This window comes from Myxocyprinus asiaticus, chromosome 12, assembly GCF_019703515.2.
Source record: "Myxocyprinus asiaticus isolate MX2 ecotype Aquarium Trade chromosome 12, UBuf_Myxa_2, whole genome shotgun sequence".
Classification (NCBI taxonomy): domain Eukaryota; kingdom Metazoa; phylum Chordata; class Actinopteri; order Cypriniformes; family Catostomidae; genus Myxocyprinus; species Myxocyprinus asiaticus.
In genome coordinates this window covers 16666455-16738543 of record NC_059355.1, presented here as the reverse complement: position 1 = coordinate 16738543, position 72089 = coordinate 16666455, and the positions used below count along the sequence as shown (strand labels likewise).

The following is a 72089-nucleotide window of genomic DNA, read 5'->3' as shown; positions in this document are numbered from 1 at the left end:
GACTGAAGTAGTTTAAGTCTTTGGTTCTTTTAATTGTGATGATTTTGGCTCACATTTAACAAAAACCCACCAATTCACTATCTCAAAAAATTAGAATATGGTGACATGCCAATCAGCTAATCAACTCAAAACACCTGCAAAGGTTTCCTGAGCCTTCAAAATGGTCTCTCAGTTTGGTTCACTAGGCTACACAATCATGGGGAAGACTGCTGATCTGACAGTTGTGCAGAAGACAATCATTGACACCCTTCACAAGGAGGGTAAGCCACAAACATTCATTGCCAAAGAAGCTGGCTGTTCACAGAGTGCTGTATCCAAGCATGTTAAGAGAAAGTTAAGTGGAAGGAAAAAGTGTGGAAGAAAAAGATGCACAACCAACCGAGAGAACCGCAGCCTTATGATTGTCAAGTAAAATCGATTCAAGAATTTGGGTGAACTTCACAAGGAATGGACTGAGGCTGGGGTCAAGGCATCAAGAGCCACCACACACAGACATGTCAAGGAATTTGGCTACAGTTGTCGTATTCCTCTTGTTAAGCCACTCCTGAACCAAAGACAATGTCAGAGGCGTCTTACCTGGGCTAAGGAGAAGAAGAACTGGACTGTTGCCCAGTGGTCCAAAGTCCTCTTTTCAGATGAGAGCAAGTTTTGTATTTCATTTGGAAACCAAGGTCCTAGAGTCTGAAGGAAGGGTGGAGAAGCTCATAGCCCAAGTTGCTTGAAGTCCAGTGTTAAGTTTCCACAGTCTGTGATGATTTGGGGTGCAATGTCATCTGCTGGTGTTGGTCCATTGTGTTTTTTGAAAACCAAAGTCACTGCACCCGTTTACCGAGAAATTTTGGAGTACTTCCTTATGCTGACCAGCTTTTTAAAGATGCTGATTTCATTTTCCAGCAGGATTTGGCACCTGCCCACACTGCCAAAAGAACCAAAAGTTGGTTAAATGACCATGGTGTTGGTGTGCTTGACTGGCCAGCAAACTCACCAGACCTGAACCCCATAGAGAATCTATGGGGTATTGTCAAGAGGAAAATGAGAAACAAGAGACCAAAAAATGCAGATGAGCTGAAGGCCACTGTCAAAGAAACCTGGGCTTCCATACCACCTCAGCAGTGCCACAAACTGATCACCTCCATGCCACGCTGAACTGAGGCAGTAATTAAGCAAAAGGAGCCCCTACCAAGTATTGAGTACATATACAGTAAATTAACATACTTTCCAGAAGGCCAACAATTCACTAAAAGTTTTTTTTTTATTGGTCTTATGATGTATTCTAATTTTTTGAGATAGTGAATTGGTGGGTTTTTGTTAAATGTGAGCCAAAATCATCACAATTAAAAGAACCAAAGACTTAAACTACTTCAGTCTGTGTGCACTGAATTTATTTAATACACGAGTTTCACAATTTGAGTTGAATTACTGAAATAAATGAACTTTTCCACGACATTCTAATTTATTGAGATGCACCTGTAATAGCAGTCTCTGCAAACAGATGTACAGACAACAGTAAAAGAATAGCAGCAAATATAGCAGAAAATCAATCCTGTGATCAGAATTTCTGCCCGTCTAATGGCAAAGTTTGTATACTGTCAAATTGAAACTTTTTAAGGGGTAGAAATACAGAAAGACTACATTAGAGCACAAACATAAAGAGAAAACTAAAGAAAAACAAGTTTAATTGATTTATTTTTAAGCTATCACTACTAGTGATCAACGGATTTATTCAGAGGCCGATAAATCACACTCAAATGAACTTTCACTATCATCATTTTTACTCAATCCTCCCATACAAAAGTATTATTCAAATCTTGGTTAATGTAACCAAGGGAACGACTTTTTGAGTTGATTCAACTAAAAGAAGTATCTTGTCAGCTATACTTAATCCATTTGTATTACCAACATGAATATTTTTTGTTTGGTTAATTGATGCAGAGGATTTCTATTTTCCAGCATGATCTGCATGGGACTTGACAGGGGGAGTAAATGTCAAAAATAAGTGAAGTATTTAAATTGAAATTACATGGTACTTTTAATTAAAGAGAACTTATTTCAAATATGTGGAACCACTGTCCGTGATTGAATCAAGTTCAGCCAACATCCAAAGAGTTTTTTTTTTGTTGTTGTTGATGTTTTTTTTTTTTTTGTTTTTTTTTTAGGGATATTTTTCATTTTTAAATTATAGTATGAAAAATTTTCCCATTCGGTTGATTAGTTTCGCAAGCTCGTGGGTGGGGCCACAGATCCCACAGACACAGCTCACAATAAAGATGACAAGTGTCTGTTAAATGTTATAAAGACCTCTTTGTCTATCTCTTGAATGTATACTATCCTGCTTGTTTCAATAACTTGAAGAGGCCAGTCAAAGTAGGCAGGGTCACTAGTGGTTGCCTTAAACTCTTCACCCTGTTGAAAAGGGAAGCAGTTCTCACGGTGTTCATCGCCCCAGCCGCCCTGTTTCGAGTTGCACACAATGATGTTGCTGTCTCCTCGCTGGTTAAATCGAGGGTTAAAGTGAAGGGCGACTGCTTCTGTGTCATGACCGACGGTGATGGAGAACCTGAGAACCAAAGAGAGAAATACAAGCATGAGACACAACATGCAAACATGTCCAAGATAAATATTAGAGCTGGGCATTGATACAGATTTCCAGATTCGATTCCGATTCACAAGCTTTTGATTCAGTATCGATTAATATGGGTATATTTCAGTATTAATGTCTGTTTTTTTTAACATATAAAAGAAATTCTCTCAGCTAATGCTGTTAATTATACAGGGGACCTTCTAACCATGTACATTATGAAAATATTAAATATATTTTATCATTAGTTTTTAACATACTGGTCACATTGTAGCTTTTTAAAAATGTATAAATCCATGTATTCCATCAATAAATATGTCTTGAAATTGCATTGTTCATTGCATTGTTATTTTGTACATAATTTGTACTATTTAGAAGGATTTTTTATTATTAATTATGGAAGATTTGTAGCTCTGCTAAAAATCGGTACTGTATCTTTAAGAGCAGATATTGGCTTCTCTACTGCATCTGTGTTATATGTGATTAAAATTCTGTTTCTTTTTGGGTTTATCAACAACTGACTGTAAAGAACAGAAAGGATATTAAAAGAGACATTCTTCAACAACAAATGGATTGTGTGGATCTCGTCTTTGGACACACATTACACTAAACGAATCAAACCAAACTTCTACTCTCAACACGCAGTGAAAAGATCTGTCTGCTGAACTGATATTGAGATGATTCAATTGAAAATCACGATGCATCAAAAATCAATATTTTTACCCAGTCCTAATAAACACTAAAATGCATTTAGTCTCTGAATTAAACCTAGTGTTTCATGTTTTATTTTCATTTTTGGGTGAACTATCCCTTTATTTAAGAACGAAACCAATCACACGTTCTTCAGTTGTACACACCCGTCACAGCCAGCTTTAACCTTTCCAGAGATCTTCATCTTCAGTCCGGCCTTAAATCTCATGTCCTTAATAGTGAACACCTGTCAGACATGAAGAAAAAAAGCAAGAATGGATAATTTTCACACTCTTTTTATAGCAGGTGGACAAATATTTACAATATTGATATGCCTGTATCACTCTGTAAAAACATGACGAATCAGGTAATTCTTACATTTATAATTCTTATGTGCATGTTATATTGAAATAGGGCCAAAAGGTTCACACAGGCTTTTATAATTTCCTCAGGTAATAAATCTATGTCAAATTACTGTTTAACATGTGATGATAAGAGGAAGAGTTTTTATCTGTGCAGCCAAACCCTGAGTTAATGATAAACTACAGATAATAACCTCATGAAACAGTTAAACAGGAAGAGCCACAGCACAACATTTGATCGATCGCCATGTCAGGAACGATACTGGGTCAACAGTTAAATAGACCCTACAGTGACCCTTGATTTACTAGAGAGATGCCTCTTACGTTTATATAAAACATGTTAAATATTCTCTGTTAGAACAATTGTTCTGTGTGACTGAGGAAATATCTGACTAACTGATCTTTAAATGTCTGTACCAGTGTAATCCTCTACAAATTACTAATTACTTCTCTAAAATTGTAATCAAATTTCTTTACTGATTACTACTTGAGTGGAAAAATGTATCACATGAGTAATAACGTAACTTTTAAGTTACTTTCTAAAACACTTTTTTTTTAACAGAAAAGTTTGTTTTTCCACTCAGTGAGTGCAAAATAACTTCTATATTTCTTCCTTCATTGTCGCAAACCGTTTAGCTGTCGTACATATGAACATAATTCATATTTCAAAGGTATTATACATAAATAATATTATTTTAAAAAAAAAGGTAACCTGAGTAATGTGCTTAAAAGTAACTACCTTAATTGAAGGTGTAATCTGATTGCAAGAGTTGAAAATAACTTTTAATCATATTACACCCTACAGTGGTGTGCACATATGAGTATTTTAGATAATTATTTGTGAGATATACTAGCTTACCGTATGCTTCCAGTCTGACATTTTGACACACTTTACTGAATGTATGTTTCTCATGACCTTAAAAACCTTGTTTTGATACAAAGGCTTATACTTACCCTTCTGTCACTCACTCGACGTTGTGTCGATGTAGTGACACTAGGAGTCACTCTTGGGAGCCCCAAACACCTCTAATCTTTGAGAAAAGGCCAATGAGAATTGGTGAGTGGAATTTGCATGCCACTCCCCCAGACATACGGGTATTAAAGGAGCTGGCTCGCAACCACTCATTCAGATTTTTCTTCAGAGCCCAGCGGTTGTGTGTCAGCGAGCTGAATTCCACTGCCGGTCCATTTACCTCAAAAAGAAGCATATGCTGTTGGATATATGGCGCATTTCAGTGGCTTTCTCTCCTTCTGCACGCTTAGTGCAGACTATGCCCCTGGGCACTTCGACAGCGCTACTGAGACAGTATATATTTCTGCAAAGAGTATATTTTCCTCTATCAGAGCAACACATTGATGTGAATGTTTTCTTAAAGACGCGTCTTTTTAAAGATGCCTTTCCGTCTTTGTGTGATTCCTGGATGCGGTCGTTATCTCTCCGCCTCCGACGGCCATGGGCGTTGCCTCACGTGTCTGGGCCGCGCTCACACTGAGGCAGCATTCGTGGATGGTTCGTGTTCTCATTGCGAGAACATGACCATGGCAACGTTGTGGTCGCGGCTTTCCTTCCTCCGAGGGAAAGCCACTCCAGCCACACCCCGCACTGCGCCTTCTACCTACGGGTACGAGGCCGGCCCGGCTGGCACTGGAGGCGATTTGGGGATTTCAATGGGCGCGGTCTCGCCGGGTAATTCCCCGTGGACCTTGCGTTCCCCAGCACGCTCATCTGCCCCCATCGATTTCTGAGATTATCGCGGCGACCGGACACTGAGCACCTGCGACTTCACGCCTTCACGCGCCCGACCGCATCACACTCACACCCATGGCCAGGCGGTTGTGACGAGCTACGAGGACGGTCAAAAAGTCCCAGAGGTCGCAGAGGCAGCTCTTTCCCCGTTAAGGGAAGTGGGCATCCGCATACTCAACTACCTCGATGACTGGCTGATTCTAGCACACTCTTGAGAGTTGCTGTGCGCACACAGGGACTTGGTGCTCAGGCACCTCAGCCGTCTAGGGCTTCGGGTCAACTGGGAAAAGAGCAAGCTCTCCCCGGTTCAAGCATCTTTTTTCTCAGCATGGAGTTAGACTCGGTCTCGATGATAGCGCGCCTCACAAGCGGACACAGCCCTGTCATTGCTGTGTCCGGTGCGTGCTTTGCGCATCTACTTGGATTGCACGCAGAGTTTTAGACGCTCTGAGCAGCTCTTTGTCTGGTTCGGCGGAGAGCGGAAAGGGAATGCTGTCTCCAAACAGATGCTTGCCCACTGGCTCGTGGATGCCATCGCTCTGGCATACCAGGCCCGTTCCTGCCCCTTTGGGAATACGAGCACACTCTACAAGGAGTCTGGCATCCTCGTGGGCACTGGCCAATGGCACTTCTCTAGCAGACATCTGCAGAGCAGCGGCCTGGGCAACACCCAATAACTTTGCGAGATTTTACAACCTCAGGGTTGAGCTGGTTTCAAACCCCTGTTTTGTCAGGTACGAACAGGTAAGTTTGATAATATGCAACAGTTGGCCGGGTGTATCACTTGTGTATAGCGCCTTTCCCCTCCGTAAGGCGAAGATGTGCGCGTCTTCTCCCATGCGAGTTCACGAACCGTGAACCCTGGATGTCCTTCCTCCCTAGCCCTGTGGCTCACGATTTCGGCGGAAGAATTCGCAGCTGGACCCACTACGGGGACTGAAAGAATCCGGTTCGGTTTATTTTTTAAGGGGTCACAATACAGAGACATCTTAACTCTAGAATCCTATTATATCAGTTTAGTAAACATGACCATTTCAGATCTTGTCACTTAAAAGAGGAAGTTTCTGCAGTACATGCCCAGATTTTTAATTAGTAATAGTTAGAATGCCATATTAAATCTAAGAAATGAGGGGCCTTATTGAAAATATTCATGTAATTTTATTAAAGATTACATTTTATTACGAATATTCAGACCTCTCTGACCAGCTATCATAAGTCTTAAAATTATAAGGAAAAAAAAATATCTCAGAATAGGGAAGTGATGTCACTTACTATCTTGTCCTCTTTGCAGGGGGAATCTGAAGAAGTGTGTGTGATTCACTTGACTCCCCTTATATTAAAACCCAGGAGGCGGAGACCAAACACTCCAGCAGGATCGGGGAGATAGGGGCACCAGGGGGCAGTGCCCCCTCAGCCAGACCACTGTGCCCCCTCTGTCAAAATGTTGTATTTGAACCAATTTTAATAATTTTTTATTATATTTTAAATTAGTTTTACTTTTTTTTTTTTGACAGCCTGAATATTCAACTCAATTGTAAAATAAAATAAATAAATAAAAACTTCAATTGACTGCTCTTTTCTTAATTAGAGAAATGTTGTCTGCCATATAATTCAGTCAGAGGCTGAGCTCAGAGGCTCAAAGGCTAAAAGAAGGAAATGGATTTAAAAAAATGAATTTAACTAGGATAAGGATTTAACTAAATGATTTAACAAAAAGGGCAAGCATGGAGAGATGCAGTCCTCAAGACAAGAGGTTTAACACCAGCACTCGGTGTGTTCAGTTGTTCAAATTGTGAGTCCAGCAGTTTACTATACCTATTGTTGTGTTTTGTTTATGAATATAAGTGAAGTTGTCTTGTTTTATTCAGGTTGATAAATGGATAGAATTGCATGCACTCAAACAAACAAAATCATAACAAAATTCCATCAAATTAAGTTTAAAAAACATGAATTAATAAAATGTTTCATTCACTGAATTTTGTTATGAAATTGAAATGCGTAAATCTTAAATATAGGCAATCTATTGGAGTGTGCACTCCAGAGAATCATTTGATAGACATTTATTATACATTTTTAGATTTTGCTTTTTGTTTATTTTGTATATTTTTGGCATATTTTAAAGTACTGACATGCCATGATTTCAGACACATGTATACAGGCAAAGGATAAAGCCTCTGCTTCACAACACCAGGAAGTGAACATATACAGTTGAAGTCAGAAGTTTACATACACTTAGGTTGAAGTCATTAAACCTAATTTTTTAACCACTCCAAAGATTTCATATTAGCAAACTATAGTTTTGGCAAGTCGTTTAGGACATCTGCTTTGTGTATGACACAAGTCATTTTTCCAGCAATGGTTTACAGACAGATTGTTTCACTTTTAATTGACTATATCACAATTCCAGTGGGTCAGAAGTTTACATACGCTAAGTTAACTGTGCCTTAATTCACTTAATTACATTAAGCGTTACATCTTAGGGTAAAGTGACAAATCTGTTCCCCCTTCGAAATTTCCCCTTGGGTAAATTATCCTGGCTCTGACTCTGCACTCCAGCCAATAGTAATACAGAAGAGCAGTGCTCTTTAACCAATCACACGCTGAACTGATTGTCCTGAGAATCAATATCACTGTGGTCTCTGGAATTCCACCGAAAAAAAAAAAAAAAGTGTGATTCAATGACCAGAGCAACAGAGTAATTTATTATAGTGCAAACATCTTGAATCAACTACATTTTCTCAGTGTATTCCAAAAATTAAACTGCATCTGGGCTCAGCATTAAAATTCCAGAATTCCAGAAAGTTGCTCCCATTCACACACACAACATTTGTCTCCATCTAGTGTTTATATTGGATCCTCACTTGAATTCAAGTTTAATTGCTATGTTAATTGTTGTTTGTAGCTTTGAGTTATGCAAGAAGGCTGATAGTTTTGTAATTGTATTAAGAATCAGCAGTGATACTTCTATTTGAATGTGTTTTCACACAGCAGAGTTCTCTTGCGTAGTCATGTAGAAGAGTTTTCACAGTCCTGGGCATTCAGCTGGACATAATGAAATATTTCACCTGCTCTGACCAACTCATTCAACAAAACATTTATGTGGATGTGCAGTTATTTAGTGTTTTCTCATGGGTACATCTGTAACCTTTAATGCCTTTAAGACACTTGCTTTTCATTTGCATATTTAATGTTCCAGAGTGTGCAGCTGGAGGGAGAATACAACAGACTTTCCTCAACTGCTGTATTACTTTGTTTATTTACTCTTTTATTTGTGATCATTCTTTCAGAGTATTTTAAACATTTTATTCTCTCAGCACTGGATAAAACACTCAAATCTTCAGGTAGTATCACAAATCTCTTTCAGTTTTATTTGTTGGGATTTTTTAACTTGACAGTTTATATTGCAACAGCGCCGTCTATGTGTAGTTTACAGCCTGATCTCAAGAAAATTACATTTTGCAAAATGACATTACATGGTTCTTTATTACGCCAGCTCCGAGGTGAAATGTCCACTGTGAGGCGCTAAAAGCGAGGTAAATGTTCTCCCAAACATGCTCTATTGAGTTTTAAATCAACAAAACTGACCTCCCTATCCAAAAGCTCAAACTTAAACCTAACCGATAGTGTCAGAAAAAGCAAATGTGAGATGAAAAACATAACCACGTCATTTTGTGCTGCTTCTATGAGACTTTAGGCTCACGTGTGGACTTGCGTTCTCTTCAGGACTCGTACCAACACTCTATCAGTTGAGCTACCATGCAATTTGCTTGCACTCGAACAAGCTTGTAAATGTGAAAAGTAAGTGTTTATGAACTGATTTCTGCCATTTTACTCATGATTTGTGTGAAAGTGAATAAAAGTCATTGTTGTTATAGCACCTCTTATGTTCATTTCACCAGGAATCTGCTGCCATACAATGAGCCACATAAAATTTATTTTGCAAAAATGTAGCTAAAGTAAAGTGATTCTATGAGACCAGGTTAATTGTTTCAGCTGCGGTCAGAGCAATAATATTCAAACTAAATAATGACACTGACAGACTTTAACAGCCAGTGAACTGATGCAACTGTTAGCTTTGCAGGCATTCAACAAAACAGTCTCCAAGCAAACAAATTACTGGGGATAAATGATGCCATACAATGCCTGCATTTGTTTTGCATGAGTATGATTATCAATAGATAAGATTATTTAACATGTTTTACACACCAGACTCTGCAAATGTTTTCAAAACAGATGTTATCATCATGAAATGTAGGATCTTTGATTCTATAATGCACTTTATTTGTTGCATCTCGCTGGATGCTACAGTATGTTTGCACGACATCATACACCTACATCTCAGAGTTGTGGATTTCCACATGACTTCAGCTACGTTCACACACCCAATGTTTGGGATTGACAACTGTATTTAATAACAGGTGTGACTCTGGAATTGTTCATAAAGCAGCTTACAGTAGCGGTTTGAATACTTTCTGTAATGATAGTGACAGTATCTAAAGTAAATATCAAAGATAGGCAACACTGGAAAGTCTTATCACAATTGACGCAATATTTTTTCATTAATAAGTATAATTGAGGCACAAGTTCATCCATTATCATCCATCATCTTTGTTAACCAACAGTAGATGTGAATGTTTTATTTGATTTTTATTCAATTTTCTATTGCAATGCTTGATTCCTATTGGCTGGAATGTGTGTGTTCAAACCATTTGAGGCACAGGTAGTTCCAGTCAGTTTTAATCACCGTTCTATATTAATGCGTTTACTCTGCTGTCCTCCGTAATGAGACATTGCAAGAGTTTTATACCTCTGTTCAAATGACATCCGGGTGCAAATATAGTCTCTGAGCTGGGATTAACCGTCACATGACAAAACAACATCATCAAGTCATCTAGTGCCATCTTTACTGTAAATCAATTGTGTAGTGCTATTGGAAAAAAACTGTGTTACTGAGTCCCACCTTTAGATTATTATCTCCTGAGTGGAGATTCTGAAAGAAATCCTCACTGATCAGGGCACAGCTTTTATGTCACGTACACTACATGAGCTGTATGAATTATTGGGTATTAAATCGATTCTGACAAGCGTGTACCATCACCAAACAGATGGCTTGGTCGAACGATTTAATAAAACCTTAAAGAATATGATTCATAAGTTTGTGCACGAAGATGTTCGGAACTGGAATAAGTGGCTCGAACCTCTGTTATTTGCAGTGCGAGAGGTCCCGCAAGCCTCCACAGGGTTTTCCCCGTTTGAATTGTTATATGGGCGTTAGACGTCATGAAGGAAACTTGGGAGGAGGATCCTTCACAAAGCAAAAATGAAATTCAATACGTTCTTCACCTGAGAGCAAAACTCCACATGCTGGGGTGTCTATCACAGGAGAATTTGATACAGGCACAAGAACATCAGTCCCGGCTATATAACAGGGAAGCTTGGCCATGGGAGTTTGCACAGGGAGATAAAGTACTTGTATTACTGCCCACATCAAGCTCAAAATTACTCGGGAAGTGGCAAGGGCCCTTTGAGGTCACACGGCGAGTTGGGGAAGTTGATTGTGAGGTAGTGTGTACGGATAGGGGTGGGGCACGTCAGATTTACCATCTCAACCTTCTAAACCCATGGAGAGAGGCGGTACCCATTTCCTTGGCGACGGTAGTTCCGGAGAGGGAGGAGCTCAGACCGGAGGTGAATTTAAAAGCCAATTACTTCACCCCGGTCCCTATTGAAGACCGCCTCTTGCCGTCACAACGTACGGAGGTTGCCAGATTGCAAAAGAATTTCTCTGACATATTCTCGCCTCTCCCTGGCTGCACTGTTCTCATAAAACACCACATCGAGACAACCCCCAGGGTAGTGGTACGTAGTCGTCCATTCCGCTTACCTGAACACAAGAAACAGATAGTATGAGAAGAATTAAAGGCCATGCTTGATATGGGGGTAACAGAAGAATCCCACAGTGATTGGGCCTGCCCGGTGGTTCTGGTACCTAAGAGCGATGGCTCGGTCCAGTTCTGTGTGGATTATAGAAAAGTTAATGCGGTGTCGAAATTTGATGCTTATCCAATGCCTTGTATTGATGAACTGCTCAATCAGTTGGCCGTGGCTCGCTTTTATTCGACACTAGATTTGACAAAGGGATATTGGAAGATCCCCTTGACAACAATGTCCTGTGTAAATACTGCCATCTACACACCGTTTGAGTTACACCAATTTGTGACCTTTCTGTTTGATTTGTTTGGCCCGGCTATGTTTCAGCATCTAATGGACAGGATACCCAGACCGCACGTATGCCGCTGCCTACTTGGATGATATCATTATCTTTAATGGTGATTGACAGCAGCACATGCAGCATCTGAGGGCAGTTCTGAAGTCACTGCAGTGGGCGGGGCTCACAGCAAACCAGAAGAAGTGCGCAACTGGATGGGTGGAGGTACGGTATCTGGGGTTCCACTTGGGTCATGGGCAAGTGCGGCCCCAAATTGATAAAACCGTGGTGACTGCGACATGCCCAAGACCCCAGACCAAAAAGGAGGTAAGACAGTTCCTGGGGCTGGCTATTATCGAAGGTTTGTGCCTAATTATTCAGACGTCACCAGCCCGCTGACTGATCTCACTAATAAGGGAGCTCCAGAACCGGTCCAGTGGACGAAGCTGTGCCAACAAGCTTTCACACAGGTAAAAGCTGCACTTTGTGGTGGAAAGCTTCTGCATTCTGCATTCCCCTAACTTCTTTCTCCCTTTTGTTTTGCAGACGGACACATAAGACAGGGGGCTGGGTGCTGTACTGTCCCAGGTGGTGGAGGGGGAGTAGCACCCAGTGCTGTTCATTAGTCGGAAGCTCTCTATGAGAGAGACAAAGTACAGCACCATAGAGAAGGAGTGCTTGGCCATCAAGAGGGCGGCCCTCACTCTCTGCTACTATTTGCCGGGACGGGCATTCACCCTTTGTTCGGACCATGCCCTGCTCCAATGGCTCCACCGCATGAAGGATGCCAATGCCCGGATCACCCGTTGGTATCTGGCACTCCAGCCATTTAAGTTCGAGGTGGTCCACAGGTGGCTGTCATGGACTTCCTCTCTAGAAAAGGGGGGGGAGTGGGCAGTCCGGACTGTTCCCTCAACCTGAGTCGGGCGGTGGGAGTCGGGCGGTGGGTTTATGTGGAGGTGAGGGCGTGGCCCTCACCTCTCTGGGGAGAGAGGAAGTGGTAAGGGTTTTCACCTGAGGTGAATTGCTGCTAATTGTGATTTCTGTTTACAGTGAGAGGCAGGGAGGTAAAAGGCTGCCCAAAACCCCAGAGAGGAGAAGAGAGCTGAGCCTGCATGTGTGTGTATGTGTCTGTGCTGCCCGCAGTGTCAAATGTGACATTTTCTATTGTAAAAATAAAATACCCTTTTGAGTTGGATCCATTGCCTCCCGCTTCCTCCTTTCCCTCCTGAACGAATGAACCTTATTACATATGTACATATATATATATATATATATATATATATATATATATATATATAATGAACTTATATACAGTATATGTACATTCTGTATATATATATATATATATATATATATATATATATATATATATATATATATATATATATATATATATACACACACAGGACCCATCTGGTCCTGGGGCCTTACTATTTAGAAACTGAGATATTGACCTTTTTATCTCCTCCAACGTGATATCTGCATTTACTTAATTTATTGTGACCTTGTTTGGTTATATTTTAAATAACAGTAGTATTTGTATTTCATGATTAGGTAGCTATCTACCACATAGATAAACATGCAGTATTTTAGAATTTCTAGCTGTTGGATATGCTATCTTAAGCAGGCTTTGCAGGATTTTGAAACTGACAGGGTTTTGGTGGTGATTACACTGAAAGGAAAAGTGACTGTGTGTAGAGGAACAGTCTGACACTTTAATCATGTGACCTGCAGTGAATTATCACATTACAGTTGTTGTAAATGTGTTAACAGGAAATGTGTGTTTCCTCTGTTCATACTGTATGAAGCTTCCTGAGAGACTACATGATAAATGATGACATTTCTGCTGTAGCACACGATCACCGTCTCTAGAAATGATTAGCTCGAGTTTGAGATATTTATTCATGGGGTTAAAGGGTAAAGTGAAAGTGTGTCAACCTGAGTGTTTGAAGAGACATCTGAGCTGAGTTTCTGTTTAAATGTGTCTAAGTGGCCCTACATCTCGAATAGAAGAGGAAATATTATTGCCAGTTGATCAGCTTTTGGTTAATTCGAAACAGGTGTCATCTGTATTTGAGATTGTTGATCATGGAGAGTCTACAGGAGATGATCATGAGAGTCTCACAGGAGTTGAGCTGCCGTCCCACATCACGAAGTGTTGCAGAACATCTGGACCAACATGATGATCTGAGCCACCTGCGACAGGAGTTCATCATCCCCAAAATATCTGACCTACCTCCGTGTGAGTCCATGCATAATACACCTATAAATTATGATTTTATGAGCAGAGCAGACAGAGTTTTCACCACTGTCACTGAATGAGTTCGAATATCAGAGTTTATGGTCACATGACAGATTTTATCACGATGTTGGATGATTTGCTCAGAGTGGTTTATCTTCAGATTTGTCCTGATATCTCTGGTGTTTTTCAGCGGATTTGTCTCTTGTGGATGGCTCTGAAGATTGTGTTTATTTTGTGGGGAATTCACTCGGTCTGCAGCCAAAAAGCGCTAAGAAATATATCGATGAGGAGTTGGAGAAATGGGCCAAAATGTAAGTAATCTTTTATGAGATTTATCAACTCATATTAACTGAATCAGCTTGATATTCTAATGGTCCCTTTTTTACAGAAACTTTAATAAAAATAAAAAAAATACCAGGTTAACCATAATTTCTGCATAAATACAATAGTTACACTGAAAGAAGAAACGTTTGCCAGAAATTCACTGTAATAAACACATTGACAGAGTTTCAGGCAGTTTACGTAGCTCTATATTTTTCATATTTTTACATATTAAAGCCTAATTGTTTTTTTTTTTTTTTTTACATTATTTTACTATAAAAGGATACTGTTTATTGTTTTGTTAAGTAAAATATGCACTTTCCACCGTAAATTATAAAGTAATTCATACTTTGTACTTCTACATACATAACATATTTTTTGTGTTTTAATATAATATCAGTTTTCACTTAGCGTTAACCAAATAACAGGTTTGTGAAAGCACTTTACATTTTTCCTGTTAAAAACCTGTTAAAAACATTACAGTGTACTACAGGGATTGTTACTATAGTAAAACTAAGATAATTTGGTATAAGCCAACAATGTCATTGCAAAAATAAAATAAAAATGACTAAAAGATTCTGAAAGTTTCTTATACAGTTTGAAGGAGATTTATTAAAATTAAGGGAATTAAGGAGAGATTAATTAAGGAGATTAATTTTGACACTGTTTTACCATTGAAATTTATTTTATATTTATTTTCTTGTTAAATTGCACACACACACACACACACACACATATATACTTACCATAAATAACAAGGTAATTCATACTTTGTACTTCAACATTCTGTGGTGGTGACGGAATGGTCGAGCGTTTGTCCGGAGAGAGAGAAAGCAGTAAGGGTGCACACACCTGAGCACTATAATGTCTATCACCCGTTTCTGATTGCAGTAAGCACTGGGGAGTGCGATAAAAAGGGACCACGCCAGAGACGAGAGAGAGAGAGCTACCCGTCTGAAAGTGACTGTGTGTGTTTAGCTAAAGAGTGTTATGCTGAAAAGCCCCTTTGAGTTTGTTTATTAAAAGTTAAACCTTTGAGTTGAAGCCCAATTTTCCTGTGTCCTCCTTTCCCTCCCTTCCTTGAACATTTACACTGGTGCCGAAACCCGGGAGTATTGGAGGAAATACGCCGGCATGGAGTCCTTGCAGTTGGCGGAAGTCATCAAGTCCCTTGCCAGTATGCACCATGCGCAACATCAGGCCCTGCTTGAGGTATGCCAGGACCAGGATCGCCGATTCCAGGAGGTGCTCCAAGCTCAAGCAGAGGACTGGCATGTGATCTGGAGCCTACTACACCAGCAGAAAGCCCTGTACGCAACCCAGCAGCCCCCATGAAGATGATTCCGAGGCCTTCCTGGATCTGTTCGAGAGGTCGGCCGATATCTGGGGCTGGCTGCGTGCTCAGTGGGAGGCCAGACTCATCCAATTTTTGTCCGGGGAAACTCAACACATGGCGCAACAACTACTGGCAGCAAGTCTCCTGGTGTATGATGATCTGAGGAAGACCATCCTGCAGAGGGTCGGTCGCAGCCCTGAGCGATACCAACAACTCTTCCAGTCGATGAAGATGGATGGGCGCGGCCGCCCATTTGCCTTCACTCAACAGCTCCAGGACGCCTGTCGGAAGTGGCTGCTGGAAGTGGCTGTTGGCTGAGGACCGCGACGCCAAGGGAGTCATCGATCTCGTGGGGCTAGAGCAGCTTATCCATTGACTACCGAAAGGAATGGTGGAGTGGGTCCAGTGCCACAGCCCGGCATCGCTGGAGGAGGCCGTCCAACTGGTGGAGGACCATATACAAAATGTAAAATGGTTTACAACAGATTTGCATGTTTGTATTCAAATATTATTTTCACTTAGGATAATTTGTCACAATCAGAGACAGGACCCAAATGCAGAGTAAAAACAAAATTATTCATTTATACAAAAAATAAACAAAACCAAACAAAAAATACCCCATAGGGGAAAAACACAATCCAGGCTTGGAGCCCACTGAAGTTGGGCTGGGGCAGATGAGCTGGGTACAGGACCAACCGGAACCGACTAGGAACAGGGACTCGAACTACACCAACATGGACATGAAACAAGACAAACTGGCACTGGAAAAAACACACAAGGAGACTAAAATAGGGAAGGAAATCAAACAGGTTAATGGGCAGGGCAGGTGTAACAAATGAACTAATAATGGGAAAACAAGGAGGCGGGGTATGACGCAAGACTGAGAGACACGTGGCAATACAGAAACAAAACCATGTGCTCTCACAAGACACAGACACCCGAATGGCAGGAGCGCATATCGCTAAGACAACAGGCAACATGCGCTCATGCCAACCGACAGATAAGACGAGAAAATGCACGGCAACGCTAACAAAGCAATGGCATGCATTCTCACACTAGACAAAGTCTGAGTGTTCATTGTGAGGCAAACACCACGCGATGCACACAACAGGTGACAAAACGAGACAGGACACTTATGTGAGAGTTCGGCCATACTCAAACCCGACACCTCAGACCGTAGTGACCAAATCTCAGCACAACGTGAAGACAGCTCGTGACCCGGGCGTGCAGCGTAACGTGAGCACAACGCGAAGCGCATCCGTGGTCATGCAAGACAGACAATTAATGATTGATGTGAGTGCATGCCGCCAAGATGACATAAGCGCAATGCACTCATGCCAATAAGAGACAAAACACGGAGCATGCATGTCCAGATCTCAACACCAACCGAACCGAACAAGACAGGGAAGTCAGGATCCAGACACTATGCTCCGAACACGAAACATGAGACCAACCAAGGAGCGCACGGCAGGGAAATCACAACCGAAGCCTTGCACTCACAGAAAGACGAAACTCAAGACAGACACAGAACAATTATGTCACGGTCCTGCCACACAAAAATCCAGACTGACAGTGACAGGACCGTGACATAATTAAATAACAGGTTTTTATAAAAGCACCTTGCATTTTTTTTCCTGTTACAATTACAACAGGTATTATTACTATAATAAAACCATGATAACCTGGTAGCAGCTAACAGTGTCATTGCAAAAAGACTGCAAAAAAATATTTTGAAAGCTTCTTATACACTTTGAAGGAGCTTTCAGATTAACAATTTTTTATTGATTCACATATATGAACACCGTAAAACAAACATATATACACAGAATCAATCTTAACCCCCACTATTACCCCTCCCCTCCCAATCCCACCCTGACTGCAACAACATCACAGTGGTCTCAAATGATATAGACACACACACGCACAAAAAATAAATTGATAAATAAACAAATAATAAAAAAAGAATAATAATAATCACATATCCATAAATGACATATACCTGCCCCATTTCTCCATGAACATGTTGTACCTCCCCATTCTTCTAAATGCCCCTTCCCCAAAGGCCACCACCCTTCCCATCTCCGAGCACCACTCCTGAAAAGAGGGTGCTCCAGCCAACCTCCAGCCCCTTAAAACGATCTGCCTGGCTATCATGACACTGGTTAAGACCCAACTCTTTATTTGTCTACTTTCAATGTCGATGACCACCCCATCGCCCAGTATACAGAGTCTGGGGTGAAATGATACCCAAGTGCCTAACACATCGCACACCAGACTCTGAACCTTTAACCAAAACTTCTGAATCTCAACACACCCCCAAAAGACATGGGTTATATATATCCATCCTCTGATTGGCATCGCCAGCAGGTGGGTGTGTCTTTAAGACAAAGCCTATACAATTTAGAGGGGGTCCAGTAGAACCTATATAAAATCTTAAATTGTATAAGGTGCACCCTTGCGTCTCTAGATGCAGTTTTTATGTTTTTTTAGAATCCTAGCCCATTCTCCCTCCTCCAATTCCAAGTTAAAATCTTTCTCCCATAATCTCTTGAGAGTGGTTGAGGCTCTGTCCCCCAGACTCTGAATTAACAAGGAGTAATACACTGATGCCTCATGACCTTTTCCAAAAGCAGTAATCACCTCTCCTACAGTATCTGCTGCTTTAGGGGGTATATGTTATTCCCAAAAATAGTACAGAGCAAGTGGCACAGCTGTGTATACCTAAAAAACTGAGATCTGGGGATCCCAAAATGTTGAACCAAATTTTCAAAGGATCTCAACAAACTACTCTCATATAGGTCACCGAGTGTATTAACCCCCCTCACAATCCATTCTGACCAACAAAATGGGGACTTAATAATGTATAGTTTGGGGTTTAGCCATAAACTCGAGGCAACATTTAGATAAATAAATGACCTTGGGGTGTGATTTAACTTCTCTGGTTAGATTGATAGAAAGGCTTTGCAATGGCAAAATAGGGGCAAGAACTTCCTGTTCAATACAGAAACAGGGAGGGGCTCTTTCAGGTGGAAGCGAACAATGATCCAAATGCCTGAGACCGAACGCATAATTATAAAACAAAATCTTGGGTAGGCCTAGCCCACCTTTGTCAATCGGCCTACGCAGCTTACTAAAATGTAATCTGGGGCACATACCATTCCAAATGAAGGACTTCGCTATGCTCTCAAATTGCTTGAAATAAGAGAGGGGGACATCTATAGGGAGTGACTGTAACAGGTAGTTGAATTTTGGGATACAGTTCATTTTAATAACATTAACCTTCCCAATCATCGATAAATGTAATGAAGTCCACCTGTCCACATCGCTCGAAAACCTTTTTATTAAAAGGTCAAAATTAACTCTAACTAAATCAGACAAAGTTGCTGGGAATAAAATACCCAAATACTTAATGCCCTGTTTGGGCCACTAGAAGGCGCCCAGCTGGAAGGCCATTACTGGACAATACGCTGTCAGAGCCAAAGCTTTGGATTTAGACCAATTGACTTTGTATCCTGAGAACTTGGAAAAGGAATTAATCATTCTGCGGAGGCAAGGCATAGATCTAGTATGGTCAGAGACGAATAATAAAATATCATCTGCATAAAGCAGAAGCTTATGCGCCACACCTTCCGCCACCACCCCTGGAAAATCATCCTCCTTTCTTATCACGGCTGCTAATAGTTCCAGGGCAAGACAGAACAATAATGGGGAAAGAGGGCAACCCTACCGGGTGCCCTATCCAGAGTAAAATTATCTGAAATTAATCCATTTGTTTGTACCGCTGCTAAAGGGTGTCTATAAAGTAACGTGATCCAACCAATAAACGTACTCCCAAACCCATACATTTCCAAAACCTTAAAAACATAATCCCATCCTACCATATCAAACACCTTTTCGGCGTCAAGTGAGATGGCAGTCTGATCATTTGCCACTGACCACATGATATTGATGAAACGCCTAATGTTATCAGAAGAGCTACGACCCAGAATAAACCCCACTTGATCTATATGTATAAGAGATGTCATAACTTTACTTAATCGATTAGCTAGAATGGATCAGAGAATTGGACAGTAACTATTACACTCACTTAGATCTTTTTCCTTTTTAAGAATCAGACTGATCCAGGCTTGTATCATGGTTGGCAGAAGCTTTCCATTCTTTAATGATTCCGTATAAACTTCTAACAAAGTGGAGCCAGTTCTGTAGCATAAGATCTAAAAAATTCAGCGGCAAAACCATCTGGCCCCGGAGCCTTGCCTGTAGCAAGGGAAGTTAGGTGGTTCGAGGGATGGAGCCCCATTCATTTAAATTGCCATTGGACCCATAATTGGGGTGATGGATCGTACCCCTTACATGGACACCCACTTGGCCACTAGCTTGGTGGCCATCTGTCACTTTGCCATTACTTTGGGGTAAGTTTCATTTTCCTCCTTACCTCACCATATGGACACCTCTAGGGGTGCTCTCGAGTTGTCATGGTCACTTTGGGGAGTGCCCATGAGCCACCTACTGCCCACGGGGCATTTAGTAATGTAAACAGAGTCACAGAGCTTTTTGTCCACCTTACCAATAGTCCTTCCTCTTGTCCACGAACTCACTTCCTGTGTCCCCCTTACCCACTAGTCTTCATCATAGTCTTCCTCTTGTCCACGAACTCACTTCATGTGTCCCCCTTACCCACTAATTTTACTCATAGTCTTTCTTCTGTCCACAGAACCACTATTTGTCCCCTTACCCACTAAATACCACTTTGGCATGCCTTTGCCCCCAGTGTGCCCCCTGATGCCATACATCGCCCTAATTTGTGCCGGGCAGCACCCAGGCATCCCACATGCCCCCTCTAAGTGTGTTTTTAGGCGTTCCTGACACAAATTATTTTTTTTACCTTTTTTTTATCCATTTCCTCATGGGGCACACTGCGGGGGCCCGCTGTGCCTGCCCAGAGTCCTTTAAAGGTGTTTTCTGACGTTCGACCAAAACATCACCGAAATCGTTAGCACTCTCAGTATGTCTTCAGGAGGCCCACGAGGAGTCACTATGTGAAATTTGGGGTCTCTGGGACCTCTGGGCACACTGCCAGGGCACATCCCACAGGCAATTTATTCCATTCATTTCTATAGGTGTTTCATCGACACCCCTCAGAAAGCTCCCAATGACTCCAATTTGAAATCTATAGCTTCTCAGGGGCCCCTTAGTAAGTGTGCAAAGTTTGAAGTCTGAATGACTTCGTTAAGTGCTTAATTGGCTGACTTGTGAATGAAAAGTGACAGTTATTTTTCTATAATATTTTTCTTGATTTTTTTTAAAGTACTTCCCAAACTCAATGTTAGCTTTTTTAATCCTTTAAATCAACAATTATCAAAGATAATCGTTAATTGTTAACATCAATGAAACATTAATTAAAATTAACACTAGCTTATTGATCATTCAAATTCAACAATCATCAAAGATAATTATCAATTATCAAAAATCAATAGAATATTAATAAGGATTAACATTGACGGGGCACCACCCTGGAATCAGGGACTAATAACCAGATAGTAAAACAGTCTCAATATTAGATTGTTTTCTTAGGAAAATCGACATCCGAAGAATATCGATTTTCGGGAAAAAAACAATGAATGAAGGCTTGAATCCGAGCATTGACATCACGTCAGCATGACACAGGCATATGCAAAACAAACCAAAACACTTCTCTTTGTAATATAAACAAAGTTTATTTATGCAGTAATATCAATTAATAATTAATACAATGCAGTCAATAAACTTCCGACTTACAACTACAAACTATACAGTGATATGATTAGATATGGAAACTAAAATAATCCTATAACACATAAGGTGTGTTTGTGACAATGTGTGTGTGTGTGTGTGTGTGGTTAGTATTAGAGAGAGAGAGAGAATAAAGTGACGGCCCTAAAGCCGATTTTGCGATCGTGGGAGAGAAAGCAGCTGTTAATTTATCGTTCAAAGACGAGGTGGACGGCTCGTAAAAGTCCCGCGTTCTTTGACTCTTTAATGGATAACTCAGTTTGCCGGTTTCACCCGCGATGGCGAAAATGCACAACAGTCCAATTTGGTTGAACCACAATACAGCAAAACAAATTTGTGATAATTAATACCCTGAGTATTAATAATGAGCGGACATGGCAGTCTGTAAACTGTACAAGCAAAAAAACCTTGAAACATAAGAATAACGCACTATAATATTCTATCTCTGCCCAGACGTAAACCTCTTACTTGAATCGCATGAGGACACAGGTAGAATGTTTGTCCCTCTGTCCTTTAACTCTGACCCGGTTCCTTGAGGCTTGTGTGATAACGGGAGGCCGTTTCCTCGCTCTGTTGGTGGGCACGGCTGTTGATTCTTGGCGGGCTGGCGGAGAACTTCAGAAATGTCGACTTGATTGAAGATGGAAGAGAAATCTTTAATCTCTTCACTTCTGCAGGCAAACAGATGAAGATGCGGATTGCTCAGCGGTCTCCTTCGGATCCGATAGAGTGTTCGGTTGAAAGTCATCTATCTGAATACATGAGGCCCAACACCACGAAACACCAATGGAATTGCATTGGTTTAATGGGCAAGTGGGATGTCTAGAAAGGGGGGTTCCGAAGGCAACAGGACCTGAATTTGAGATCCTCAACTGTCAGGGTCCCCCGAATCGGGCCCCAAAAGTTGGGGTCTCTAGAACCTTCCTGAGTGTAGATCCCAACCCTAACCCTAGTTGCCTCTAATCTAATTCAAGAGGCTCTGTCAAGCTTTGAGTGTAAGAGGCCTGTTTGAGAGAATCAATTTATCCCATTCAAAATGGTTCGTGGACAGTCGAATTTTGAGGTTTTGAAGGGTGTATATTGTTCAGGGGGTGTCATACAGTCACCTAAATATGATATTCAGTGAATGAATCTATCCCACACATTAAAAACAGATGTCCACCAAGTGACTATTTCAGGCAATGCAAATAATTTGTACATGGGCACTTCTGTCTTTTTGCTTAGTCTTGTAGGAAGTGCCCACGTACAACTTATTTTAATGGTGGCAAACACATTGTTCGTGGACAGTAATTGTTTAGCTAATTATACATTTTAAAGAGTTGTAAGTTACATACATGCATTCATAGGAGTGTCCTGAGGGTCATACATGATGTTTTATTGATAATATTTAATATAAATGCTAATAAAGTCATATAAATTAAAAAAAAACTTTCCTAAAAAAATGTCTAAGTCCAAAAGGAAGGTCCCATCTGCAGCTTATTTAATGGATGCCAAATACATGGTTCATGGACAATCATTTTAATGCAAATAATATAGTATTATAAGTTGTAAGTTGCATAAATGGGTTCCATTGAGTATGTTGAGTGCTATACAGGGTGTTTGATTGATAATATTACATGCAAATAGCAAGAAAAGCCATACAAATGACTGTCCATGAACCATGTATTTGCCACCATTAAAATAAATTGCACGTGGGCACTTTTGTCTTTTTGCTGTCTTGTAGGAAGTGTCCGCGTACAATTTATTTTAATGGTGGCAAATACATGATTCGTGGACAGGATTTTTTTAGCTAATTATACATTTTAAAGAGTTGTAAGTTACATACAGGTGCATCTCAATAAATTAGAATGTCGTGGAAAAGTTCATTTATTTCAGTAATTCAACTCAAATTGTGAAACTCGTGTATTAAATAAATTCAATGCACACAGACTGAAGTAGTTTAAGTCTTTGGTTCTTTTAATTGTGATGATTTTGGCTCACATTTAACAAAAACCCACCAATTCACTATCTCAAAAAATTAGAATATGGTGACATGCCAATCAGCTAATCAACTCAAAACACCTGCAAAGATTTCCTGAGCCTTCAAAATGGTCTCTCAGTTTGGTTCACTAGGCTACACAATCATGGGGAAGACTGCTGATCTGACAGTTGTCCAGAAGACAGTCATTGACACCCTTCACAAGGAGGGTAAGCCACAAACATTCATTGCCAAAGAAGCTGGCTGTTCACAGAGTGCTGTATCCAAGCATGTTAAGAGAAAGTTGAGTGGAAGGAAAAAGTGTGGAAGAAAAAGATGCACAACCAACCGAGAGAACTGCAGCCTTATGATTGTCAAGCAAAATCGATTCAAGAATTTATTGAGATGCACCTGTACATGCAATAATAATGATAATAAAGTCATATAAATAAAAAGTGTGGCAATTTTCCTCAAAAGATTTCTAAGTCCAAAAGGAAGGTCCCATCTGCAGCTTATTTAATGGATGTAAATACATGGTTCGTTGAAAAAAAACAAAAGGGCAGACCGGTAGATAGATAGATAGATACATACATACATACATACATACATACATAGTTGACATGTTGAGAATTGCACTGTGCAAAAGTGCTAAAAAGTGCATGTTTTAGCACAAAATCACAGACAGTTTCAATTTTTTGCATGAAATTGTTTGACTTTCTCTGATTCTCTCAAAATTCACACCATAGAGAGCGGAGACTGAGAAGAGCACAAGAGTACCAATTTCAACTTCCTAGTTAATTCCAGAGCTGAGATATGCAGATCCAACTTACAATTTATCCTATTCAAAATTGTAGGTGGTTTGTGGACAGTTGAATTGTGAGGTGTTGAAGGGTATATGCTGTTCAGGGGGTGTTATACAGTCACCTAAATGTGATATTCAGTGAATTAATCTATCCCACACATTAAAAACAGATGTGCACCAAGTGACTATTTAAGGCAATGCAAATAAATTGCCTGTGGGCCGTCCCACTTACAATCTATCTAATGGGCTAAAATAGGTGTTTGTTGGACATCATTTTTATAACTCCAGGATTAAATTTGACTCAAAATCACATTTAGGTGACTCTATGTTGCCCCCTGAACAACATACACCCTTCAAAACCTCAAAATTGTACTGTCCACGAACCACCTAAAATTTTGAATTGGATAAATTGTACATGGATCAGCATATCTCAGCTCTGGATTTAGCTAGGAAGTTGAAACTGGTACTTCTGTGCTCATCTCATTCTCCTCTATCTTTGGTGTGAATTTCGAGAGGAGAAAGACAAAAAAAAATTCTCAGGGTTAATACACCTATACAATAAATTGGAAATGGACATTTAGTATGTTGGTGGACTTAGGGGTAATAGACCTATACAATAAATTGAAAATGGACATTTAGTATGTTGGTGGACTTAGGGGTAATACACCTATACAATAAATTGGAAATGGACATTTAGTATGTTGGTGGACTTAGGAGTAATAAACCAATACAATAAATTGAAAATGGACATTTAGTATGTTGGTGGACTAGGGTTAATACACCTATAAAATAAATTGGAAATGGACATTTAGTATGTTGGTGGACTTAGGGTTAATACACCAATACAATAAATTGGAAATGGACATTTAGTATGTTGGTGGACACAATAGACCAATACAATAAATTAAAAATGGACATTTAATATGTTGGTGGACACAATAGACCAATACAAAAAAATTTAAAATGGACATTTAGTACGTTGGTGGACTTAGGGTTAATACACTTATACAATAAATTGGAAATGGACATTTAGTATGTTGGTGGTGACAGCATGTCAGAGTGTGCACCTCCTCGCTGTAGGCTGTTTCATCATTGTCAGTGATTAGATCTACCACCGTCATATCATAAGTGAACTTAATTGCTACTGCACCCACTTGCAAGTCTTAGATATTTTAACATGGTCAAAGGGGACAAATAATTTGTCCTTGGACAGACCCACTGGCTCCCGGACACACACAGAGGATCCTCAGACCAACAGTGAGAAAGTTGTTCAATTTAGTGCGTAAATGGACAAATAGTTGTTTTGTGGTCAGCCTCGTCCCCTACTGGATACACTCCAGGGGTCCGTGGTCCCCCAGGGACAAAGTCTTGTAATATAGTGGGAATATGGACCAATAGTGTGTTCTTGGTCAGCCCCGCCCCCTCCTGGACATACCCCCAGGGTCCGTGGACCCCCAGGGACAAAGTCCTGTAATATAGTGGGAAGGAGGACAAATAGTGTGTTCGTGGTCAGCCCCGCCCCCTCCCAGACATGCTCCCGTGGTCGGCCAATCAAAGGCTTGCTTTCGTGGGCTCTTCCCCAAAATAGCTGGTAAGGGGCCATTTAGTGGCTCCGTGGGTCGTGGGGGCGGTCCTTGGCACCCCGAGGAGGAAGTGATGCAATATAGTGGGTATTTGGACTTATAGGATTTTTGTGGTCAGCCCCCACCTTCCCCAAAAAAAGAGCCCACCTGTGGTTTATTTCAATGGAGAGGGAGCCCATTGCAATAAGCCTGCGGTGGGACATGGTGGTGCCACCCAGCGGTTGGCTGCAGAACTACAAGAAAACCGGTCAGTTTTTGAACGCTCGTAGCGTGGCCACCGTGGGGCACAACCACTCGGGGACAACTCTGGTCGTCTTTAGGGGACCCACCGGTCGAGTCGCGCTGCGCGTAGACCAAAATAATCTAGGGGGCATCGCGCAGCATTCACGAACCAGCAGCCACGGAGCTACCGATTAAGCACTCCGAGGACCTCCCGGCCTTACTACTTCCCTAATACCTCATAAAGTTCCTCCAAGGTTATCTCAGAATCAAGATAATTTTTTTGCTCAGTTGTCAATTTAGAGAGTTCTAATGGTTCCACAAAGTTTCTAATATCTTCATCAGTAGATGAAGACGTGGAACTATAAAGATCAAGATAGAACTCTTTAAAGGCATTATTAATATCAATGGCCGAGGTAAAAATTTCACCACCAACAGATTTCACTGAGGGAATGGTAGAAAAAGACTCTCTCTGCTTTATATATCTAGCCAAAAGCTTCCCTGCTTTGTCCCCTGTATTGCTCTGAATAACTAAAACTCCACTTTCCGTGACAAAATAGTATTATATCTGTATTTCAATCAGGTCAATTCTCTGAGGCCATCAGATGACATTTGCCGCTTCAGCTCTGCCTTGGCACTTTTAATATTCCCTTCCAGCTCCACGAGTTCTCGTGCTTTGGATATTTTGATGAATGAGGCATACTGTATGATCTGACCCCTAAGAACCACCTCCCAAGCTACATCCACAGAGGATACTGAGGACCAATTGGTCTCCATATAGGCATTGATTTCAGTCTTTAACATTTGTTGGAAATATATGGAAATATACACTCCATATGTGGCAACACCTCTAAACTCACCAGGGCATGATCTGAGATTAAAATGCTTCCAATTGAGCAATCAACAACAGATGAAATGAGGGACTTAGATATAAAAAAAATCTATTCTTGAATAAATCTTATGGACTGATGAAAAGAATGTATAGTCTCTATCAGATGGGTTCAAAAGTCACCAAATATCTGCAAGACCAAGATTTGTACACATCCTGTGAAGTGTCAGTGTTGCTCTAGGGAGCTTGCACACTTTTGCTTCACTATGATCAAAGACTGTGTCCATCAAAAGATTAAAGTCTCCTCCCAATATTATATCTTGAGGGGTGCCAGCGGCTTGCAACATCCCTTCAAGATCTACAAAAAAGCCCTGATCATCAGTGTTAGGTGCATAAATTTGCCAAAACCAACCTTTGCCCCTGAATTTCTGTTAAAACACAGAACTCCCCCCCGAACCAATCAAACAAAAAAAAGAAAAACGTGCGCATTAACCCCGCGCACGACAGCGCCAACTAGCATCCATCCCTGTAAACTCAAAAGGTCCATGTACGCCTACGAGAGCCCCTGCGACAATTTTGCCATCAGATTTCTCAAGTCCGGTGCTTCTGCACAACTTCTGTGAGGCAGAATTACATAACAAAAAATACTTTGTAAAACAAACCTCAGCCAATTGGTAGAATAAACACAAAGAACATGTAGATTCATTCACAGAACTGTCTCAAAGGTGTGTTCCTCCACAAAACAAATTCCAGTACAATATATATATATATATATATATATATATATATATATATATATATATATATATATATATATATATACATCACACACACACACACAGTTGTGCTCAAAAGTTTGCATACCCTGGCAGAAATTTTGAAATTTTGGCATTGATTTTGAAAATTAGACTGATCATGCAAATGTCTTTTAAGGATAGTGATCATATGAAGCCATTTATTATCACATAGTTGTTTGGCTCCTTTTTAAATCATAATGATAACAGAAATCACCCAAATGGCCCTGATCAAAAGTTTACATACACTTGAATGTTTGGCCTTGTTACATACACAAGGTGACACACACAGGTTTAAATGGCAATTAAAGGTTAATTTCCCACACCTGTGGCTTTTTAAATTGCAATTAGTGTCTGTGTATAAATAGTCAATGAGTTTGTTAGCTCTCACATGGATGCATTGAGCAGGCTGGTTACAGAGCCATGGGGAGCAGAAAAGAACTGTCAAAAGACCTGTGTAACAAGGTAATGGAACTTTATAAAGATGGAAAAAGGATATAAAAATATATCCAAAGCCTTGAAAATGCCAATCAGTACTGTTCAATCACTTATTAAGAAGTGGAAAATTCGGGGATCTCTTGATACCAAGCCAAGGTCAGGTAGACCAAGAAAGATTTCAGCCCCAACTGCCAGAAGAATTGTTCGGGATACAAAGAAAAACCCACAGGTAACCTCAGGAGTAATACAGGCTGTCTGGAAAAAGACGGTGTGGTTCTTTCAAGGAGCACAGTACGATGATACTTGAACAAAAATGAGCTGCATGGTCGAGTTGCCAGAAAGAAGCAAATGCCACAAAAAAGCCTGGTTACAAAATGCTCGACAACACCTTGACATGCCTCACAGCTTCTGGCACAATGTAATTTGGAGTGACGAGACCAAAATAGAGTTTTATGGTCACAACCATAAGCGCTATGTTTGGAGAGGGGTCAACAAGTATTGTGCTCCTTGAAACAACCATGATGATTTTTTTGCATGATCAGTCATATTTTCAAAATCAATGCCACAATTTCACAATTTCTGCCAGGGTATGCAAACTTTTGAGCACAACTGTGTGTATATATATATATATATATATATATATATATATATAAGCCATTCAGTTTCCTTGGACAGTCAAATGAGTGTTCAGTGAACCAGCTGTTCATGAATGCAGCAAATGACGTAATCCTCCCAATGTCCTGCAAAAATACTCCAAAAAACAAACTCCAGCCGATGAGAAACATAAGCACAAAGAACGAGCATATTCATCCATAACTGTCCCGAAGGAGTGTTATTCCACAAAACAAACTCCAGCCGCTAGGCGGAGCCAGCACAAAAAGAAACAAAACGGGCGTCCCAGTTCCTCGGACGGTCAAGAGTGTATTGAGTGAGTCAAATTCACTTGGAGGCCACATACAAAAACACACCATGACTTCCTTAGTCCATCAACTTTATAAAAGACATCGCTTTTTGTGGACATACAGATATTTTGCAGCCATCCTTAGTATCCATTCTCAATCTGGCTGGGAACTTCGGTGTAAAAGTGATCTTCCATTGATGTAAGAGTTTCTTGAAGGAGTGTTGTTCCACAAAACAAACTCCAGCCGCTAGGCGAAACCAACACAAACAGAAACAAAAAATGGCGCCAGCTACCTCAGACAGCCAAGAGTAAGTACAGCGAGTCACTCCACTCTGGAGCCACATGAGAAACACCAAATGGCTTACTCACCCAATGTTTCTATGAAGGACAGTGCTTGCTTGGGACATGTAAATACTTTGCGGCCATTCTTAGTATCTATTCTCAATTTTGCTGGAAACATCAGAGCAAAAGCGATCTTCCGTTGATGTAAGACTTTCTTGTATTCCTTGAATTGATCGCGTTTCTCTCTTGTCGAATTCGCTAAGTCCGGGAACAAGAAAATGTTGTGATTCTTCCAAGAAAGCGTTCCTTTGCTCCTCACCTCGCGTAACACGAGATCTTTATCGGATGATCTCAGAAATTTGGCCAGAATTGCTCAGGGCCTGTCTCCCTCTGCGGATCTCCGAGCCGGAACTCTGTGAGCTCGCTCGATTTCCAGCTTATGGCCTGTTATGTCAAGCAGACTCGGAAGAGCTTGTCTAGGAATTTCACCATATATCTGCCCTCCTCATGCTCAGGAATTCCAACAAATCGCACATTATTCCTCCTACCGCGGTACTCAAGGTCTTCCAGCTTGTCAAAAACATGTTGTAAATCTGCCTTGGTTGCCAACCGATTAGCAGCCAATTCCCTCTCCGATGACTCCAGATAATCGATCCTTCTCTCGACGTCCCTGATTCTTGTAACCAACTCAGAGAATTTTATTTCCATTACCGTAATCGATCGACATATTACAACGAGATCCTCCAAGTCTGCAACAACTTTCGTCAGCATCACAGACATGCTCGCCAGCTGGCGCTGAATTTCTCCCGCTGCACCGTCCAAACCGATTCCCTGGTCTGCGGGCCTATCTGAGGTATCATCTTGAACATGTAAGTGTCTTTTAATATCTCCAGAGCCCAAGGATTTTGAATTCTTTGCCATGTTGAGTTCAAAGTACAAATATGTAGTAGGATGTGTTGAATCTCACCGATTTATAACACAAAAATAATTAAAAACTAGCAAAGCACACAGAGCTTGTCGTTTACACGTCTGCTCCTTGCATGGTGTCACGTGACCTCAGTTTGAAGGAGCTTTGTTAAAATTAAGGGAATTAGGAAGAGATTAATTAAGGAGATTAATTTTGACACTATTTTACCATTGAAGTTTATTGTATATTTATTGTCTTGTTCAATAAAATAGTAATTTTAACATTTTATAGTAAAATTACGTTTTTTTTTAATTTTTTTTTTACATATACTTTTTCAACTTACAGTTAAGTAAATAACAGGTTTTTACTGAATAAAATAAATAAAAATCCTGTTAAAATTACTTACATTTGTACAGTATACTACAGGTATTGTTACTACAGTAAAACTGGGCTAGCTTGGTATTAGCCACCAATCTCGCTGCAAAAAAGAAATGTATGACAAAGATTATGACAGCTTCTTATACAGTTTGAAGGAAATCACATATGAATTTACTATGAAATTCACTTGATGCATGTTTTTCATAGTTGTTGACATAAACACTACAAAAAATTAAAATAAATTGAAAAAACAAACAAACAAACAATTGAAGACACATACAGTAAGTTAAATATAATGTAATAATATAAATATATAATCATTGTGCAATAGTATAATACAATGAATACTTCAGATGTTTCAGTGTGTAAGTATATAATACTACAGTGATCATAACCCACATTCTATCTGACCATGCCAATGTTTCCAGGGGCATTCATGGTCACACAGAGGGGTCACGACCTTGGGCCTGGGCAGAAGAAAACCTGGAGGAGCAGATGGCAAATGTCGTAGGTAATTAAGAGATTCTTAATGAAGAGTTTGTAAGTTAGTTCAGTTTGATTGTTCACACACAGTCACATCAGAATGCTGGAGCTCACAGAGGAAATCTGCTCTGTATATCTGTTTCTATGGGATCGGTAAAGCCAGTGAGATGCCAGTAACTTTAAGGTAAACAGGGGCAAGAGAGGACTTTACCCCCTTGTATAATCACTTATCCTTTGGATTCAGAGTGAATGGCTTTTATAGAGCTGTGAGTGGTCAGGTTTTGCCTTCACTGTGTGGAGCGGTCAACAGTCACCACGTTGAAAACAGCTTAATCTAAACACTTAATTATGTGTATTTATTTATTTGTAAGGAAACATGCAGAAAGGTTTGTGTGAGGTTTAAGGAATAGAAAATAGAAAATAGAAAATCCTATTTGCTAAGCATAAAATTAAGAGGTGTCAGTGGAAAGTCCCCACCATGACAACAAAAGAGTATGTGTGTGTGTGTTTCAACAGGTGCTAAACCTGAGGAAGTGGCTCTGATGAATGGCTTGACAGTCAATTTGCATCTTCTGATGGTGAAAACAGCCACAAAAACATTTGCAAATGTGTTTAAATATTCTATCTTTTTGATCCTCTGTCTTTGTATGATCCTCGCAGCTTTCCTTCTACAAACCGACTCCAAAACGGCACAAAATTCTTCTTGAGGACAAGGCCTTCCCGTCAGACCACGTATGTAAAACATGTTTGCACTCATGCATGTTACATACAATATAGTTATTGTTCTTTTGATTTATAAATATAATCAATTTACAAATAAAAACATGACACAGAAACAATACAATACTTAACATACAATTTCATTCAATACTTTGACTTAATGTTCAGTCACAAAAAAATTATTGTCTTACCTACTATATTTGCCTTATTTTCTAGTAAAAATAATTTACATATCTTAACAAAACAAGATAAACTGACTTAAGATATTGGAAGGAAAAATATCTAACAATTATGTTGGTTGGGTTATGTTGGTTCTATAAGAAGAAAAAAAATTGTCAATGGGATAAGAAAAATGCAGTTGTTTTTACTTTGAATCAAGTTTTTTTTCTTAGGACATTGGCAAATTGTTTTGTCTTTTAAGCCTAAACGTTACTAAATTGTGTTAGATTTCTCTGAAAAAAAAAGACAAAATATCTCCTGTCATTTTACTTCTTCAGAAAATGTGTCTTGTTTTAACAAAAATACTCGGTAAGAAAATATTTTTTTTTTGCAGTGCACTGCATAACATAATTTTCTTATTGAGTATTATTGTTTTATTTTTCAGTAAAACAAGAACATTATAAAAAATCGCTTCTTTTTCGTACCCCATTGGCAGATTTTTTTGCTTGTTTTAAGCATAAAGTTCAATTAATTTATTAAAGTTTCTCTGAAAGCAAGACAAACTATCTTCTGCCATTTTGCTTGTCAAGTAAATTTATCTTGCTTTAAGAATGTTTATATATTTTCACTCGAAAACAGACAAAAATACTAAAGTTTTTTTTTTCTTATTTGGCAGTGTTTTTCTTGTTTTTCCAGAGAAAATATATAAAACTCCTTTAAACAAGATAAATTTACTTGAGCAGCAAAAGTTCATGAAGTATTAAGCATTCTTAAAACAATAAAATACATTTCCAACAGTCAAAAAATATTTTAGTCTATTTTAAGATTTATGCATTGTAATTTTCAAAATTTCAAATTGAATAGTATAATAAAAATATTTAATACAATTTTATATATATAATTATATATATATTTCATTTTTTTTTTTTTTTTTTAAGGGTCCAAGCACTGAAGGTGCAGGAACCCTATTGTATTTGTTCCGATTTCTAGGGGTTCAAGCCCGAAGGGCTAGAAACCCTATTGTTTTTGTAAGGAGTTTTAGGGGGTCAAGCCCGAAAGGCTAGAAACCCTATTGTTTTTGTAAGGATTTGTATTATTATAATTTTTCTGCCCTAAAACTGATCGTGCAGACCAAACCGTAAAGCCTAGAGACTTTGGGGAAAGGTAGTACTTCTCCAGTCTACAACGGCGCAAAGTCTCGCCCGATCGACCTCACGTTGGCGCTACAGTGATCAAAACAAAACAAATCACATTTTTGGCCATAACTCTTGAACCGTAAGGGCTAGAGACAAAATTCTTTTTTCCAATGATTCCTTGCACCAGAATATGGAGTCAGTCTAAGGACACACAAAACAATTCTGCATCTCCACCTCTTGGTGGCGCTATAAAAGTAAAAAACATTAAAATGGATCTAACTATGGAACGGCTGGGCTGATCAACTTGAAATTTAGCGTGCAGTATCTGTGTCTAAGGTGCCATTAAGGTCTATAAGGACAGTCCCATATCTAGAAAAACATGGCCATCATCAACAAAATCATCTTTTAGCAGCTATTTGATTTAGTCCTAGTCCGTTCACCCGATCAGAACCAATCCAGTGCAGAAAGATTCTCTGGAGTCCCATTATAAATAATTATATAAAAAAGTTTTAATCTTCGATTCAATGTCGCAAAGCTACATCAAAATATAAGCTAAGGGCACTGCCACTTTTACTTAAACAGTTATAACTCTTGAATGGAATGAGATATTTTCACAAAATTTGAGACACTTATGTATGTGGTCATTTGGTGGACACGTGAAAAAAAATTGCATACCTTTACCTCTTGGTTGTGCTATAATAGTCAGGAATGTAAAATCATTACAAATCTGTGTGATACCTCACCTGATGTTTCTCAAAATTAAGGCATTTTAACATTGTTATAGTTGTTTTTAGGCTATCTAATTAATACTTAATATCTTGTGCATATGAACTTAAAGGACCTTAAAGGCTTGAACCCCGGTAATCGCTGCTTGCAGCTATATTTATTATTATTATTATTATTATTATTATTATTATTCTGCCTTAAAACTGAATGTGCAGACCGTACCGTAAGGCCTAGAGACTTGAAACTTTGAGGAAAGGTAGTACTCCTCCAGTCTATAATGCCACAAAGTCTCACCCCGATCGACCTCACGGTGGCACTACAGTGATCAATAAAAAACCAAAATCACATTTTGGGCCATAACTCTTGAACCGTAAGGGCTAGAGACAAAAAAAATTTCCAGTGATTCCTTGCACCATGCTGAAGTATTTTGCCCCTGTCATATTTTTGCTCCGCCCCTTCGTTTTCCCGCTGTTTTGGATTGTTTGAAAAAATTTCAAAACGAACTTTTCCTAAGCCATTCGCCCAATCGGAACCAAACCAGTGCAGATAGATTCAGCAGTGTCCCAATATGAAAATTTTTCAAAGGAATTTTGAAATTTTGGTTCATCGTCAAACAGTATGCCAAAATGTACATAATGGGCAGGGCCACTTTTACTAAAATGGTTATAACTCTTGAACGGAATGAGATATTATCACCAAATTTGGTACACTTATGTATGAGGTCATTCTGAGGACACACAAAAATTGTGCACTTCTGCCTCTTGGTGGCGCTATAATGATTAAAAACAAAAATGGCTCTAACTATGGAACTGTTGGTCCGATCGATTTGTAATTTTGCATGCAGTTTATTTGTCCAAGGTGTCATCAAGGTCTATGAGGACAGTCGCATATTTTGAAAAACATGGCTGCCATCGACCAATCAGCTTTCAGCAGCTTTTATATAGTCAATTTGTATTATTTGGCTCATTTCTGTCAATTCAGATTATTTTTGTTATTTCTTCACATGTACATATATATATATATATATATATATATATATATATATATATATATATATATATATATATATATATTTTTTTTTTTTTGCGGTGTTAGAAATATTGGTAGGGTTATTCAGCAGTCTCCTAACACTGGTTGGAACATATTCCTAATGTTCATACTGTTCACACAGAAATACACATCTGGTTTGATTTATTTGCTTCTGTCAATAAGATAAGAATGGATGAATGAATGGTTAAGGGCGACAGTGATAACAGTTCTTATAACTGTAAAAGACTCAGTTTGTCATATTTGTGTGGTGGGAATGTTGCAGTATGTTGCTGAATCTCAGATCCGCCTGAGAGGATTGAATCCGGCCGACAGCATGCTGCTCATTAAACCCAGACAGGTAATGACTTCACTTCCTGTCTTATCACTATAGTATCATTATGATGTCACAGCAGACAGGAAGAGCTCTCTGTGCACTCTTTCAGGGAGAAGATACTATCAGAACGGAGGATATGCTGTCAGTCATTGAGCGTGAGGGAGAGGTGATTGCTGTGATCATGCTCAGTGGAGTGCAGTATTACACCGGTCAGTTCTTCAACATGCAAGCCATCACGAGAGCAGGACATGGCAAGGTCGGTTTAGTTACCTACCGCACATAAGGGCTGTGTATGATGCATGCAGCGAGATCTCACTCAGATTACCTCTGATTTATGTCTTTGATTCAAACATGGATAGCACAACAGTCAGATTAATAGGGTAAAAATCTATTTTTACTAAAAAAGTATTCATTTTATGCAGAGAAATTGATTTTTAACAATAATGTATAAACGTATGAAGACAGTGCAACCATGACCTCTGAGGTTGTTAATGTGTAATGGCATATGCTTCCGTAGAAGGTACAAGTGCGATTTCAACATAATAATAATAATAACAAAATTTAATTGCCAAATTCCCAGTGAAGAACATCATGGTTACTTGTGTAACCTCCGTTCCCTGATGGAGGGAACGAGACATTGTGTCAATGTAGTGACACTAGGGGTCACCCTTGGGAGCCCGAGACACCTCTGGTCTTTGATAAAAGGCCAATGAAAATTGGCAAGTAGTATTGGCATGCCACTCCCCCGGACATACGGGCATAAAAGGAGCTGGTATGCAACCACTCATTCAGGTTTTATGCTGAGGAGCTGATATAAGGTCCGGCCATTTCAGCGGGTAGTTTAGCGTTGTGGCAGGAGGGACACAACGTCTCTTTCCTTCCATCAGGGAACGGAGGTTACACAAGTAACCATGACGTTCCCTATCTGTCACTCACTCGATGTTGTGTCGATGTAGTGACACTAGGGGTCCCTATATGAAACGCCACAATTGGCTGAACTGTGTTACGTGAACTGGCGGTTTGTGGTGGGCAGACTACTGTGTGCCTCATAGCCAGCACACCAGGTCAAAATGTAACCTCCACCAACATAGTTATGAGTGTTGAACGGCCCTTTTTGGGGACAAGTCGACTACCCAAGAGATAGAGACAGGCTTAACCCAGTCGTGGCCTCTCTTCCCCTTCTCTTTTTTCCACTCCCTAAAAAAGAAGGGGGATTATCCAACTGGGCCACCAGGTCCCTCCCAAGGGGAAGACACAGCGGAGACCACACCTCGCCCAAAGAGAGGGGGGGATATTTAAGTGGAAGGATACGTCACATGGTCTTTCCAACCATGTGGAGAGTCTTCAAGGTAGATCCTGCCCAATGGGGGAGGAGTTACTACATACCTGGAGACTGGGGCAGAGGGGCTCTGCCCAAGAAAGACGCAGTTTGCCAACAGGGAAACGAATTAGCGGAAGATATATATCGCATGGGGTTAGCCTTACAGGGAACCGCCACATGCGGAGCACCTACCCCAGAACAGGACTTTTAGTTAGCACGTGTACTGGGCCGGCAGCGAATTTCTCAGAAAACTGGACTGCCACAGGGCTCGGAGGAAGTCAACCAGGGAACAAACTTGTGAACACTACTGGGAATTAATGGCGCACATCTTCAGCTCAAAAGGAGGTGGAAGACGCTATGTGCAAGTGATACACCCGGCCAGCTATCCCGGGCTTATCCGCTTGTGTTGCTTGCCACTACCTGGGACGAAACCGGTTCCACCCGGAGGTTGTAGAACCTTGCAAAGGTGTTGGGTGTTGCCCAGCCCACTGCTCTGCAAATGTCTGTTAGAGAGGCACCTCTGGCCAGGGCCCAGGAAGCAGCTACACCCCTGGTAGAATGGGCTCATAGCCCTAACGGGGTGGCATGTCCTGGGCGAGATATGCCATAGTTATGGCATCAATGAGCCAGTGGGCAATCCTCTGCTTGGAGACAGCGCTTCCTTTCCGCTGTGCACCAAAGCAGACAAAGAGCTGCTCAGAGATTCTAAAGCTCTGTGTGCAATCCAAATAGATGCGTAAAGCATGCACCGGACACAGCAACGACAGGGCAAGGTCTGCCTCATCCTGGGGCAGTGCTTGCAGGTTCACCACCTGGTCCCTAAAAGGGGTGGTGGGAACCTTGGGCACATAGCCCGGTCGGGGTCTCAGGATTACATGAGAGTAACCCAGACCGAACTCCAGGCACGTTTCGCTGACAGAGGATGCTTGCAGGTCACCTACCCTCTTGATGGAAGTGAGCGCAGTCAGGAGGGCAGTCTTCAAGGAGAGTGCCATAAGCTTGGCTGACTGCAAAGGCTCAAAGGGGGCTCTCTGTAGACCCTGAAGAACTACAGATAGGTCCCATGAGGGAACGAGGCGCGGTCTGGAGGGATTCAGCCTCCTGGCGCCTCTTAGGAACCTGATGATCAGGTCGTGCTTCCCTAAGGACTTACCGTCGACTGCGTCGTGGTGTGCTGCTATGGCAGCAACGTACACCTTCAAGGTGGAAGGGGACAGCCTCTTCGTGTCGGGAAGAACACCACTTAACGAACAGACGGCACTTAAAGCCATACAGGTGCCTCGTAGGGGGGGCCCTAGCCTGAGTGATCGTGTCTACCACTGCAGGTCCAGGGGCCAGACATGGAGATTCCAGAGGTCTGGTCGCAGGTGCCAGAGGGTGCCCCGTCCCTGAGAAAGAAGGTCCTTCCTCAGGGGAATTCGCCAGGGGGGAGCTGTCACGAGGAGTGTGAGGTACGAGAACCATGTCTGGGTGGGCCAGTAGGGTGCTACCGGGACAACCTGCTCCTCATCCTCCCTGACCTTGCACAGGGTCTGTGCAAGCAGGCTCACTGGGGGAAACGCCGTGTGCCAACGCGTCTATGCTGACAGGAGCCTCGGTGAGGATGTACCAGAGCGGGCAGTGGGAGGATTCTTGGGAGTTGAACAGGTCCACCTGTGCCCGTCCGAATCGACTCCAAATCAGCTGGACCACCTGAGGATGGAGTCTCCACTCTCCCCTGAGGGTAACCTGCCATGACAGCACGTCCGCTGTAGTGTTGAGGTTGCCAGGGATGTGAGTGGCTCGCAGTGACTTGGAGTGCTGCTGACTCCAGAGGAGGAGACGGCAGGCGAGTTGTGACATACAACGAGAGTGCAGACCACCTTGGCGGTTGACATATGCTACCGTTGCCATGTTGTCTGTCTGAACTAACACGTGCTTGCCCTGGATCGACGGCTGGAACCTCCGCAGGGTGAGCAGAATTGCCAACAACTCGAGGCAGTTGATGTGCCAATGCAGTCGTGGACCCATCCAGAGGCCGGCGGCTGCGTGCCCTTTGCAAACAGCACCCCAGCCCGTTTTGGAGGCATCTGTCGTGACCACGACATGCCTGGAGACCAGTTCTAGAGAAACATCTGCCCGTAGAAACGAGAGGTCGGTCCAAGGGCTGAAAAGATGGTGACAGACCGGCGTGATGACCGCGCAATGTGTCCCGTGGTGCCATGCCCATCTCGGGACTCTAGTCTGGAGCCAGTGCTGAAGCGGCCTCATATGCATCAACCCGAGCGGGGTGGCTACCGCCGAGGATGCCATATGCCCCAGGAGCCTCTGAAAAAGTTTCAGTGGAACCGCTGTTTTCTGTCTGAATGCCTTCAAACAGGCCAGCACCGACTGGATGCGCTCGTTCGTAAGACACGCTGTCAAGGAGACTGAGTCCAACTCCAAACCGAGAAAAGAGATGCTCTGAACCGGGAGGAGCTTGCTCTTTTCCTGTTGACCCGAAGCCCTAGTCGGCTGAGGTGTGAGAGCACCAGGTCCCTGTGTGCGCACAACATGTCTCGAGAGTGAGCTAGGATTAGCTAGTCGTCGAGATAGTTGAGAATGCGAATGCCCACCTCCCTTAACGGGGCAAGGGCAGCCTCTGCGACCTTCGTGAAGACGCGAGGAGACAGGGACAGGCCGAAAGGGAGGACTTTGTACTGATACGCCTGACCCTCGAATGCAAACCGCAGAAAGGGTCTGTGTCGAGGAAGGATCGAGACGTGGAAGTACGTATCCTTCAGGTCTACCGCCGCGAACCAATCTTGATGCCGGACACTTGCCAGAATGCGTTTTTGTGTCAGCATCTTGAACAGGAGTCTGTGTAAGGCCCGGTAATCGCAGGTCCAAGATTGGCCGTAACCCACCGCCTTTTTCGGTACGATGAAGTAGGGGCTGTAAAACGCTTTCTTCATCTCGGCTGGAGGGACAGGTTCTATCGCGTCCTTCCGTAGGAGGGTAGCGATCTCCGCATGCAAGGAAGCAGCGTTTTCGCTCTTGACCAAGGTGAAGTCAATACCGCTGAACCTGGGCGGGCACCTGGCGAACTGAATTACGTAACCGAGTCGGATCAGCCATCGCAACGGATTGGAAATTGCGAGCCATGAGTCCAAGTTCCGCGTAAGGGGGACCAAGGGCACAACATCGTCGGACATACCGGCAGGTGGGGCCTCAAGGCAGGGCGGAGCTCGAGGTGCCACACCACGTCATGGCCGTGCTGAGTCTAGGGACATCGAAGCACTTACCTGGCTCCTTGTGACCACCCCCGGAACAGCCTGGGATGGGGGAGGAAGAGGCCTGTCCTTGTAACCCGTGGAGACTGCCAAATCAGGGGCGGATGTGTGCCACAGCTGGGCACTCTGGGGCGGAAAGGCCACTGCTGGAGCGCCAATCCTGCAAGAAAAAAACCTGTGGATGGTAGTCGTGGTGACGACCGTGCACACCGGGTATGTGACCCATGGAGGAAGGAAGCTGCTCTTTTGCTGAACTATCGGGTACCGCAGCCACTTGGGCATGCGGCAAAACAAAAAGGCAACAAAAGATTTTCCGGGGGATGGAGTGGTCTTTTTACCAGCTCCAAGTGAGTGGGTTCCCTCGTCCCTGGGTCGCCCGTCTCAGGGCGTCTCAGACCTCCGTGGGTTCTTTGGTGCCGGCTGTGAGACGGGTGGCGTCTGCTTCCTGCGGTGGGCCGGGCTGAAGGGGCGGGCTGCGGCGGAGCCGGTGCAGTCACTGCAGGGGGACGCCCTTGGCGACGAGCAGATGGGGTGCGGGATCTTGAGCCGCGCCGGGGCAGGATGTGCTGGATTGCCTCCGTCTGCTGCTTCACCGCCGAGAACTGCTGGGAAAAGTCCTCGATGTTGTCGCTGAATTGGCCAGCCTGGGAAATGGGGGCAGCAAAGAACCGTGTCTTGTCGGCCTCTCCCATCTCGACCAGGTTGAGCCAAAGGTGGCACTCCTGGACCACTAGTGTGGCCATCGTCCGCCCGAGAGACCGCGCCGTGACCTTCGTCGCTCAGAGAGCGAGGTCGGTCACCGAGCACAGTTCCTGCACCAAATCTGGGGAGGAACAACCCTCGTGCAGTTCTTTCAACGCCTTGGATTGGTGGACCTGCAGGAGGGCCATGGCGTGCAGGGCAGAAGCGGCTTGTCCGGCAGTGCTATAGGCTTTAGCCGTCAGCGACGACGTGAACCTACAGGGCTTGGACAGGAGCTTAGGACGTCCGCGCCAGGTGGCGGCGCTCTGCGGGCATAGGTGCACCGCGAGCGCCTTATCCACCAGGAGAATCGCCGTATAGCCCCTGGCCGCCCCGCCATCGAGGGTAGTGAGAGCGGGAGAACTGCAGAATCGGGGCCGGCCAGTAAAAGGTGCCTCCCACAATTTCATCAGCTTCTCGTGCACTTCCGGGAAGAACGGCACTGGAGCGGGGCGTGGCTGCTTTGAGCGGCGCCACGAGCCCAGGAACCAATCATCAAGCCGCGAGGGTTCAGGGAAGAGCGGAGGGTTCCACTCTAACCCGACGCTCGCGGCCGCCCGGGAAAGCATGTCCGTCATTTCGGAATCGGCCTATGAAGCTGAGGCTTCTGTGTCCGACTGGACAAGCCCGATCTCCGATGCTGCGCTCGAGAGCTCATCATCTTCGCGGGCTCCGAACAAGAAGCCAGACTCGCAGTGAAACGAGCCGGCGAACTCATCCGGAAGCCCGATTGGGGCAGACGAGTGTGCTGGGGAATGGGAGGTCTGCGGGGGGATACCCGGCGGAGACGATCCCATTGGGGTCCCCAAGTCGCCCCCAGTGCTAGCCGCGCTGGCCTCATACCCGTAGGTAGAAGGACCGAGGCGGGGAGCAGCTAGGGTCCGCAACGTTGCCATGGTCATGTTCTCGCAATGAGCACATGAACCATCCACAAACGCTGCCTCCGTGTGAGTCGCGCCCAGACACGAAAGACAGCGATCATGACCATCCGAAGTTAAGAGATAACGACCGCAACCAGGAATAACACACAATCAGAAAGGCGTCTTTAAAAAGACTCGTCTTTAAAAAGACGTTCCGTGTGTGCCGCTCTTTTAGAGAAATATATACTCTTTTGGAGGAGAAAAAGCTCTTTCAGAAAATATACTCTCTTGTTTTTCTGCCAAAGCGCCCAGGGGCGTTCTCTGCAGTGCACCAGTGCAGAGGAGGGAGAAGCCGCTGAAATGCGCCGTCAGATCCAGCAGAGGTGAATGAACAGTAGGATTCAGCTCAATGAGCATGATCGTTCGGCTCTGAAGAGAAAATCTGAATGAGTGGTTGCATACCAGCTCCTTTTATACCTGTATGTCCGGGGGAGTGGCAGGCAAATACCACTTGCCAATTTTCATTGGCCTTTTATCAAAGACCAGAGGTGCCTTGGGCTCCCAAGAGTGACCTCTAGTGTCACTACATCGACACAACGTCGAGTGAGTGACAGATAGGGAACTACACTACCCATAAAGTGTGATCCACCAATCAGAGAATGCAAGTACTCACAAGTATTGTGAATGGCGTAACTATCTCCCTACTACTTATTTATTTGTATTAGAGCTGTAAATCATTTAAAAATTGTAATCAAATTATTTGATTGTTGTGATTAATTAATTGCAATTAATTGCAAATATGAATATTTGCAGAGAAAGCCCCCCAAATAAAAATAATTCAATGATAAAATAATAATAAATAATTATATTTAATCATTTTCATGATTTCATGAAACATTCAAATCATTTTAAATATGATTTAGAATTAATATAATTTGTCAGATGATTAAAATGCATTGTATTATTGTGGCAGATGAGCAAAGCATTAACAAGAAAATACAAAAATTGCTTTAGAAGGCATTATATTGTTTATTTCCATATTATTGAACTTAAGTCTATCAAGCTTATCACATACAATCCACAGCAATCCATTTTCTAATTAAACTCGTCAATCTGTGCGAGGTAGATTTATTGTAAGGGCCTTTCTAAGGATGTGTCAGTGTACACTGACACTTTTTGAACACAGTGTAAAGTTTAACGTAGTTTTACAAGTTTGTCTCGAGATTCCTGCATTCAGAGTTGTGCTCCGTCCAGCTGTGTTTGAACGCAAGAACGTGTTCTCATCTTGTACTGTCTACTGTCAGTAAGTGTGGTTTTATGTCTGCACAGTTGCACATTACTTGTTCAGCTAGAGTTGCGCTTAATGCCCCGTGCTGACCGAAACATTTGAACATGGTGAACATTTCTTAATACGGTCCAGGGGGATGATTAATTGTGTTTTTTAGTACATTATTTTCTATAGAAGAAATCACACTCAATAATTGACAGCCCTAATTTGTAAATGTCTTAGTACTTTGCAAAAAATTTTTTTAAATCTATATATATGATATATGATACTTATAAATACTGTAACTATGTTAATAGTCTTACATTGTACCATAATTTTCTGATTCAATAACATCTGTCAAAATGCTTCATGAGTAGTTCATTTAATTTAAATATACAGTCTTGTACCTTTGTTGTGATTTTTTTGCCCCAAATATATATATCTATCTATCTATCTATCTATCTATCTATCTATATATATATATATATATATATATATATATATATATTTAAATGTATATTATAAGTATGTAAAATTTGTTATGATTTGTCTCAAGCAAGTTGGTTTGGTTCATGGTTTAGAAATCTATTTTGATTTTGTTTAAAATCTCTATAAAAAATAATATTAAGAAAAATACATCTAGAACTAGGAAAAGTAGGTGATCACTTTTCTGCTGTATTGCTAGAGACTTTTCCTAGAATTACACTCATCCCGAAAGATCAACATGAATCTTTGCTTAATTGCAAATATTGTTTTAAAAATACAATTCACTCATACATATACTGGATATGCACAAATCTCAGTTTAAATGTGTGTGTGTTCAGGGATGTTTTGTAGGTTTTGATTGTGCACATGCTGTGGGAAACGTAGAACTGCAACTTCACGACTGGAATGTGGATTTTGCGTGTTGGTGCTCTTATAAAGTACGTTTGTTTGACTGTAAATATTTCTGAGTCTTTAGTATGTCAGTTTCTCCATGATTATTTATATATATATATATATATATATATATATATATATATATATATATATATATATATATATGCATATGCATGAGTGTTTAATATGTCTTGTTCAGTATGTGAATTCAGGAGCTGGTGGTTTAGCAGGTGCATTTATACATGAAAAACACATTTACACCATCAAACCAGCGTGAGTATCATGCAGACACTCTATAGTGTTTATATGTTAAATAAACACACTCATGAAGTGTGTGTGTGTGTGTGTGTGTGTGTGTGTGTGTGTTTGTCAGGCTGTTGGGCTGGTGGGGTCACGATCTGAAAACCAGATTTCGCATGAACAACGGTATTTATCTCATGTTTTACCTCTAATCATTCTGTCATTTATGTACTGTAAACCAGCTGTTCAGCAAACATTTACGTAAACATAATTTAAATACCAGTTAAAGACAATTACATAATATGATATATAAAAAAGCATTGTCTACAGTATGTAGCCACAGATGACGTTTATATAATGTGGTTTATCAAGTGTTCATCTGATGCATGGAGAAATATATGAAGTGTGTTGATAGAAATATCATTGTGCAGAAATGGAGCTTCAGTCGGGTGTAAACGGATTCCGCCTGTCAAACCAGCCCATCTTACTGGTGTGCCCCCTACAGGCCAGTCTAGAGGTCTGACCACTGCAGATAACACACAATGCAAAATAATACAACATACACACCTGTTATACAACTTATGACAACCTTCATACAACATACTGACAACACTGCTTGACACTTTCCAAGAATAGTTTACCAAAAGGTACATTCTTCAAAAGCGTTGGCATTTCCATCTGAAAAATGTCCATAACTTAAACTCATTAGTCCTGGAGTACTCATACCATGCTATATAAATTATTTTATCTTCTGTTTCATTTTATTCAAGGTCACACAGCTGAAGAAGTAATAGTACAACAACAACAAAGAACAAAAAAAAAAAAAAAAAAAAAAAAAAGAAAAAAAGCAGTTGTTACCATTGGCTGGCAGTGGAGTTACTGCTAACTAAAAGTTCTGGGAACCAGTAACACCACTGAAATATTGCATGTTTAAGTTGATATTCAAGATAGAGAAAGTTTACAAAACAAAAATGCTACCACTGATCTTAATATCACTTAATTATTAATATTATAAGACATTTCAATTAATAATCTATCATAAAATGCATAACAGGTTAAAAATGTTTTAGTGAAAGTCTCTGTGTTGGCACAGCCATATCTGAATATGATAACTGGTAAATTTTATTAACTCATACGGAGGCAAAAAACATGCTTACTACTTGGTATTCTGTTGAACTGGAACCGGAACCTTTTTATTTGTATTTCCATTTATGGAATACAGGTCATATACACATGACGTGAACAGTATGAGGGCACACCTATTACAAATGTTAACACTCTGAAAACTAACAATTTGCCATTTCAAATGGTCAGTTTTCATGGACTTTCACAAAACAAAATGCAACATGTACAACACATGTAAGGGTTTTTAAATAAGACTACTGACATTAGAATTAATAACAATTGTTTTTATTTAAATAACATTTTTTTCCTATTTTTATTGTTATTTTTTTAACTGGAAAAATGTCCCTACTCATGGATAAGTCATGCATATTTTCATGCTCTAAGAGAATTTAAGTACAATTTTTTAAATTATTAATAATAATATTAGATGTACTATTCTAATAGTACAAATGATATGATATAAAACTATGATATAAAATATATTTCTATAGACATTATGAAGGCTACATTGCAGTTTTATCAGCAACAGCATCTGCCACTACAACTGTAGTGACGCAAATGATGCAAATTCAGTCAACTTTAAAATATGTGTGAAATTGAACATGGGATTTCTGCATTGACTGCTTTAAAAAATGTCATGACACACCAGTTTGTAGCTTATTCATGGAAAGTGCTGCATGTTGTTAATTTTCTTTTAAAAACATGTTGTTTACCTCTTGTTAACTGTTGAAATTTCTATTTACAGTATATGAGTGGTTTGTGCAGCCAAAATACATATTATTAATTGTTTTGAAAGCCAATCAAGACCACCTTGCATATACTTGTTTTGTAATTATGATGCTTGTACTTTTCTGTCCAGATTTTTAACAAGACGAGCATGAAGGACTTGAGGAGGAAGTCAGTGTTGTTGACGGGGTATCTGGAGTTTCTCATCAAACATTACTACAGTAAAGACGAGTCCCAACCTGACAAACCCTTCATTGACATCATCACGCCCTCTGACCCCGAGCAGAGGGGCTGTCAGCTCTCGCTGTCTTTCTCTCTTCCAATCAGAGCTGTGTTTAAAGAGCTCGAGAGGAGAGGAATTGCTGTACGTATCACATCTATTTATTATCTGACTTTATTTGTATTCTGACGATAAGCAAGTGTAAAACATTACACAAACAATAAAAAACAAAAAGTCTCAAATATATGATAATGAAAAATAATAAAAAATAAAACCTAAAAATAACTATCAGAGAATAACCATTAAGCTCTTATTAGGTTGTCAGACAAAAACCTCCCTGTAACATTCTGGGAACATTAGTTTTTGGTCATAAAAAACAAAAACTAAATAGAAAATTCCTAGAACGGTAGGGATGCTAATAAGATTTCAGAGGATGTAAAGTGAGTGTTGTGTTTCTGTTGTGTGTTTCAGTGTGACCTGAGAGAACCGAATGTCCTGCGGATCGCTCCAGTGCCTCTCTACAACACCTTCACTGACGTGCACCGCTTCATCACTGTACTGGGATCAGCTCTGAGCACCACTGATAAACTCCACTGCAGCTGACTCACATGTTTTCATTGGCTGTTGTTGCTGCTCATCTAGTCACAAAAGGCGTGTCAGTGTCTATCTATTCCTGACCATTATAGATCACTTTTATGTGCTGCAGTGTTTAAAAATGACAATAAATATTTTCCACAAGTTCAGCTTGTGTTCTGAGGGATTCAAAGGAGAAATGAAGCACTTATGTTGTGCTAATAATCAGAATTTCACACACATTAATATTATATTGCAAAATAAGGCCTGAAACTCATTTATAGGAGCTGCGTAACCTTAAGAAAATATTGACCATCAACCTCAGGAGGTTTAGACTACGTATCAGCTGTTTTATTTTAAATTTGTTTTGCCACCCTTTTACCATAATTTGGGACAAAAAACATAGAACAGGATTTATGTGATTTTGTTATTTTTTAATGAAAAATATTAAATAAATCTTGATCTTAAGTACTGTAGACAAATTTCTACAATAATAAAATAAAACAAATTGTTTCAAAATATTCAAAAAAACAATTTCACAAATGATTCTGGCAGCAGGGTCGAATGCAGTCGGTGCTACAATATGTATGAAAGTGGAATGAGATTATTTACTTGTCCTTCCACCATGCTTATAACACAACTATTTATGCTTGGTGTGTAAATAATTTCTAAAAAATATTAAATTTTATTGTTGGAATTGGTCGTCAAAAAGATTATGATAAAAAAAATAAATAAAATAATAGCCACAGAACTTAACTGTATCAACCAAAGGTTTGTTGTTTCACGAGTGTACTTTGCACTGGTGTGAGTTAATCATTACTGTAGTAAAAACTCATGAGACAATTTGTTTATTGACCTATAGAGAGTTTTGAAGAAACACCATTAAAAAAACTGGAGAGTCTCTTAAGCTGATTTTGACACTTTAGTTGATTTTTATTCTCTTTTCACACTCTAAATGAAAAGATGAACTGATTATTTTTTTTGTTATTTCATGTTGATTGATGCTGAAGAAGGAAAAAAGGAAGAAAAATGGAGAAAAAGAAAGAGTAAATTTATAATAAATGGAGAGAATGCAAGAAAGAAAAAATAAAGTATACAAATAAATATAGTGAAAGAAAGAAAAAAATAAATGGAAAGCAAATAAATAAATAAACAAATTAAATAGAGAAAGAAAGAAAGACAAAATAAATGAAGATAAAGAATAAAAATAAATAAATGAAAGAAAGAAAGAAAGAAAGAAAGAAAGAAAGAAAAATAAAAACAAATAAGTAAATGGAGAGAAAGAAAGATACAATAAATAAATGGAAATCAAAGAAAGAAAGAAAGAAAGAATTAAATTAAATAAATGGAAAGAAAAAAATGGAGAGAAAGAATTAAAATAAATAAATGGAAAGAAAGACTTTCAGATAAAACTAAAGTACTTCAGATATGAAAAGATGTGTTTCATGTGTCTCACAGCAGATCGTTAAAGCTTGTTATCATGTGAGCTGATTTGCACATTAACATCTCTAATGAACCTTCAAAGAAATTAATAATTGAGAACAAATTAAATATTTGGATTGTGTTTAACGCTTTATATGTAACTTCCTGCCTAATTACACACGACATGTTTAAGTGAAGAGTGTCCGGGGTCAGAAAGAGAGGAGGAGGAGGCGGAGTGTGTATGGGTCATTAATGATGAAGAGTAATTAAAACTGTGTGGCTGGTCAGGGGTTTCATGCAGATTATTGTTGTTGTTTATTCATTTCACCAGTCTGATCAGCATTAAAGAAATAGAACACCCAAAAATGAACATTTCTGTCATCATTTACTTATCACGTCATTCCAAATCAGTATGACTTTCTTCTGTGGAACACAAAAGGAGATTATTAATGGTCCCTTCTCTAACCTACATCCCCCTTGGTTACCTTTACTAACTGAAAAACTTTGCAGAATGGTGGATGCCATTTATTGCAAAAAATTCTCAAAATCAAATGGATAAAATTATTGTGGGCTGGAATGAAGAGTGACATTGCAAAGCATATTTATTTGACATATATTGTAAGAACAAATACATAGTATATTGATTGAAAACTGGAGACTGAATCAGAATCGAGGCAAGCGATTATCTCAGGCTGTTTCTCGTTTGGAAGGTTGTGTCCTCTGGAGGTCGCATTTGTCGGCCACATACGTCATCGAGGCTGTCTCATTTCAGAAAAGCGAGTAGGACACTTCGAATGCAGCTTTCGAATGTGACCTTCTTTCACGGGAATTCGGAGGATGCATGAGGTGTATCTTTCGTGGGCACTCACAACCCACAATTCTTTGCTTCAATGGAAATGTCTAAAAAAATTATGCCAATTTGCCCGTAAATATGATGTTCAAATGCAAGGAATGTTAATTCCCAAGTTGAAGTACCTCAGTAGATGGGTGCAGAGTATATAATATGTATAATTATACTAATATATAATTAAAATAAAGTATTAGACTAAAAGTACACCTGTAAAATCTATTTTCTTTTCTCTTTACATCATTATAACTCTCCTAAAATGTACCTCATACATTCCCTTGCAGAGGGACTTTGTTTCCTACTCACTCAAAGTGCTCGCGCTTGTTAAAGAGCGGCGTGCTGTCATAGCAACCATGTTACGTCCCATTTCCGTTTGTCCTACGAAGGCTGTCTTGTTTAAACGAGGCTTGTTTAAAGGAGGACACTCTGTACTGTATACTGCAGCCTTCAAAGGACACGTCCTACCTAGCATGCAGCCTTCCAAACGAGACACAGCCACAGTCACCTGAAAAGAGAAAAGCGTCTTTTGATTACATGTGTCGAGTCACATGCTCTTCAGGACTCCTACCCCGTTTCTTTACATCATAAGTGCATCGCTCTATCATTTGAGCTACCTCACAACTTGATCACACTTAAACAAGCTTGTAAATGTAGTTGGTTATGTAATGCAAATGTTAAAATGATTCATGCACTATAGTAAAAGTGTTTAGATGTCATAAGATAGCATTGTGTGAGGAACAGGGTGAATAGTAAATGTTTATGAACTGATGATCTGAATTTTCATTTTTGGCTGAACTATTCCTTTAATATTCCACACTAGTTTCCTCTCTTTTAAAGTTCTTAACATGATGAAGCTGCCTGCAGGCTGCCTGACACTCCTGTGATGGTCATGCGATGTGATGGAGGTCACAGGTGTATGACAGACCAACAGATTGTTGACACACACACACACAAAGATCTCAAACAATTTTTATCAGTCCATTTGTTTTGCTCGCAGCGACTTCAGAGTGACCGATCGCAAGAAACATCAGTCGCTATACAGAAGGTGAGTGCGTCACTGTGGGGTTTTTCTGTTTATTTCCTGCTACATGTGTCTGATGTGTTTGATCACAGGATTTAGTGTGTGTTTGTGTCCATCTGGGTGTGTGTGTGCGCTTAGGTCTGTGTTTCCTGAAGAGCTTGTCATGCTGAATACATTTCCATAGTGCTGATGTGTGTGTGTGTGTGTGTGTGTGTGTGTGTGTGTGTGTGTGTGTGTGTGTTTTACCTTGTCATTCTGAGACACAGATCAAAACACAGACATGCTTGAAATAAAACAAGTCACGACTATGAGCTTACTAACAGAACATACACACGCACGCACGCACGTACAGGATCAGTGTTTGTCCAGCAGGTGTCAGAACAGCACCATCAAACAGAATAAAGCAGCATCAGTTTCACATGTTTTTGAGAACTTCGACATGATTCACGTTCATTTTTCAGAGTAGTGATATAGACCAATAAGTGTACAATAATTTGCTGTTTTGCGATTATCAGCATTGACAGAAATGGCCAGTGTCTGTTCTAAAATTTACTCACAGTCAATCGGATGCACACTTTCTGTTTTCACATATTTATGAGTGAATTTTCAGTATTCATTGTGTAAAATATTTGTTCTTTTAAATCAGCCATTTTGTGTACATCTCGTTGGCCATCATAAAACTGTACCACTTAACGGTACCACATTAAAATGTGGCAAGTTGTTTACTATATTTCTAAAAGAGATCAGCTGCCAGATGTTCTGGATTCAAGCGTACATACAGCGCTGTATTGATGAACCGCTGTATTTCCTGTTGTTTCTAGGTCAGAATGATCAGACTTACTGTACAGTTACTGGAGCGAATACTTAGGCTGTGAATACTTATGTAAATGTGATTTTTTTTTTCGTTTTTTTTCTATATTTTATAAATTTGCAAAGATTTCAAACAAACTTCTTTGACGTTGTCATTATGGGGTATTGTTTTTAGAATTTTGAGGAAAATAATTAATTTAATCAATTTTGGAATAAGGCTGTAACATAACAAAATGTGGAAAAAGTGAAGCGCTGTGAATACTTTCCGGATGCACTGTAGAGAATATACAAGAGTCCATCTCTAATTTTCCACAAACACTGAATCAATGTCCTCTGAAAGTTTCTTGAAATAATTTTTTGTCTCCACAAACTTTTCAGTTTTCTGTTTGTCTGTCAGTAATTACATTTCACTTTCAATTGAATGTGCTGTAAGCGATTTTTTCCACGGAAAAGTGTGCAAAAAATGTTCCAAAACCCTTAAAGATATGAGTGAAATAAGTGTCCTGAGATATCTCACCGGTCTCTGTGACAGCTGTTGACTTTGTTAACAGCAACTAAATATGTGTATGTGGACCGCGGACACTGATGCTTTCCACTTGTCAATCTTTTTGCTCTTTTTCCATTGTGTTGTCTTTGAAGCAGATCATTGAGGCTACGATTCATAATGTTTAATTCATTTGAGGGCACTATTGTGCCACTGTTGAATTTGACAGCCACGAGAACAAACAATGCTGCTCTTTTGCTCGTTTTAGTTGCTTTTTGTGTGTGTGTGTGTGTGTGTGTGTGTGTGTGTGTGTGTGTGTGTGTGTGTGTGCGCTTTGGAGGGCGGGGTTTTGGAATGATGGGGTGCGGCTAATTCAACGGCTCGGTCACGTGCAAGCTTCAGAACACTAAAATCGCTTACAGCACCTTTAAGTCCCATCACATTGTTGTTTTTAATCCTACCCTAAATATATAAGGGTAAAACTTTACAAAAAGGTTATATATATATATATATATATATATATATATATATATTTAACATCAGAAAATGTTTTAACTGTCATAACTATGAGCAATATTGTTTTACAAGATGGTTAATGTTATTTACATTTAATGTTAGTTACAATGTTTTTTCTATTTTGGCAACAAAATCTCAATGTTTTCACTTTGCACTCTCAGACAAACAAGTGATAGTCAGTGCTTAAGCATTTTACCAATCAGAAATTAGCATAATTAATTATTATACAAGTAACAGCCTGCATTGTCCAATCACTGTCAACCATGTTGAGTGGTGCAAACATCATCTGCAGCCTGAAACTGAAATTTTGACTAGAAGTTTGGAGCAAATGCACTTGGCTGCATTGGAAAGCTATATAGGATGCTCCCTTGTTTCCTATTTAGTGAGTGACTTAACCTCTAGTTTGCAGTCTGTCTGCACTAGTCTCAGAACAGTTAGAAATGAAGCACTTTATTTTCATCCTAACTCCATATAAAGCCTCTGAAAGCAGCATTTTTTTTAGCTTTTGGATGAACCCATTGATTCTAAATGTAATAATGCACAGTCAGTTTTGGATTTCTAAGGAAAAATAGCCCTATAGTCCACGTCCGTGATCATTGTTTAAATTGTGCTGTTTGACGATAAATAGATGAAATTTTAAAAATGGCATATTGGATGAAACTAGAGACTCTAATCTTTTGACTCAAACAGGTTTCAGTATGAAAACTGGTAACTTTATGTTTCTTACCAGATGTAGTTTTGTTGGTGTTTCTCCCAAAGACAAATTCTGCTGTGATCGGCACCATGTTGTTTTGTCATGACTCTGTGCGTCCAAAGTTTAAACCTTTAAGGACAGCCCAGAGTGTTATGAACTGAGATCAGTCGGTATAAATGTATTTAAATTATGCGTTGCATATAGCGAAGCCAAAATACAGCATACACACGTGTATGCGGGGTTGCACAATGTTAAAACAAACTACAGTAGCATTTTGTTATTGAAAAAACAGTGGCTTAAACATTTAAAATCCATAAAACATCCTTTGTTATAATAAAACTAAATAGACTCCTCTTTTATAGTTTTAATAAGAAACTGTAACATTTCTATCAAATCATACCTGTTACAACATTTGATGTTACATAGGGCACACAATGTTCTGCTGGTGTCTGTCCAGGGCCCTTAGAATCGTCCTAACCTTCCCCTGTAATGATGCCCCTGGACCCACCCCAAACATACACCATTGGTTGAGTCAGAAGTTGACATGTCGAGCAGCTCGAACAAACAGAGCAATGACATGATCGCAACACAAAATCACAGTGTTTATACTCTACCAATTAATTACTTATAGTTGACTATGAACATTAAACTGGGAGAATAAGAGAAGATGAGAAACTTGTGGAGGTCACTGACAGTCCAGGAAATGTGACCTCATCAGAGAACTGCTCAAACACAACTGTCTCTCTCTCTCTCTCTCTCTCTTGTGGACAGGTGGCCAAATAAACTCAGTCTGTTTCTGTGCATCCAGTGAGACAGCATCAGTGTTGTCTCATGTCCAAGCCTGGCAGCCAATCTATGACCCCAGAACAGCGCTGATATCACACATCAGCCCACAAAGCAGCCTGGGGACACACATATGCATGTGTGTGTGTGTGTGTGTGTGTGTGTGTGACCTATATTACTGAGGTATCTCTGTCTGGCCGTATAAAGTATGTTTATTAGCAGGAGACAGATCTTGCTCCTTCTCTGCTCATCATGCTCTCTTCGGTAAAAGAGCTTTCAGAAGAAATATTGTAATGTTTTGTGCTGCCGCTGTAGGGGAGGAGAGATTGTCAAAGTTCATCTCAGCCTCCTTCACGCTGTTTCCTCCGGAGAGACGCCCACCCTGCCTGTATCCGGTCTGCACCACGACACCTCCAGCGCTTCTGGAAATTGCTGAATTTTTCTCGTGCTCGATTGCTTGCCTTAAACATTCCTGTAAACACACAGCGATGGAGAATTCTGGCATGGGAGAGAAAAAGAGGCAGTTTCTGGTGCTGTAATGCAGAATGTGGCCTGAGGTGCTTCAGTGTTTTGTGTGTCTGACCAACGAATAAACACTTTAACATTAAACTAACCCTCAGGAAACGTCTCCAATTATTCGCTGCATATGATAGTAATTTCTCAGATGCTCCTGGGCTTTAGAGAAGAGTGATGTTTGTACTGTAGTAGTATTATTTCTGTTATATAGTATTAACTCTGTAATATTAAAATTAATATGCTTGTGTTGTAATTTAAGAAAGACTTTTAGAAACATGCTCAAACACTTTAATAATTAGGGGACCAGGCACCGAAGGTTATATGGCACCTATTGTATCTGTTAGTTTTCTTCTTCTTCCCCAAGTATCTCAAGAACTGTTTGGCAAATTTTTTTTTTAAATTGGCATTCATGTAGAGGACAGTCTCAGTTAAAACTATGCCAAATTTGGGGTCCCAAACCTTGTAGCGCCACCAGCTGTTCAAATTTGCATTATATTTATGTTGAGAACTTTTTAACCTAGTTAGGGGGTAACTAAGGGTACGTTTACACGATAACGATGTACTAAAAACTGTAAAGTTTTTCCTTTGCGTTTTTGAAAAGTTTCGTGTACAGACGACAACGTTGTCAAAAAGATCCCCGTTCACACGGATCCATGAAAATGACTAAAAACGCTGTATTATGCATGCCAGGCTAGTAGTTGGCGATGTCAATTTGTAAAGAAACACTACGTGCCTGCGCACATAAGCATTCTTCCACTGAGCGGTGAATACAAACAATGAAGATGGCGATCACTGGTTTTAGTAGTGATGCAGTAAATCTACAATTTGCTGGAGAAGCGTCAATAAACTCAAAAACTTGAGCAGCACAAATACAGTCCTGTAGTCCGCCATTGTAGTTTTCAATGTCTCGCGCATTGTTTTGAAGTACTGGCACGCACGCCTATAGACTGAACACGTAATACGCGTGTGCATGATGTCATCGTTTTCACAAATTCACGTTTTTGTATGTTTACACGGAGACGATAACAGCATCGTTTTCAAAAACATACACTTTGAAACCCGTTTTCAAAAGTTTGCGTTTTCAGGCCCCAAAACGCCATTGTCGTGTAAACGAACAGCCAAAACACATAAAAAGTTTTCCGTTTTTAGTTGAAAACGTTGTCGTGTAAACGGCCCCTAACTAAAAGCAGCTAAGCTGTTAACTTAACCACATGTTTCAGTAGCGTGACAATAGTTCAGCTATTTTCACTATAGTGTCGCTTTTCCAGTAATGAGCTACATTTCCCGACGAGTAGCCCTGTAGAGTCACAAAATGCATCATTTGTCACATTATATTGTGAACGCGTCAATGCAGTCGAGCAAGTAATCAAACACACTGAACCGTCCTCTCTCTCTCATGTAGCTCTAGGAAAAACTAATAATTTATTTTATTATTCTTTTCTTTCGGACAGTTCATGTAAATAAACGATTGACTAATATTAAGTTTTGGGAACTCCGGTTCATTTTAGTGAGTCGGTTCTTTCAGATGGTACATATAAATGAACAAGTTCACATACTGTAAATGATTCACTTGACTTTGCCTTCTTTTTTGACGGAAATACTGTATTTAGTGTATTGCTGCTGTTTATTACTATATTTCAATTCAGTTATCTAAAATAGGTTGTTTTTAAGTTTGTATATTTGTAACCCTTATGAAATTTAACCATGGTTTTACTATAGTAATATTGTAGTAACCATGACTGTAGTAACCTTTTTTTTTTTTAAGTGGAAACCATGGTCTTTCTGGTTTTACTACAGTACTGCTATAATATTTAATAACAACCATTGTTTTACTATTGTAGTAACCACAGTAGTAACCATAGTTAAATTAATGTTTACTATCGGTTTACTACAAATACCATGGTTAAACTAGCCTATGGTTACTGTAAAAAAAGCATAGTTCATATTCGTAAGGGAATGTCACCCTAATAAATATATAACTATCAGTTGCTATTTTTGAAGAACTTCTGAATGCAGAATTAAATAATAACATCCGATTGTTATAATGTACTAAAAATATTTTCTTCTTAAAATAGCTTCAGTGTAGTTAACAATTTTTTGTTAGTAGCTAGTTGTTCAGCTAACTACTTTTTTAAGAGTTAACTGTAGTTTAACTACTTTATTCCTACTAAGTTATAGGTAGTGTAGTACCCCTTTAACTAATAGAAACCAGTTTCTTCACAACATCATCCTCCAGGAAGTGACATAATTTTTGGAGGGAAATCGACAGCACAAACATCAGTAAAAAAGTTTTTGAAGGATTTCGATAAGAGTAAGGAAAAAAAATGAATAAACACTTGGAATATTTTTTAACAAATAGACAATTTTGTTTTATGCTAGACATGGCATAAATGACAACATCCAACACAAAGAAGTGAATTGATTTATGCACACATATGTTCACTTAATTGTGATTTGTGATAAAGAAAAAGTAATATGATTTCTAATGTAAAATGCGTAAACATTATAGTTTAATATGTAACGGTAGCCAGCTGGTACGTGCAGTGCAGTGTGTGTAAACCTCACTCCCCTGGCATCAAGAGGCGCACTAGCAACACACTAGAGGCTGTAGCCTTTAGCCTCCTCATTAGCATGCCCGCCTCCCATGCCAGAGACCCCAGTTCGAATACTGCTCGGAGTGGGTCGAGCAGGACTGGTTACAAATATATTATTATGGAGACATGACCCACTAGAACTTTCTCAAAACTGCCTCCAAAAAGTAGACTACATTTTTTAATTTGGGCGGTTGCTCATTTTAACTGATTAAATATTCAATGTGAAATCACTCACTGGATGACAACACACTCGTAACATTACAATAAAACAAACTAGTGATTATATTTTATTGTCAGTATGAATAATACACAATGTATAAAGCAGAAATGCCTGCAGGAGAGTGTTTATCTCTCTCAGAGTGAGTGACCTGGAGCTTTACACTCTGTGAGATCTGATTGCTCTGGAAATTGGGGTCGTGTTTATGTGAGAAGCCTGTTTGTAATTGTCACCAATTTCAAAGTGAACTGAGCTGAAATAATCTGATAATGACTGTCTTGGTGATCTGATCAAACACTTGATTATCATTTCATCATTCAACAGTTTTCATTTGATACTGAATATTTCCTGATGAACAAAGCAGAGAAAAATAATATTAAAAGATACAAACCATAAAGTCTTCAGTGAATCAAAGCAAGTGAAGAAGTGTTTTTGGCAGAAAAATTATAAAATGTGCCATATTGTCTTTAAAATGAGGAATCTTTTGAGATAAAAGAGTTAATTGCACTGTGAAAACATACTGTAACTTTCAGAACTCAAAGCTTTCTCTCCAGTCCAAAAAGTGCCTTTATTGAAACTAAACTGCAAAAAAGACTTGTTTTTAGCTTTAGAAACTTGTTTCGTCCCGTAAAAGAGGCCGTTATTGAAGGATGAGGACTTTCAAAACTATGTTGAACCCGACAGCAAACCCACAGCTTGTGTGTGAACGCAGCAAATTGTTGTAACTCATTTCACATATGAAGAGGACATATAAATAGATGTCTTTAAGGCACAGAAGCAAAAAGAAAACAAGAAACAGCCAGTTTAATTCTGAGGATCAAAGAGACAGTGAAATTGATAATAAAAAGTGTGTGGCACCACAGCACTTACAAACATTATAAGAAAACCTCAGGGAACATTTTGCCACGCTACAGCACTACGTGCTATAAAATGTAGCTCATTACTGGAAAAGCGAAACTATTGTGAAAATAGCTGAACAACTGTCACGCTACTGAAACATGTAGTAAGGTAAGTAGCGATGCTACCGTCCTGGTTACTTTCATAACCTCCGTTCCCTTGCACAAGGTCTGTGCAAGCAGGCTCACTGGGGGAAACGCGTATTTGCGAATGCCAGGGGGCCAGCTGTGTGCCAGCGCGTCTATGCCGAGGGGAGCCTCGGTGAGGGCGTACCAGAGCGGGCAGTGGGAGGATTCCTGGGAGGCGAACAGGTCCACCTGTGCCTGACCGAATCGACTCCAAATCAGCTGGACCACCTGAGGGTGGAGTCTCCACTCTGCTCTGCGGGAAACCTGCTGTGACAGCGCGTCCGCTGTAGTGTAAAGGTTGCCCGGTATATGAGTGGTTCGCAGCGACTTGGGGTGCTGCTGACTCCGGAGTAGGAGACGGCGGGCGAATTGTGACATACAGCGGGAGCACAGACCGCCTTGGCGGTTGACATATGCTACCGCTGCCGTGCTGTCTGTCCGAACTAGCATGTGCTTGCCCTGGATCAACGGCCGGAACCTCTGCAGGGCGAGCAGAATTGCCAGTAACTCGAGGCAGTTGATGTGCCAACACAGCCGCGGACCCGTCCAGAGGCCGGTGGCTGCGTGCCCGTTGCAAACAGCACCCCAGCCCGTTTTGGAGGCATCTGTCGTGACCACGACGCGCCTGGAGACCAGTTCTAGGGGAACACCTGCTCGTAGAAACGAGAGGTCGGTCCAAGGGCTGAAAAGACGGTGACAGACCGACGTAATGGCCACGCGGTGTGTCCCGTGGCGCCATGCCCGTCTCGGGACTCGAGTCTGGAGCCAGTGCTGAAGCGGCCTCATATGCATCAACCCGAGCGGGGTGGCCACCGCCGAGGATACCATATGCCCCAGGAGCCTCTGAACGCCTTCAAACAGGCCAGCACCGACTGGGCACGCTCGTTCGTAAGGCGCGCTGTCAGGGAGACTGAGTCAAACTCCAAACCGAGAAAAGAGATGCTCTGAACCGGGAGGTGCTTGCTCTTTTCCCAGTTGACCCAAAGCCCTAATCGGCTGAGGTGCGAGAGCACCAGGTCCCTGTGTGCGCATAAGTTGTCGAGATAGTTGAGAATGCGAATGCCCACCTCCCTTAACGGGGCAAGGGCAGCCTCTGCGATCTTCGTAAAGACGCGAGGAGACAGGGACAGGCCAAAAGGGAGGACTTTGTACTGATACGCCTGACCCTCAAACGCGAACCGCAGAAAGGGTCTGTGTCGAGGAAGGATCGAGACGTGAAAGTACGCGTCCTTCAGGTCTACCGCTGCGAACCAATCTTGATGCCAGACGCTCGCTAAAATGCGTCTTTGCATCAGCATCTTGAACGGGAGTCTGTGTAAAGCCCGGTTCGGTACTCGCAGGTCCAAGATTGGCCGCAACCCACCGCCTTTCTTTGGTACGATGAAGTAGGGGCTGTAAAACCCTTTCTTCATCTCGGCTGGAGGGACAGGTTCTATTGCGCCCTTCCGTAGGAGGGTAGCGATTTCCGTGCGCAGAGTAACAGCGTTTTCGCCCTTGACGAAGGTGAAGTGAATACCGCTGAACCTGGGTGGGCGCCTGGTGAACTGAATCGCGTAGCCGAGTCAGACGGTCCGGATCAACCACCACGATGGATTGGGAAGTGCAAGCCATGCATCCAAATTCCGTGCGAGGGGGACCAAGGGGACAACGTTGTCGGACATACCGGCAGGTGGGGCCTCGCGGCGGGGCGGAGCACGAGGTGCCACAGCACGTCGTGGCCGTGCTGAGTCTAGGGACATCAAAGCACTTACCTGGCTCCTTGTGACCACCCCCGGAACAGCCTGGGACGGGGGAGGAAGAGGCCTGTCCTCGCGACCCGTGGAGGCTGTCACATCAGGGGTGGATTTGTGCCACAGCTGTGCGCTCAGGGGTGGAAAGGACACCGCTGGAGTGCCAATCCTGCAAGATAAAGCCCGTGGACGGTAGTCATGGTGACGACCATACACACCGGGTATGTGACCCAGGGAGGAAGGAAGCCGCTCTTTTGCTGAACTGTTGGGTACCGCAGCCACTTGGGCGTGCGGTGAAATCAAACAAAAAGGCAACAAAAGATTTTCCACCCGGCCCTCCACCGGGGGATGGAGTGGTCTTTCTACCAGCTCCACGTGAGTGGGTTCCCTCATCCCTGGGTTGCCCGTCTCAGGGGCGCTTCGAAGACCTCCGTCAGTTCTTTGGTGCCGGCTGTGAGACGGTTGGCGTCGGCTTCCTGCGGTGGGCTCCACGCCGGGGCCGGGCGGGCTGCGGCGGAGCCGGTGCAGTCACCGCAGGGGGACGCCCTTGGCGACGAGCAGATGGGGTGCGGGGTCTTGAGCCGCACCGGGGCAGGATATGCCGGATTGCTACCGTCTGCTGCTTTACCGTCGAGAACTGCTGGGCAAAGTCCTCAACGGTGTCGCCGAATAGGCCTGCCTGGGAAATGGGGGCAGCAAGGAACCGTGTCTTGTCACCTCGCCCATCTCGACCAGGTTGAGCCACAGGTGGCGCTCCTGGACCACTAGTGTGGCCATCGTCTGCCCGAGAGACCACGCCGTGACCTTCGTCGCCCGGAGGGCGAGGTCGGTCGCCGAGCGCAGTTCCTGCATCAAATCTGGGGCGGAACTACCCTTGTGCAGTTCTTTCAGTGCCTTGGCTTGGTGGACCTGCAGGAGAGCCATGGCGTGCAGGGCAGAGGCGGCTTGTCCAGCAGCGCTGTAGGCCTTGGCTGTCAGGGATGGCGTGAGCCTACAGGGCTTGGACGGGAGCTCAGGGCGTCCACTCCAGGTGGCGGCGCTCTGCAGGCATAAGTGCACCGCGAGCGACTTATCCACCGGAGGAATCGCCGTATAGCCCCTGGCCACCCCGCCATCGAGGGTAGTGAGAGCGGGGGAACTGTGGAGTCGGGCAGTAAAAGGTGCCTCCCACGACTTCGTCAGCTCCTCATGCACCTCCGGGAAGAATGGCACTGGAGCGGGGCGCGGCTGGTTTGAGCAGCGCCGCGAGCCCAGAAACCAATCATCAAGCCGTGAGGGTTCAGGGGAGAGTGGAGGGTTCTACTCTAGCCCGACGCTCGCGGCCGCCCAGGAAAGCATGTCCATCATTTCGGCATCGGCCTGTAACTGGGCAACCGTCCCCGAAGGGGGAAGCCCAGCTGAGGCTTCTGTGTCCGACTGGACAAGCCCGCTCTCCGATGCTGTGCTCGAGAGCTCATCATCTTCACGGGCCTCGAAGAAGAAGCCAGACTCGCCGTGCGATGAGTCGGCGAACTCATCCGGAAGCCCGATTGGGGCAGACGAGCGTGCTGGGGAATGGGAGGTCTGCGGGGGGATACCCGGCGGAGGCAATCCCATTGAGGTCCCCAAATCGCCCCCAGCGCTAGCCGCGCTGACTTCATACCCGTAGGTAGGAGGACCAAGGCGGGGAGCCACTGGGGTGGCTTGCTTCCTTACGAAAGCAAGCCGCGACCGCAACGTTGCCATGGTCATGTTCTCGCAGTGAGAACATGAACCATTCATAAACGCTGCCTCCGTGTGGGTCGCGCCCAGACACGAAAGACAGCGATCATGACCATCCGAAGTTGAGAGAAAATGACCGCAACCAGGAATAACACACGAACGGAAAGTCATCTTTAGAAAGACGCGTCTTTAAAAAGACGTTCCGTGTGTGCGCTCTTTTAGAGAAATATACTCTTTTAGAGGGGAAAAACGCTCTTTTAGAAAATATACTCTCTAGTTTTTCTGCCGAAACGCCCAGGGGCGTTCTCTGCAGTGCACCAGTGCAGAGGAGGGAGAAGCCGCTGAAATGCGCCGTCAGATCCAGCAGAGGTGAATGAACAGTGCTATTCAGCTCAATGAGCATGACCGTTCGGCTCTGAAGAGAAAATCTGAATGAGTGGTTGCATACCAGCTCCTTTTATACCCGTATGTTCGGGGGAGTGGCATGCAAATACCACTCGCCAATTTTCATTGGCCTTTTATCAAAGACCAGAGGTGTCTCGGGCTCCCAAGAGTGACCCCTAGCGTCACTACATCGACACCAACGTCGAGTGAGTGACAGATAGGGAACTGCTGATGTTGCTATAACAATGCAAAAAGCACTTACCAATTTGCTTGAAGTGAAAATCAGTCCTCATTTCCTGTTTAATTAATCAGTCGCACGATCATGCAGAACATCTCAGGTTTTTAAATCAATAAGGATCTCTTTCTCAATGACAATACGCAGTGATGACAGCCGACTCGTCAGCAAGATCTCGCGCTCTTCGCTTTCAAATGACGTACATCACTTCAAGTGTGATTGCGTCACTCAACGCCAGCTAGTAGGCCTGGACTGGGACATATCCTAAAGACCACACCCACAAGAACAAATAAATCAATCTGATTGGCTGATGAATCTGACAATCTGACTTTAGATGCCTATTCACTTGCACTGTTGAGGGATTCTGTGGAAATTCTGAAGGCTTGACGGGGTGTACGCGCTGCTTCGGCTATAGAGCATGACTTCGGGCATGCGATTTGTGAAACAGTTGTCAAATTTTGCTTGTATATTTTGATATTTGTTTGTAGATGAATTATGAGTGGAAAGCGATTGAAAATACATAGGCAAAAAGGTCAATGAGAATGAAAGGATGAAAAAATATTTTATATTTTTTAATAAATATTTAATATTTATTTATTAGGCATGTCAGGCCAGCAGAGAAGGCTTTGCTGGCCCTGAGAAATCACCATTGTGAACAAATACAATTAGAGTTCATATATTTGAGCTTTTATGAACACAATTAAATTCCACAAGTGTTTAAAAAAAACATGATACATATGAACATTTTCATTTTTGTCATATTGTCATTCTGTATATTGCATATATCTACTGTATATAATTGACATTTTTATATCAGTAAAAACATTTATGAACCATTTTCAGATTTGTAGCCTAGGGGAGCACGGGGCACAAACTTACGCGGGGTTAGTTGTCACACATGTGGTTTAAACGTTTCCACAAACGCTGGTAAGACGAAACTTCATTTGTTTACATATCAACACTGTGTAAATAAAATAAAAAATAGTGGAAACATTCAAAAAACGTCATTTTCATTTTAAAGTAGCAAAAGTAAAAATTCACATGAAAGTAAATTTCCGTCTCTCTTTTTACTGTTTATTTAAAATTAGGCAAACTTGGTATCATTTTAATATCCAATCTTTTAGCTAGCATCTTACATAGTCTTTTAATTCTTCCAGCAGAAGTGACCAGCCAGATTTAAATCCCAGTTGCGCCGACGGGGCACATTGTAACACTGCGTTACAATTTGCCCCAATTCCATAAAACTATATGCAATTCCATGCAGTCAGATATATAATTTACATAATTCCTCTTAATGTGTGTGTGTGTGCATGTGGGGGAGTGTGTGTGTGTTTTGTCATCAATCCATGAATTATTTTGGTCAGTGCTGTGGCTTTGTTGTGTATTTATTGTCAAGTGTCAAAATTATTGCTATATTATATATGACAAAGTTAATAAATGGCTTTTATTGACATGAAAATTTAGTTTATCTTCTAGGCTTTTTAATTAGATCAGATAAAGTTGTCAGAGGGGGGTTTTAAGCGGTTATATGGTCTTGTTACAATGTGCCCCTTACCGGGGCAACATTTCACTTTCTTTTTTGCAAGGTAGATTGCGAAAAAAGTACACGCTGGATTCATGAAACAAGACCACATATGTGTAATAGACAAGTGTGAAATTAATATGAGAAAAGAAAAATGCATTGAACTCCAAGTTCCCAACCACTGTTCCCTTACGGCAGGAATGGCGCTCTAGGGGCGTCTGGCATCAAGATTGGTTCGCGGCGGTAGACCTGAAGGACGCATACTTTCACTTCTCAGTTTTGCCTCGACACAGACCCTTCTTGCGGTTTGCCTTCGAGGGCTGTGTGTACCAGTATAAAGTCCTCCCCTTCGGCCTGTCCTTGTCCCCTCGCATCTTCACGAAAGTCGCAGTGGCAGCCCTTGCCCCGCTAAGGGAAGTGGGTGACCGCATCCTCAACTATCTCGACGACTGACTAATCCTAGCTCACTCTTGGTATTTTTTATGTGCGCACACGTATCTGGTGCTCAGGCACCTCAGCCGGCTGGAGCTTCGGGTCAACTGGGAAAAGAGCAAGCTCTCCCCGGTTCAGAGCATCTCTTTTCTCGGTTTGGAGTTGGACTCGGTCTCAATGACGGCGTGCCCCACAAGCGAGGGCGCGCAGTCATTGCTGAACTATCTGAAGGTGCTCAGACGGAAAACAGCGGTCCCACTGAAATTTTTTCAGAGGCTCCTGGGGCATATGGCATCCTCAGCGGTGGCTACACCACTCGGGTTGATGCATATGAGACCGCTTCAGCACTGGCTTCAGACTCGAGTCCTGAGATGGGCATGGCACCACGGGAAAAATCGTGTGGTCATCACGCCAATCTGTCGTCACCTCTTCAACCCTTGGTTGGACCTGGCATTTCTATGGGCTGGAGTTCCCCTAGAGCAGGTATCCAGGTGTATCGTTGTCACAACGGACACCTCCAAGACAGGTTGGGGCGCCGTATGCAACAGGCACGCAGTCGCCGACTCTTGGACCGGCCCGCAACTGCGTTGGCACATCAACTGCCTCGAGTTGCTGGCAGTGCTGCTCGCCCTGTGGAGGCTCAGGCCGTTGATCCATGGCAAGCATGTGTTGGTCCAGACAGACAACATGGCGATGGTAGCGTACATCAACCGCCAAGGTGGCCTACGCTCCCGTTGCATATCGCAACTCGCCCACCGTCTCCTCTTCTGGAGTCAGCAGCACTTCAAGTCTTTGCGAGCCACTTATATCCTGGGCGACCTCAATACCGTGGCGGACGTGCTGTCACGATGGATTACTTCCGGGTGGGGTGTGGTCTCCGCGGTGTCTTCCCCCCAGTCAGTTAACGATTTCCACTCTTTTTGGGAGAAAAAAAGGAGAAGAGGCCACGGCTGGGCTAGCCTGTCCCCATTTTTTGGGCAGTCGACTTATCCCCAGGTACGGGGAACCATTCGACGCTCGTAGGAGCATTGGGGAAGGTTACGTTACGGCCTGGTGCGCTGGCTACGAGGCACACAGCGGTCTGCCCATCTTGCACTGCAAGTCCACATAACACAGTTCAGTTGTTGTGCTGTTTTGTATAGGGACCCCTAGTGTCACTACATCGACACAACGTCGAGTGAGTGACAGATAGGGAAGGTCCTGGTTACTTTCATAACCTCCGTTCCCTGATGGAGGGAACGAGACATTGTGTCCCTCTTGCCACAACACTGAACTACCCACTGAAATGGCCGGGACCTTGTCTCGGCTCCTCAGCACAAAACCTGAATGAGTGGTTGCACGCCAGCTCCTTTTATACCCATATGTCTGGGGGAGTGGCATGCAAATTCCACTCACCAATTCCCATTGGCCTTTCCTCAAAGATCAGAGGTGTTCGGGGCTCCCAAGAGTGACCCCTAGTGTCACTACATCGACACAATGTCTCGTTCCCTTCATCAGGTCAGGGAGGACGAGGAGAAGGTCGTCCTGGTAAGCACCCAACTGGCCCACCCAGACGTGGTGCTCGGACCTCACGCTCCTCGCGACAGCTCCCCCCGGGCAAATTCCCCTGAGGAAGGACCTTCTTTCTCAGGGACGGGGCACCCTCTGGCACCCGCGCCCAGACCTCTGGAATCTCCATGTCTGGTCCCTGGACGGGACGCGGAAGACCTAGGTGGCCTACCACCCGTGGTGGTAGACACGATCACTCAGGCTAGGGCCCCCTCTATGAGGTGCCTGTATGCCTTGAAGTGGCATCTGTTCGCTAAGTGGTGTTCTTCTCGACACGAAGACCCCCAGAGATGCGCAGTTGGATCAGTGCTTTCCTTCCTGCAGGAGAGGTTGGAAGGGAGGCTGTCCCCTTCCACCTTGAAGGTGTACATTGCTGCCATAGCAGCACACCACGACGCAGTTGACGGTAAGTCCTTAGGGAAGCACGACCTGATCATCAGGTTCCTAAGAGGCGCCAGGAGGCTGAATCCCTCCAGACCACCCCTCGTTCCCTCATGGGATCTCTCCGTAGTTCTTCAGGGCCTACAGAGAGCCCCCTTTGAGCCTTTGCAGTCAGTCGAGCTTAAGGCACTCTCCCTGAAGACTGCCCTCCTGACTGCGCTCACTTCCATCAAGAGGGTAGGTGACCTGCAAGCGTTCTCTGTCAGCGAAACGTGCCTGGAGTTCGGTCCGGTCTATTCTCACGTGATCCTGAGACCCCGACCGGGCTATGTGCCCAAGGTTCCCACCACTCCTTTTAGGGACCAGGTGGTGAACCTGCAAGCGCTGCCCCAGGAGGAGGCAGACCCAGCCCTGGCGTTGCTGTGTCCGGTGCGCGCTTTGCGCATCTATTTGGATCGCACACAGAGCTTTAGACTCTCTGAGCAGCTCTTTGTCTGCTTTGGTGCACAGCGGAAAGGAAGCGCTGTCTCCAAGCAGAGGATCGCCCACTGGCTTGTTGATGCCATATCTATGGCATATCTCGCCCAAGACATGCCGCCCCCGGTAGGGCTACGAGCCCATTCTACCCGTGGTGTAGCGGCTTCTTGGGCCCTGGCCAGAGGTGCCTCTCTAACAGACATTTGTAGAGCAGTGGGCTGGGCAACACCCAACACCTTTGCAAGGTTCTACAACCTCTGGGTGGAACTGGTTTCGTCCCAGGTAGTGGCACGCAACTTAAGCGGATAAGCCCGGGATAGCCGGCCGGGTGTATCGCTTGCACATAGCGCCTTCCACCTCCTTTTGAGCTGAAGACGTGCGCTGTTAATTCCCAGTAGTGTTCACAAAACTTGTTCCTGGTTGACTTCCTCCGAGCTCTGTGGCAGTCGAGTTTTCGGAGAGACTCACTGCCGGCCCAGTACACGCGCTGACTAAGAGCCCGATTCTGGGGTAGGTGCTCCGCATGTGGCGGTTCCCTGTAAGGCTAACCCCATGCGATCTATATCTTCCGCTAATTCGTTTCCCTGCTGGCAAACTGCGTCTTCCTTGGGCAGAGCCCCTCTGCCCCAGTCTCCATGTTGTAGTACCTCCTCCCCCATTGGGCAGGATCTACCTTGAAGGCTCTCCACATGGTTGGAAAGACCATGTGACGTATTTTTCCACTTAAATATCCCCCCCTCTCTGGGGCGAGGTGTGGTCTCCGCGGTGTCCTCCCCTTGGGAGGGACACCCCCCGACTAGACCTGGCGGCCCAGTCGGATAATCCCCCTTCTTTTTTAGGGAGTGGAAAAAGAGAAGGGGAAAAGAGGCCACGAGTGGGTTAAGCCCGTCTCTATCTTTGGGTAGTCGACTTGTCCCCAAAAGGGGCCGTTCGACACTCATAACTGCGTTGGGGAGGTTACGTGTCGACCTGGTGTGCTGGCTATGAGGCACACAGCAGGTCTGCCCACCACACACCGCCAGTTCACGTAACACAGTTCAGCCTTGTGGTGTTTTGTATAGGGACCCCTAGTGTCACTACATCGACACCAACGTCGAGTGAGTGACAGATAGGGAACGTCATGGTTACTGGTGTAACCTCCGTTCCCTGATGGAGGGAACGAGACGTTGGTCCCTCCTGCCACAACGCTGAACTACCCGCTGAAATGGCCGGACCTTATATCGGCTCCTCAGCGTAAAGCCTGAATGAGTGGTTGCATACCAGCTCCTTTTATACCCGTATGTTCGGGGGAGTGGCATGCAAATACCACTCGCCAATTTTCATTGGCCTTTTATCAAAGACCAGAGGTGTCTCGGGCTCCCAAGAGTGACCCCTAGTGTCACTACATCGACACCAACGTCTCGTTCCCTCCATCAGGGAACGGAGGTTACACCAGTAACCATGACGTTTTCTAAGTGTAAATTTGGCTGCTTGAGCATTCAGTATCTTATCAAGTTTTGAAAAGTAACCGTGTACCCTGACGAAACAATTTATTGCAAGCAAAATTTAAATTGCAAATATTGTTAGAGAGCTTTTTCTTGGTATTAGAACTTCTTGGTTCTGGCTTTCGTGTGTGGACGTGTTTTTAAAATGTCAATTGGTATTATTAGTTGACTGCCACATAATGTATGATAGGCATACGGTGTCTTATTTGTTGTGAAACTGTGTTTTCTTAATGGCATGAATCGCACTGAATGCCTAGACTTAAAATGCACGGGCCACGGCTGTATATGGCCATATACCAGATTTAAATATCAGACCATGTAATATGGCAACATCCCTAATTATTGAATCCTCATTTGTGTTTTTAGCTTACAGATTTATTGTACGTCTATTTTAAACTTAAGTTTTATTACATTCTCTGAGGCAGAAAATTATAATACAAAAATAATTAAGGGTCTTTCAATACCCACAGCTTTCACCTAAATATATGCTAGTTTTGTGTGCATTTTTTTTTTTTTTGGTTGCTAACTGCATATTCAGTTATTATGCATTAAAATATTTACATGTAATTGCATGTACAATGTAATTAACACAATTACAGATGTATATAATTATAATTTGTGAGTTTTCACTGCAAAATAATCCCAAAAATGCAGCAAATTGCATTGCAAAATTTGAGAAAAGTAGCAGCAAATTCAGCCATTTTGTAATTCCAGCTAGCCAAATTACGTGGCCATTTCCTAACTACACTGTAATTTGATGACCAAACTTTAGTTGTGCCAATGTAACTGATTATGTTGCCACAATGTAACTTTTGAGCAGTGCAAGTCCGTCATGATAATGTTGTGGCAAGGTCATGGTTCAGTAGTGTCACGGGGGACACAAAGGACACAAAAGCAGAGATGACATTTCAGTGGTTTTATTAACAAAGTTCTCAATGTCAAAATAAGGTACGCCAGCTGCAGAAGGCTAAAATCCAGCGAGCCGCAATGGGCTAGTGAAGGGTGTGTTCGTTTGATAAGTGTGTGCTTTTTGGAAGTCAGGAACAATCTGAAGAGAGTCCGTTGAAGCTGGTGTGTTGCGAAGCAAATCCTAGATGATATAGTCCCCAAGACGCAGGCAGAGAATGAGGAATCCTCCTCCACATGAACTGGGCACAGAACTGGCGAGGGTGACGGCAAGCAGGAAGGTAACCGCACCTCTAAAGAGGGGCAACCAACAGACACACGAGCATGCTCCAACTACACGAGAGCACATTTAACATGACAGTGAACAATAAACGGGCAAATAACAAGGTGACACACAAGGAATAAGTAGGGAGTGCAATCAGAGTGAAGCAGATGGTAACGGGTGAGTAAATCATTGCTGTGATCAGCATCTCCCCAAGATCGATCACCGTTCCCATGGAAACGCTGATCGCGTGCCAGCTCCACCTGTGAGACACGAGGGAGAGAGAAAATCAAACAACAGTATGAGCCGGCACAAATGCCGAAACCATGACAAATAGTAGTTTGTTGGTAACCAGTTGGTAATATATACTTTGAATAATTATTCTATGGGCGAACATGTATTATTCTAACTTAATTTATGTCATCATTTGCCCAACATTAATTTAGAGGCTATTTAAACAGTTGTGCGTATGAATAACAAATGCAGACTCAAATTTAATGTACTTCATTTATTTTGACAGTGAACAGAGAAAAAAATGAAATTGCAACGAAATTACAAGCCTAAATGACTTCTGTGCTCATTAAAATCTACTTAGACTATCTTAACACCTAATGCCATGAATTACATTTGTTAATTTAATTTAAAGCTGGTTTATGGATAAATAAAAATGGTAAATAACTTCATTAAAATATAATCAATATATAATATAATAATACAATATAATCATATTTTTTTCAATAAATAATTAAATGATAGCAAAAATGTCAAATTAATCAATTAGCAAATAATTTAAAATTACAATTAAAAATTGATAGATAAATAGATATATTCTCTGAATTCTTTGAACTTTTAAATACTCCTCCTAGGTTATTCATGAGACTATCACCACATTTAGACAACATTATGCCAAGACATCGAAGATGCTAAATTGCGAACAGATTTTTAAATATTGAACGGTGTTGCCATGGCGATTCACTAAATTAATGGCAAAAATAGGGAAACAGGAAGTGTCACATATCTTCTGCGTGCATTGTGTGATTTAGATCAAAATTGAGTGTGTGTTTTTTCTTGGGGGCTAATCACATGGATGTGCTATTGTGGGTTGCAGTCAGAGCGCCACCAGCTTGCAGCAGGAAGTGTGGCACTTACAACAGACTTTGAAATAGTCCTCTGACATTTACTTAAATAGCTTCTAAATTGTTTAGACACTGTGGATGGAAAATTTTGAAGGGACACTTGATAGCATTAATAGTGTTGTCATGGCAAGGATTAAATTACATGAAGTTGTAGTCAAACTGGAATAGTGGCATATACACTATATTGCCAAAAGTATTTGCTCATCTGCCTTTAGACGCATATGAACTTATGTGACATCCCATTCTTAATCCATAGGGTTTAATATGACGTCGGCCCACCCTTTGCAGCTATAACAGCTTCAACTCTTCTGGGAAGGCTTTCCACAAGGTTTAGGAGTGTGTTTATGGGAATTTTTGACCATTCTTCCAGAAGCGCATTTGTGAGGTCAGACACTGATGTTGGACGAGAAGGCCTGGCTCGCAGTCTTCGCTCTAATTCATCCCAAAGGTGCTCTGTCGGGTTGAGGTCAGGACTCTGTGCAGGCCAGTCAAGTTCTTCCACACCAAACTCGCTCATCCATGTCTTTATGGACCTTGCTTTGTGCACTGGTACGCAGTCATGTTGGAACAGGAAGGGGCCATCCCCAAACTGTTCCCACAAAGTTGGGAGCATGGAATTGTCCAAAATCTCTTGGTATGCTGAAGCATTCAGAGTTCCTTTCACTGGAACTAAGGGGCCAAGCCCAGCTCCTGAAAAACAACCCAACACCATAATCCCCCCTCCACCAAACTTCACAGTTGGCACAATGCAGTCAGACAAGTACCGTTCTCCTGGCAACCGCCAAACCCAGACTCGTCCATCAGATTGCCAGATGGAGAAGCGTGATTCGTCACTCCAGAGAACGCGTCTCCACTGCTCTAGAGTCCAGTGGCGGCGTGCTTTACACCACTGCATCCGACGCTTTGCATTGCACTCGGTGATGTATGGCTTGGATGCAGCTGCTCGGCCATGGAAACCCATTCCTTGAAGCTCTCTACGCACTGTTCTTGAGCTAATCTGAAGGCCACATGAACTTTGGAGGTCTGTAGCGATTGACTCTGCAGAAAGTTGGCGACCTCTGCGCACTATGCGCCTCAGCATCCGCTGACCCCGCTCTGTCATTTTATGTGGCCTACCACTTCGTGGCTGAGTTGCTGTCATTCCCAATCGCTTCCACTTTGTTATAATACCACTGACAGTTGACTGTGGAATATTTAGTAGTGAGGAAATTTCACGACTGGACTTGTTGCACAGGTGGCATCCTATCACAGTACCACGCTGGAATTCACTGAGCTCCTGAGAGCGGCCCATTCTTTCACAAATGTTTGTAGAAGCAGTCAACATGCCTAGGTGCTTCATTTTATACACCTGTGGCCATGGAAGTGATTGGAACACCTGAATTCAATTATTTGGATGGGTGAGCGAATACTTTTGGCAATATAGTGTATCTATTACTCATTGTATGATTAGGGTCCAAGTTTACATTAATGTTGAGTCGTTACTGTGTTCATCATGCATTGTTTTTCTAAAAGCCACCGAGTGGAAATGGACCCATGGTGCTTGGGCCCGTCATTGCTGCTTGCAGCTATATTTGGTCATTGCTTCCGGGAGGGCCACTATTGATGAACTTCATGTCATCATGTCTTTCTGTAATTACTACAGTGATTAACAATACATTATAAAGTAAAAAGCAGATTTTTACATTTTCAGAAGGTTAATATCAAGTTTATTATTTAATAATATAAACGACGATAATGCACCGTAAAATATACAGGCATCAAAATTACATCCCGTAAAGTCTGAAAAGTGGTTACCATATTTTTGGTACCACAGCTGCCAGTTTTTTACCATAAATTTAACAGGATTTTTTTTTTACAGTGTAGACATTCTATCAAATTGTTTAAAATAAGAAAGAGGAACTTCTAGAGGGAGAAACTGCAGTAGATAATTTAATTTGGGGATACAATTAATTTTTATAACATTGACCTTCCCAGTCATAGACAACTGTAGAGTAGACCACCTATCAACATCGCACAAGAACCTTTTCATTAATGGGTCAAAATTATCTCAACTAAATCTCTCAGATTTGCTGGAAATAAAATGCCTAAATACCTAATACCTTGCTTGGGCCATTGAAAGATGGCAGGTTAGAAAGCTGTGGTGGGGCAGTATGCTGTCAGATCAAGAGCTTCCGATTTAGACTAATTCACCCTGTATCCCAAAAATCTGGAGAAAGAATTAATGATTCTATGGAGATTAGGCATAGACCTTCTTGGGTCGGAGACCAATAATATGTCATCTACGTAGGGTAAAAGTTTGTGCACCACACCTCCTGCTGCAATACCTGGAAAATAATCCTCTTTTCTTATACTATAGTGGCTGTTAATGGTTCCAGGGCAAGACAGAACAGCAAAGGGGAGAGAGGACAGTCTTGCCGGGTTCCTCTACCAAGACAAAAATAATCTGAAATTAATCCATTAGTTTGCACTGCCGCTGACGGTTGTTTATAGTATTACTTAATCCACCCAATAAAAGTGTTCCCAAACCCATACATTTCCAAAATCTTAAAAAGATTTTGTCCCATTCCACCATATCAAATGGCTTCTCGGCGTCAAGTGAGATGGCAGCGATTGGGGTCTTATCATTTGCTAATGACCACATAATATTTATAAAACGTCTAATATTTTCAGAAGAACTACGACCACGAATAAATCGCACTTGATCTATATGTATAAGAAGTAATTACTCTGTTTAATCGATTAGCCAGAATTTTAGAATCAAACTGGATCAGGGAAATTGGAAGATAACTTTTACATTCATTTGTGTCTTTATCTTTTTTTAAG

At 42.0% G+C, this 72089-nt stretch overlaps 2 protein-coding genes across 4 annotated transcripts; one reads left to right on the top strand and one right to left on the bottom strand.

The window, feature by feature from the left end:
- Positions 1–1422: 1422 nt before the first annotated feature.
- Positions 1423–6670, bottom strand: LOC127449068 (16 kDa beta-galactoside-binding lectin-like). The gene is made up of 3 exons (XM_051712211.1): positions 6650–6670; positions 3436–3515; positions 1423–2557 (listed from the first exon to the last, which is right to left on the bottom strand). The coding sequence occupies exons 2-3, from the start codon at positions 3495–3497 to the stop codon at positions 2257–2259; spliced, it is 363 nt and encodes a 120-aa protein (XP_051568171.1). The 5' UTR covers positions 3498–3515; positions 6650–6670; the 3' UTR covers positions 1423–2256.
- Positions 6671–13368: 6698 nt separating this feature from the next.
- Positions 13369–47538, top strand: LOC127449059 (kynureninase-like). 3 transcript variants are annotated; one of them, XM_051712172.1, is made up of 13 exons: positions 13369–13830; positions 14021–14141; positions 30778–30860; positions 31349–31410; positions 31493–31564; positions 34886–34960; positions 35046–35192; positions 43201–43299; positions 43455–43528; positions 43665–43681; positions 43927–44012; positions 45480–45710; positions 46038–47538. In XM_051712172.1, the coding sequence occupies exons 1-13, from the start codon at positions 13677–13679 to the stop codon at positions 46167–46169; spliced, it is 1353 nt and encodes a 450-aa protein (XP_051568132.1). In that variant the 5' UTR covers positions 13369–13676; the 3' UTR covers positions 46170–47538. The 3 variants fall into 3 exon arrangements, with proteins under 3 accessions (XP_051568132.1, XP_051568133.1, XP_051568131.1); XM_051712171.1 differs by having other exon boundaries at positions 13370–13830; positions 43629–43681; XM_051712173.1 differs by lacking the exons at positions 34886–34960; positions 35046–35192 and having other exon boundaries at positions 43629–43681.
- The last annotated feature ends 24551 nt before the right edge of the window (positions 47539–72089 follow it).

Bases quoted from the DNA above. Each gene is read 5' to 3' on its own strand.
- LOC127449068 (XM_051712211.1), bottom strand. From the start codon at position 3,497: ATGAGATTTAAGGCCGGACTGAAGATGAAGATCTCTGGAAAGGTTAAA. The intron at 2,558-3,435 runs GTGTGTACAACT...TTTGGTTCTCAG, and splicing joins GTTAAAGCTGGCTGTGACGG to GTTCTCCATCACCGTCGGTC.
- LOC127449059 (XM_051712171.1), top strand. From the start codon at position 13,677: ATGGAGAGTCTACAGGAGATGATCATGAGAGTCTCACAGGAGTTGAGC. The intron at 43,300-43,454 runs GTACGTTTGTTT...TGTCTTGTTCAG, and splicing joins CGTGTTGGTGCTCTTATAAA to TATGTGAATTCAGGAGCTGG. The intron at 43,682-43,926 runs GTATTTATCTCA...ATCATTGTGCAG, and splicing joins CAGATTTCGCATGAACAACG to AAATGGAGCTTCAGTCGGGT.